The 71,644-nt window shown below is 46.0% G+C and overlaps 1 protein-coding gene across 2 annotated transcripts; it reads left to right on the top strand.

The window, feature by feature from the left end:
* Window positions 1–39,833: 39,833 nt before the first annotated feature.
* On the top strand, window positions 39,834–70,271 carry AUTS2 (activator of transcription and developmental regulator AUTS2). 2 transcript variants are annotated; one of them, XM_063146472.1, is made up of 12 exons: window positions 39,834–39,997; window positions 41,955–42,196; window positions 44,453–44,497; window positions 49,448–49,543; window positions 52,051–52,122; window positions 52,944–52,973; window positions 53,664–53,735; window positions 54,253–54,394; window positions 56,772–56,849; window positions 62,636–62,719; window positions 66,979–67,201; window positions 68,629–70,271. In XM_063146472.1, the coding sequence occupies exons 1-12, from the start codon at window positions 39,904–39,906 to the stop codon at window positions 69,869–69,871; spliced, it is 2,421 nt and encodes an 806-aa protein (XP_063002542.1). In that variant the 5' UTR covers window positions 39,834–39,903; the 3' UTR covers window positions 69,872–70,271. The 2 variants fall into 2 exon arrangements, with proteins under 2 accessions (XP_063002542.1, XP_063002543.1); XM_063146473.1 differs by lacking the exons at window positions 56,772–56,849; window positions 62,636–62,719.
* Window positions 70,272–71,644: the final 1,373 nt, after the last annotated feature.

Below are 71,644 nucleotides of genomic sequence, written 5' to 3'. Positions count from 1 at the left end.
AAAACAGCAAAAAATGGGCTATTTGTTTATGAAGAAGTCTGTAAGGGAATTGCTGGTTGGAAGCCATGGGTCTGCTACCATCAGACTTTTCTTTTTGAAAACGCGAGAGTTTCATCTTCTTCTTTTTCTACCCTCCTTCAAAAAGGCCAGTTTGCAGATTTAAAATAGATCAATGCATTTTGTTTTAGACTCAAATTAGAATAATCAAGGCACTGTGACGCAGGATTTTCTTCAAATACCTTTCTTTGGCCCTAGGGCTGGTGCCAGACTATTTTGCACCCTAGGCAAGGTGAGCTACTTTCACCACCACCACCACCCCAAAAAAAGCCAACTTTGATTTTTAAGAACATATCTTTCCTGGACAAAATAAGCACAAAACTTGAAACTGCTAAATTTATTTTAAAGTGCAAGAAATGCATCATGCCAATTATAGCAAACAAATTGGAAAGGAACGGCTATGGGTCTAAAATGCATTGTTTAATAGGAATATCACCTCCAAATCATCCCCCCCCAACTCACACACACGCACGCGCACACGCACACACACACACACTCAGCATCACTCACTCCAAACAAACACATGCATGAACACATGCATTCACTCAAAGACCCCATGCACCCCAGTCATCCATACATTCTCTCTCTCTCTGTCTTCCGGGATCTTTCTGGAAGTCCGAACGTGGAGCCGCCCCACCCCCACCCCAGTGTACCTGGCGTCGCGTCGCTTCGGCTGGGTGGGCACAGGGCGCCATCTCGCCCGCCCAGGCCCAGCTGAATCCTTGGGCCGGGCCGGCTCACAGCCAATGCGCGTGCCCGGCGCCCCTCTTAGCTTGGCACTCTAGGCAGCCGCCTGAGTGGCCTCTATGGTAGCTCCGGCCCTGTTTGGCCCTTCCTAAACTTAAGGATTATCCAAGGCAAATGCCTGGTCCCGGGATCCCGTGTGGGTCGTTTGGATGCACAGGGACGATCCCAGAGGGGAAAGACGGGTGTAGAAACAGTCTTTCTTTCTTTCTTTGGTGGAAGATGCCTTCTTCCCCACACTAGGTTCATTTGATCAAGAATGCAAAATGGCAGCTCCACTTACCAACACAGTTGCTGCTGGTGTCACTTGCAGGGGCTGCCAGAAACAAGCAGATCTTGGGGGGGGGGCTGACACTGCTAATAGCAAGCCCTACACCCAACGGTTTCATGTACATGTGACAGATTAGCACAGAGGAAGTCATAGGGTGACCATATGAAAAGGAGGTCAGGGCTCCCGTGTCTTTAACAGCTGCATAGAAAACGGAATTTCAGCAGGTGTCATTTGTATATATGGAGAACCTGGGGAAATTCCCTCTTCCTCACAACAGTGAAAGCTGCAGGAGCTATACTAGAGTGACCAGATTAAAAAGAGGGCAGGGCACCTGCAGCTTTAACTGGTGTGATGAAAAGGAAGTTTCACCAGGTTCCCCTTATATACAAATGACATCTGCTGAAATTTCCTTTTCAATACAACTGTTAGATATAGGAGCCCTGTCCTCGTTTTCATAGGGTCACTCTATATAAGGCCTTTGAGCCAACCCCTGCTCAATGCAGGAATCCACCCTAAAGCATCCCTGACAGATGTCTGTCCAGGTGTGGGAAATAATTAATCCTCTGCAAGTTACTTCTCTCATTTCTTTGGAGTTCCTACTTTATGTTAGCAGTTTAAAAGCCAATACTTCTTTGTAAGATAGTTTGCCTTTCTACTTCAAGGCTAAAGGTTGCATTTCAGCTGGCTGTGAAGAGGTTTCGCTAAAATCTTACCAAAGAGACGAACAATTTAGTTCAATGGAGCTTTCTGGGGGGGTGGGATTATGCAGAGTCATGCCCTGTAAACAGAACTGTGAGGTTTTATTAACTGTTTGTTTTAGATGTCAGTTTTTTGACGACTGAGTCTTTAACCAGTGTGAATTTACTTATTATATCCTGCCTTTTCCCAGAAATTATGCACAAAGTGGCTAACAAACAATAAAATATAGAATAAAATTAGGGTGACCATATGAAAAGGAGGACTGGGCGCCTGTATCTTTAACACTTGGATAGAAAAGGGAAATTCAGCAGTTATATTTGTATTCCCTCTTCATCACAACAGTTCAAGCTGCAAGAGCTTATTTTGTAGAGTGACCAGATGAAAAAGAGGGCAGGGCTCCTGCAGCTTGAACTGTTGTGATGAAGAGGAAATTTTACCAGGTGCTGCATGCCTACAAATGACACCTGCTGAAATTTCCTTTTCTATGCAACTGTTAAAGATGCAAGAGCCCAGTCCTCCTTTTCCATATGATCTTCCTAATAAAATACACATTTATCAAAGTATAAGATCTAATTAATTAAAATATATTATTTTAAAAACAACAACACAGCGCTAGTTAAAGCCTATTTCAGTCAGCGAAAAGGCTGATTGAATAAGAACATTTGCCTGCTTGCTGGTAGTAGGACGTCAAAGATGGAGCTAGGCTGGTCTTCTTTGGGAGCGAGTTCCAGAGCCTGGGAGTGGCCACCAAGAAGGCCTTCTCTCACATTCCCACCAAATCTCCTTGTGGTGATGGCTGGAGAAAGAGGTCTTCTCCTGAAGATCTGAAAACTTGGAATGGATCATATGGGAGAACGTGGGATTTCCAATAGGGTGGAGCAAAGTCACATTGGGCTTTATAGATCATAACCAGCACTTTGAATTGTGCCCGGAATTGGATTAGCAGTATTATCTTCATAGAATCATAGACTCATAGAATAGTAGAGTTGGAAGGGGCCCATAAGGCCATCGAGTCCACCCCCCTGCTCAATGCAGGAATCCACCTTAAAGCATCCCTGACAGAGGGCTGTCCAGCTGCCTCTTGACTGACTCTCAAATGGCATGCAAAGGACTCCGATCTGCTGTTGTGGCGAAGTACTCCGATGCGTCCTGCTTTGACTGCGCTTCCCCCCCCCCCCCCGAAAAATCGCGACGCGTTTTGGACGGCGGAAAGTGCGATTCTTCAGTCATTCTCCGAGCGGCCGCTGAGGGCGCGGAAGGATGATGGGGAGCAGAGTCACCCGGCCACCTCCCTCGGCAGCCTCGAAGCGAGTGTCACTGAGCCCACGGCAGGCCCATCCTTCCCCGGGGCACGCCGGAGCAGGAAGACGAGGAGCAGGGCCACCCGGCCACCCAGCTGCCCCCAAGTGAGCACCGGCCCAGCCTTCCTGGGGCATGCACCACAGCAGGGCAGAGGTGGATGTATAATAACATCGGTGTGATGGAGCTAACCACGACAGCTGTCATACGCTAGGGGAGAATTCGAAGGGGGGGGGAAATTCGAGGGAAACGGGGTATAGGTGTGATGCCCCTCAAAGCGAAGGAAGAAAAGACGGGATCGCTGCGCTTTGCTTTCGGATCGCTAGCGCTCAGAGCCCTCCGTCTAAGCAGCAGCAGCCCGGGATGTTGAAGCGTGGACCTCCCAGGCGCCAAGTCAGTCCGGCCCGGAGTTCCAGATGCGGGGGAGGGCTGCGGCTGGCCGCCCTGCCCGGGAGGGTCTAGCTGACCTCTAGGGTGCCGGAGGAGGTCTGGGCGCGCCGGGGCCGGCGAGGGAGCCTTCCTCGAGCTCCTCTCTCCCCCCGCTCCACAGTCACAATGGCAACGGCTCGCCACGCAGCTCTGAGGCTGGGCTGGGGCGGTGCGCGGCGGCGGCGGCGGCGGCAGCGGGGGCGGGCCGAGAGGCGGGGCGGCCGAGGCGGCGTTGCTGGCGCGCTGCTGGGCAGGCAGACGGGGAGACTGCGGAGCTGGGCGGACGCGAGCCGGCGCCGGTGCGGGACGGCCGCTGCTGCTGCTCCTCCTTCGCTTTTTGGGCCGCGCCGGCCTGGGATTATGGCATCGCCTCGCCGCTGCCGCCGCCGCGCCTCGGCGCCCATGGAGTTCACTTGAAGCGGGGAGAGGCGCTTGCGAGGCGGCGGACCGCTGCAGGGGCTGCTCCCCCCGGCCCGTGGTGGCCCCCGCTGCCCCTCCGGCCTCGCGGGAGGCGAGCCAGGCCCCCCGGCAGCAGCCTCCGCCGTGCGCGCCCGGAGCCTCTCCAAGCGCGCCGTGCGCAACGGCTCTCCGCGCCCTGGGCGCACATGGCGCCCTTTGTCCTGCCGCCTGGGAGCTCCCGGAGCGGCCCCTGACGCCGAGCCCGCCCTGCCTCCGCCTTGCTGCGTCGCCTTCTGCCGCCCCGACCGGCGGTTCCTCTCCCCGACCCGCCGCCGCCGCCGCCGCCGCTCCCGGGATGGCCGGCAGCCTGCCTGGAAAGGACTTTCCCTCGGACGGAATAGTTGGTTTTTTTCTTGGGGATTGAACGAGCGTGCGCCTTCCCGGACGGATCGCAGCGCGACGGAGACTTTCTCTCCCACCGACCCACCCCCGATCATGAATTGGGGCTCTGCCGATTGGGTTTAAGCCTTGGCGCGAGCAGGTAATGGGGCGGCGGCGGGGGGTGGGGGGAGAGATCTTGGCGTGGCATCCGGGGCGCAATGTGGAGAACTCTTCCTGTAAATCTGGTGTGTTTTTGTTTGTGTGTGAGAGAGAGAGAACGCTTCTGTGCTTTTCTCCGCCGGATCTCGTGCACTGTGTGTGTCCTGGTGGGAAGGGAGGGTTAGTTGGTCTCTTAGTGCACGAAGCCCCCCTAAGCCCCTATTGCACGAAACCCCCTATTGCAAGAAGCCACCTATTGCAGAGCCCCTATTTCACAAGCCCCTAAGCCCCTGTTGCAGAAAGCCCCTATTGTAGGAAGCCCCCTATTTCACAACCCCCCAAGCCCCTATTGGACAAAGCCCCCATTACAGAAAGCCCCCCTAAGCCCCCTATTGTACAAGCCCCCCATTTCAGGAAGCCCCCCATTTCAGAAAGCCCCCTATTGGACAAAGCCCCCATTGCAGAAAGCCCCCCTAAGCCCCCTATTGCACAAAGCCCCCTATTGCACAAGCCCTCCTATTTCAGAAGCCCCCCATTGCACAACCCCCTTAAGCCCCTATTGTAGGAACCCCCCATTGCACAAAGCCCCCTATTACACTAAGAGCCACACACACACACACACACACACACACACACACCCAGATCGTACACAAGCTGTGCTGAATTTCTCCCAGGGGGTTGCACTTCTCCATCTCCGGCGTGTTACGTTCTCAATTCGTTCTGGATGGGTTTGCGCTCAAAGCATGAAATGACAGGAGTTGGTAGCGTTGCCGATTGGGGAACTCGGGCATTTTTGTGACCTGTTATTAAGTAGAAGTGCCATAGAAGGAGGCATGGCTCGTGTCGGAAGCTTTCCAAGTCACCCCTCCTCCTTGCTCGTAGAAAAGAAAACGCAAGGAAAATTCAACAGGGAAGCAGAGATTCTACTTTGGTAGTGTGTTTGCAGCATCAGGAAGGGTGCTGTCGGAGGGATGAGTGACGTAACAGCTCTCGGGTCCCGATTTCGGTGATGAAATAATTACGGGAGATCGAGGCACAAGGGTTGAGATATTCTGTTGTTGGATTTTGAACCTGGATTGATGTGATCTGAAAAACTTAGGGGCATGCCGTCCTAAGGAAGAGCTCTTAGTGAGGCGTTCCTCTGGGCGGACTGGTTTTAGCCTAAATTAGATTACAGCCATGTTACTCTTACGCCCTGCTTCAAACTAAGCTGACGTTGTGCCCCAATTGCCCACCCCTTCTTTCTTTCACCAGGGCTTGGTTGTGGAAGGGGTAAATGTGGCACCTCTGTTACTCCCCCTGTGTTACTCCCCGTTCTCAGAATTTGTCTTCCCACTGAAAAACGGCATCTCGACTTTGTTGTGGAGAGAGATCGCAGCCAGCTTTTCAGACGGGCTTTTCTTTACCTATCTGCTTATGTATCTGTATTGCTTTTTTATATATATCCGGCTGTTCTTCAACAGAACTTCAGCTGGTGTCCATTGAATTCTCAGACGGTCTCCAGAGCCAGATCTGCTTAGCTTCAGCGCGGTGTGCCTTCAGATTGTGTCCGCCTGACTATCCAAAGCAAATCGCCCCCAGTTGCAGCCATTTGACTGTTGTGGTGTAGTAAGGTATATGGTCAAATGCTCAGCACGCTGGCACAGTAAACAAGGGATTGTTGCTACTTGCTGCATTTTTAAAAAAAATCTCCGCAGCTCAGGATGGCATCTCTGGGGGGTTTTCCACTCCCACCCCCACTGCAGCCCTGTGTAGGTGGAGAAAGACTGGTTGGCCCAACACCTCCTAGCAAGCTTCATGGTTGAGTGCAGATTTGAACCTAGGTCTGCCCCATATCCAATATTCTAAGTGCTGCACCACACTTAGGCCATGTCGCTGCTGTCTTTCGCTGTGGGTTCCGCCTCTCTGCTCCAAAGACCTAAAGGCATCCTCACCCGCCGTATCCAAGTTGGTCTCTGGTCCGGCAGATTCTTAACGGGTCAGGGAAAGCACGCCAAGGACAACGGCGCCTCTATCCTCTTGCTCTCACATTTCTGGTGGGGCCTTGGAAATAAACAAACTGTCCTCTCTACCCAGTTTCAGTCTGCTCCGTTGGAAGAATCCGTCAGTGTCTGCGAAGAAGGGGGCAACGCACAGCTTTCTCTCTCTCTCTCTCTCTCTCTTTCTCTCTCTGGAAAGTGCCGCCTTCAGGATAGGATGGTGGAAACCGTTCCCTGGGTTGGGAGGCTGAATGAGAAAGCATCTCGGTTTGCTTTCCCTCTACCCCCGCCCAGTCTTACTGCACCCAGCTAATAGGCTGCAGTGTGCCGGGTCTCTTTTTCTGCTGGTGCATACTTCCTTGATGCAAAGCAGTCTCTCAGCCCCTAATTATGGCTTGGAGGATATCTCTCCCCCACCCCCCTTTCCACTTAGGCGGGAGGCAGTTTATGGGATGGATCCAAAAGCCTTTCATGTCGAAGCTGATGTTTTTGCAAGTGCTTGGCCTCGGCGTATGCCAAGAAACAAAACCCGACCCTTTCTGTCTGGACAGGAAATATTTTGAGTAATACCTCCCCCTGTATGGCAATAAATTCCTTGATGGAAGAGGAAGGGGGGACGGCGATGCCTTCGCCTGGAGGTTTGCTGACTTCTACCATTTGAGTCTAAGGAGATTGAGAGGTGCTTGGTAGCTGAAAGCCTTAAAGAGAGGGGAGGGAGAGGAAGAGGGGAAGGAGAGATAGCGTCTTTCTTTTCTCCACTCCTTGTTAGCACCTTTTTTTCCAGTCTCAAGAGCTAAAGGGGCTCATCTCTTGTCAAAAGAGGTATTAGATTGAAGGCGTGTTTTTTTTATCCGTCAAGAGGCTTGCATGTCAAAATGTATCTGAAGTTGGCGTTTGTGCAGAGAAATACCCTCGGGAACCCGGCGGGAAACATATACCAGCTTTTAGGGAGGGGTTGAGAGAAGTGGGAATGAAAGGACACCCCTCTCTCCAAAAGTATAACTCCATTCATTCACTGGTTAGTGCTAAATCAGAGGCCTTAGCTAGACCTAAGGTTTATCCCCGGGGTCGTCCCTGCCTGCTCCCGGGATATCCTGTGTGTCATTTACATGAACAGGGATGACCCCGGGACGATCCCAGGATAAACCTTAGGTCTAGCTAAGGCCAGAGTGTCTGAGGTGAACGGGGGGGGGGGGGTTGTCTGCTCTCCTCCCAGCTCAAATGGCATTTGATTCCTACGCCTGCTTCTACCCTGGAGATTACAAATGTTACCATCGCTGCTAGTAAACTGCTTTTCTGGAAGTCTTCCCATTTCCTCTTTATTTGTATTTGCTTTTCATTTGGGTTTCTTTTAAAGCAAAACACATTTGCGGATTTCATAGGCCCTTTCTACACCTAAGGATTATATCCCAGGCAAATGGAGGGGGCATCCCTGCCTGCTCCTGGGATCCCCCTGTGTGTCATTTGCATGCACAGGGATGATCCCGGGACAATCCCTGGGGGGGAAAAGGCAGGTGTAGAAACGGCCATAGAATCAAATCCTTACATTCTTATCTTTACTTTCCCCGCTTGCTCTTAACAGAAGAAAAGAGGAAATACTTTAATTAAAAAGACTCCCTATTTGACCGAAGGAGGAAGTGATCTGGTTATTTGGAAAGGAATTATCAAACACTTCTTGTTTTGTTCCAATGAACAATTGAAGTAGAAAGGTCAAGGCATGCTTCCCGCTTACCTTTAGGTGCTCCGTGCCTTTTTTCCAAAAAAAAAATTTATTGAACAGAGAAGCTAGCTGCTAACAGCCACAATGATGCCTAATGTTCGATGTAGTGTGTATTCCAGTGTTTGGTTGTGGTTCACAAATATATACGAGAAAGGCATTTTAGCCACATATGTTCGAAATATTAAAATAACACAAACATTACAATGTTTGTATATAACACTAACAGCCACAGTGTAATAACACTAACAGCCACAGTGATGCTTAATGTTCGATGTAGTGTGGATTCCAGTGTTTGGTTGTGGTTCACAAATATATATGAGAAAGGCATTTTAGCCACATACGTTGGAAATATTCAAATAACACAAACGTTACAATAACTTCAGGCCATAAACTCTCTTAAAAACCAGCAGGGATTTGGGTATTGTCCAAAAAGAAAAGGGGTGGGTGGGAGAGAGAGAATGAATACACACACATGCTCACACACATATGCGCATGATTTAGGAGGGAACTGAATTTAAATATACAGATGAAGTCCAATGCGGAAAGCTGTTCTTTTTCATCATGGATCGGGTTGAATGGCAAGGTTACGAAAGCCATGAGAAAGCTCTCAAATTGGATGAAATGATATGACTGACCTACCCTCTGAAATGCGAACCCGTTCAGCCTTTCCGCTTTAGTTACGTGGATTAATAATTCGGTTTCTGTTTTACTGCTTTTCTGCATGATGAATCTCCTGGCTGATAATGCATCCAATATTTACAGGGCTTGCAATCAGAAAATGGTATTCCATGTCAACATTTCCTAAATACAAAGAATTTGTTGAAATCCATTTAGGATTTTTGAGAATAAAGCTGTTTGGAGCCCTAGTTAAGAGTTAAAAGTAAATAAAACTCTTTTAGTATTTTGAGCCTTCTCCTAAATGAGCAAGGATGCACTTCTGTGCACATTGATTTGCACATAAGCCCCATTGAACACATTGAAACTTACTTCTAAGTAAATATCAGATCAGCTGCACAACGCATTTGCACAAACAAATGGTTTATATCCTTGATATTAACAAATGTGCCTGCATGGATTTTTAACATTGGTTCATCCGTTATACCTTACTATGTAGCTTAACCAAGGTTTTTATACAATTGTTTGAAGACCTGGACGTGAATTACTGACTTTTATTGAGTTCTCATTTGTCCTCCGTACACACAAAGCTTCTTAAAAAAAACTTTTTGCTAAGAGCTAGCTTCGATATTATGCTAGGGCTGTTCCTTTTCTGCCCCGAGAAAAGGATTAGAAATTAATAAATAATTATTAATTATTAATGATTATTAATAATAATTGGGCGGATTAGAAATTAATAAATAAATAACCCACCCACCCCCATGAAAGCAATTTCATAAGATCGGATAGATGACGCATCTTCCAAACGTACTGGGTTTAGATCCAAGCAGTCATGCATTGAGTAGACCCACTGAAATCAATGGGACAAGAAAGTCACTATTAACTTAAAGATGTTAATTTCATGCTACTAAACCATGCTGCTTAACCATAAAATGGTTAATGGAATAATGCATTCCATTAACCATTTTGTGGTTAAGGAGTATGGTTTAGCGTGTTGTCTGAACGGGGCCATTGAGTCTGTTCTAATGCATGGCTAAGTCTGGACACTGCAGAAGTTAAATGTGAGCCCTTCGTTGTACTGTCTCACATGGTGCATTGTTCACACTAATAAACAACTTACATAGGTGAAATGAGGCTCAGATGAAAGGAATGGTGAATTATAGTTTAATACCCCTGCATGCATATGGCCATAGGAGACGGAGGCTGTAGTCCTACGTGGACTTCTTATTGAGTTATTTTCAAGTAAACACACAGGATTGCACTGTGTAAGGTGACCCTATGAAAAGGAGGACAGGGCTCCTGTATCTTTAACAGTTGCATAGAAAAGGGAATTTCAGCAGCTATGGAAAACCTGGTGAAATTCCCTCTTCATCACAACAGTTAAAGTGCAGGAGCCCTGCCCTCTTTTGTATCTGGCCATTCTAGGATAGCTCCTGCAGCTTTAACTGTTGTGATGAAGAGGGAATTTCAGCAGGTTCCCCATATATACAAAGGACACCTGCTGAAATTCCCTTTTCTATGCAACTGTTAAAGATACAGGAGCCCTGTCCTCCTTTTCATAGGGTCACCCTAGCACTGTGAGGACCTCGTCTCTCATTTCTAAAGAGAAGAAAAGTAATGCAGTTTTCATCACCGGAAGGAAAAACGCTACATGCAAACTTTTAGTAGCAAAAAGCTGTCCATGATTACATTGGCAATAGGGGAGCTGATAACTCACCATAGCTTTCAGCTTGTGATATTTCTAAGGTGTGTTACTGTAATGGAAGACCCCAAAATATTGTGCCGTTGGTGCTTGCTTCAATATGACATATTCCCTTATGGGTTAACGGACTGAGGCCATTTCTACACCTGCCTTTTTTCCAGGGATCGTCTCGGGATCATCCCTGTGCATGCAAATGACACACAGGGGATCCCGGGAGCAGGCAGGGATGACCGCCTCCATTTGCCTGGGATATAATCCTTAGGTGTAGAAAGGGCCTGGTAGGACACGTCCTCTTGACAAAATGTTCAGAACCATCCTCTGCTACCAGACTGGAATGGTGGTTATGCTAACATTAGACAATTATGCTAACAATTTTGGGTATCAAGATGCATCGTTTTGCTCAATCAAGACTTGGGCCACAGCTAGACTTAAGGTTTATCCTGGGATCATCCAGGGTTTGCCCCTGCCTGAGCACTGGATCCCCTATGTGTCACCTAGATGAACAGGTTTGACCTCTGGATGATCCAGGGATAATCCTTAGGTCTAGCTATGGCCTGGGCTGCCTCTCCATTTCGTAGTGTTGCTTTTTAATCTCTGCAAATTAATCCTAAAGAGGGCCGGTTGGTGTTAAGGTGACTCCCCATTTGCCTGTAAAGTTTAGAACAGAATTCAAGTTTCTGTATAGACTGAGAAACAGAACTGTTCATTCTTTATTTCAGATTTGTCAAAATCATTAAGGAACACATATTTTGCTGTTTGATCCTTTATGTACAGCACCATGTGCATTGATGGTGCTATGTAAATAATAATAAATAATAGCAATATTTAGAGCTTTAAAAAAACAATTAATTGAGTAAAAGGGGGGTTTATTCTGTTTGTTTTGGCTGACATTAACCTAATATTGCGATAGTGACAAGAATCTGTTGGTTTTTTTGATGCCCCTCCCTTGGTAGCAATGGATGTTCACACAGATGTAAATTGTGGAGGCTCTGAGAGAAGAAAAAAGGGGGGGGATTTTATCAGATTGGGATATCATCCCCTCTCTGCTGTGACCTGGTCAATGTGTCTAAGCTTCACCCAACTTCACCTGCTCATTGTGTAAATCGATCTCTCTGTGTTCTGTCTTGAGCTCTACTTGAATGAAGAGTTGGGACACAAATGATTAGTCCCGTACCTCTGGGTTCACAAGTTGGGCTGCAGTTGTTTAGAATTTGACGTGTCTATATTTATTTGTTAGTGGGTGCTAATAATTTGAATACAGAGCAATTAAGAAAAAGCCACATAAAATGTCCACCCTCCCCCAAAACACCAAGAATGTGCTCTGCAGATTATTCAGAAACAGCTGAATAGCACCATCTTCTGGGCATTTAGGATCAGAGATTCACATTTCTGATCTTTTGTCATCAAATAACTTAAAATATCAACATTTTATGGCCTGTCCTCCCTGGAGCGTAAAACAAATTCTCTTTCCTTGTATTGTTTTATACTTGTCTTAATAGTCTAATATGGGTTCCTTTTGTATTATTGTTTTTAGGGATCTGATGCCAGTTCCGAAAAGTTGTTCAACACAGTTGCAAATAAAGGTAAGAGTACTCTCTGTTTCAATTCCATCTTCCCCCCAACCCGTCCCAACATGTGATTCGTATGCACATACGCAACTGGAAATTTGAAACAAAGGTTTTCACGCTTGGAAGTTGCGTGATTTCGTGTGGTTCTCTCAGCTGCGTTTGGTATTTTCCGCCGCTCTGTTGAGAAAGGGTAAGTTAAAAATCACATTGAAAAGTTATATCCATGATCCGGATTGTCAAGACTGGATCAATTTGAATAATCGGATTCACAAATGGGGAAAAAAAATGCTTCCATTTTTGAGTTCCATTTTGTGCTGGCTTTTGAATTTTTTAATGGGACTGTTTCGCACCAGCTTGTGATATGGACATAGAATGACGAATAGCCAATTTGTATGGTAGGCAATCGCTCTTGTCTTGTACATATGTGGTTTTTATATCGGAGTAGGGGATTTCCTGCTCATCTACCTCTGCACAATCAGATTATTTGTTTCAACGTTTGCTCAATTTTTGCTGTTCATGGTATCCAAGTTGGTAAGATCCTCATCTGGGTCGTTTATGAGATTAAATTCAAATTTACTTCCTTTGATTTTTTTCTACCTCCTTCTGTCTCGTCGAGTCCCTTACCGAAGAATAAGAATGAAGTTCATATTTTGTTGGACAAACTCGTCGTTGAGAAAAAGGCTTTTGTCTGAAGTGTGGTATCTGGGGAAAGCGTTCTTGGAACATCAGCTTTGCAGGAGAAGGACCCGGGTCCAGTTGCCACCATCTCCAGGTGGCACGTGAGGAAGGAAGACCGCCAGCCTGCTTCCTGAAGCCCAGGAGAGCCATTGCAAGTCAAAGCAGATAAGATTTGATGAGGGATAACAGCAGGGCCAATGTTTTTATGTCCTGAGACTGGATGGCCAATGGCTTGATTTCTACATTAAAAGGCTCATGTTTTAGGTGTCCTGCCGCCAGATTCTCAGTGGCCATTATGTTGAACACCCTTGGGTTACTTTGACCTTTTAAGCATGCACGGGACTTGTGTACCTATAAATATAACTGTGCACACGTGCTCATTGCACGCACTCCTATTCTCATGGTTTGTACATCACCCTATTTTTCAATAAAATGTTTTTTTTTCATAAAATACTGATTAAAAACAGAGCATACACTGTTAAAAACATCCTAAAAGCACCCTAATATTCTACTGGATAGGCCTGCCGGAAGAGATCAGTCTTGATAGGTTTCTTGAATGCTAAGCTGTCAAGACTGAACTCTTCTGGCAGGCCTATCCAGTAGAATTTTAGGATGCTTTTAGGATGTTTTTAACAGTGAAAGCTATGTTTTTAATCAGGATTTTATGATTGCTGTTGTTCCCCACCTCGATCCAATCGGAGAGGAAAGGAAAGGAACCTCTCGTGCAAGCACTGAGTTGTTACTGACTCTTGGAGGGACGCCAGCTTTCCCTGACGTTTTCTTGGCAGGCCTTATAGCGGGGTGGTTTGCCGTTGCCTTCCCCAGCCGTGATTACCTTTTCCCCAGCTAACTGGGTACTCATTTTACCAACCTCGGGAGGATGGAAGGCTGAGTCGACCTGAGCCGGCTGCCTGAAACCAGCTTCCGCTGGGATCAAACTCAGGCCGTGGGGAGAGGTTCAGCTGCATTATTTTTCTGACTAAATGTGTTGGGAACTGGGGAACAATTCAGTCCCTTGTTTATTAGGAGGGGGAAAGCCTTTATTTTAAAAGGCAACACTGGCCTGGCGTAGAGGGAGGGAGGGGGGAGGATTTCGCGAGATCCTGATTGGGAGATCCTCCCCTTAATCCACTATCATGTCTAACCCTACTGCCCCTGTTTTGGGAGAAGGTGTTTCAGGTAATCAATCAGAATCCGATTCAGAACGAGAAGACGTAGTGCCAGACACCAGCCAGCCTGTACCAGTGGGGGAGGAAGCTCTCACGGGCGATTCCCCAGCTGGGAGTCAGCCCTCTCCAGAGCTTATCTCCTCAAGGCCAAATCCTACACACTCAGTGGAAAGTGAGCTTTCTTCCAGAGGAGAGCACCCCAACAAGCTAGCTGATGCTAGGGTCCACCAGAAGCTCAAACGCACGGAGCGGAAGGAAGGCTTGAGAAAGTCACTCCCAACTAGGATTGCACCAGAACCTGCCTCCGCACCAGGCTCTCTGAAGTTACGAGCATTTGGGAAAGGGCTTCCTGTTCTCCTTGGTCGGACAATTGTTTCACTTAGTTTGCATAGTTTTGCCTAGGGGGAAGTTTCCAGGAGATTAGACTCTCTTCAGGTGGAAGAGATGTTTGCTGCTTAATAAAAGCTTGGTGGATTACCTAACAGGCCTCGTCATTTGTCTCCCATCGAAAGCAAGAGTTTCCTGAGAAACACGACATCCACATGTGGGTGTGACATCCCGGGAGGAAGGAGGGTGTTGCACCTGCCAGTTTTTAAAATTTATATTTTAAAGGAGCTGAGCGCATGTGCGCTCCAACGAACGTGAGTTGTTGTTGTTTTTTAAAAAAAGGCCCAACCCCTCTCCCTCCCCACCCCTGATTCCTCCTGGCCTGGTTCCTTCCCTCTACTTGCTACTCACAGGGAGGAGGGAAGAAGAAGGGTGGCCACACCTCCCTCAGTCTCAGGATTATATCGAGACCCCAGGAAGAATCGGATTTTCCCAGGGATTGTTTATCCCTGGGAAAACCCATTCTCGTCCTTCCTTCCTCCCTGGAGTCCCTGTGCGTCATTTGGACGCACAGGAACTTGGCGGTGACCAGCCCACATTTTCAGGCTGGTGTAGAAACGGCCACTGTATTATTTAGGTGTGGGGTGTTTTCTGGTGTTATAGATGGTGCATGTCTCAGTCTTACAGGCTTATTAAAAATAAGTGTGGACAGTGCTTCTATGATTGGGGTTTTGTTCCCCCGTGTATCCCTAGCCTTAGGAATAGATGCAAGGCGTACGTGCAGCCCACTCATTAGGTCTGTGATCCTCTTGGTAATTACGCCGCTCCTTCTGAATGTACTTTGATGTATATTGGATTATATCTATTTTTAATTGCATAATGAACACTGGTCCTGTTTTATATATTAGCATCTCTTTGAAGTTCTGAACTGAGGGATTTCTCCCCTTCTGTCTTTTAAAAAAGAAGTGGGGGAAGGAGGTTAGGAGATTGAAAAGCTAAATAGATTTATTTGTCTTGGCACCCACGAATGAGTTTAGAGGTCAAAAACAGGCAGGCGTGGAGGGGGGGCAGAGATAAATGTGTTCAAGTCTTTCAGATTCCCCAAGCTACGTGTGACTGCATCCTTGTTTTGGTAATGTCTACTTTGAAAGTGCTGGACTTGATAGAACCCTCATCTTTAAAGTGAGTCAATTTAGCATAAAAGCTGACTCGACCAGGAAATCTAATGACTAGGACAAAGGAGGTGTTTTCTTACAGATGTGGAAAGGTAAAAATCATGTATGCCCATATGGAGACAGCATATATAGTATTAAAACATTGGTTTCTGCATTCCTGTTTTGTTCTTTTTATTTGTGGGAACAGTTAAATTACTCCACTTCGGGGAAAGAGTTAAATTACTTTGCTTAGAGGAAAGAGTTAAATTACTCCGCTTCGGAGAAAGAGTTATATTACTCCACTTTGGGGAAAGAGTTAAATTACTCTGCTTCGGGGAAGGAGTCAAATTACTCCACTTCGGGGAAAGAGTTAAATTACTCCGCTTCGGGGAAAGAGTTAAATTACTCCACTTCGGAGAAAGAGTTATATTACTCCACTTTGGGGAAAGAGTTAAATTACTCCGCTTCGGGGAAGGAGTTAAATTACTCTGCTTCGGGGAAGGAGTTAAATTACCCTGCTTTGGGGGAAGAGTTAAATTACTCCACTTCGAGGAAAGAGTTAAATTACCCTGCTTTGGGGGAAGAGTTAAATTACTTTGCTTAGAGGAAAGAGTTAAATTACTCCGCTTCGGGGAAAGAGTTAAATTACTCCGCTTCGGGGAAAGAGTTAAATTACTCCGCTTCGGAGAAAGAGTTATATTACTCCGCTTCGGGGAAAGAGTTATATTACTTCGCTTCGGGAAAAGAGTTAAATTACTTCGCTTCGGGAAAAGAGTTAAATTACTTCACTTCGGGGGAAAGAGTTAAATTACCCCCCTTAGGGGAAAGTTAAATTACTCCGCTTCGGGGAAAGAGTTAAATTACTCCACTATTGTATCTCTCGGGGAAATTTTCTGTGCCTTTTCTCCTTGTGCTTTGAGAGAATTTGGTGGCAGTAGAATCTGCAAAACGCTTTGGCGGCTCTTAAGATAAAAGTCCACAACAGTGTTTTGAGTCTTGATTTGCTATCATTTTTAATTTGGTCATTTTATATGTGTAGTTGTATGTTTGTATTTTATTCATTAATGGCAGTGGCTGATGCAAATACGTTTCTTCAGATGAGGAATATACTACAGTGATGGCTGAAAAGCGAGTTTTCTCTGCTCTTCCTCTCTTCCTTCCTCCCCCTCTTCTCTTTACTAAAACACAATTTCCAGCATTCTTATTTTGTTTACTTATTCGGTTTGATCGGTGGCATCTATTTGGCTGTGAATGAGTCTCACTTAACAGGGACGGCTTTCTTCTCCTTCGTCTTTGGGTTCTCTTCTGTGGCAATTGGTTTAGTTCCCATGAAAGGTCTAAGGATTCTTTTGTGCTGCCTAAAGTCAACACGATCCTTTCATTGCCTTTGCTTTGGAAGCAGCAAATCAGCCTTTTAGCCGATGGTAGATCATGTCTTCACCCCCTTATTTCCATCCAAATGGCAGCTTTTTCTTCTTGCCCTCCCTCATTCTCCGAGCTGCATGCTAATTCCCTTTTGGGAACATGAACGACCAAGAAAGAATCCGTGTAAATCCAGACACTTCAAAAACAGTCTGACTTGTTTTGTACTCCGGAAGATCAAGGGTGGTGATTTTATTTTACTTTTTTTAAAAGCAAACTATAAGGCAGCCTTACCAGATGGTTCAACACCTGGCTCAGGTCCAGGTTATCTGAAAGACCATATTCTCCCTTATGAGCCTGCCTTTGCTTTGAGATCTTCTGGAGAAGGCCTTCTTTCAGTCCCACCATCTTCACAGGCGCGCTTGGTGGGAACATGGGAGAGGGCCTTCTCGGTGGCTGCTCCGGTGCTCTGGAACTCTCTTCCTGGGGAAGCTAGACTGGCTCCCTCCTGGATGGGCTTTCAGAAGCAGGCAAAAACTTGTTTGTTCCGGCAGGCCTTTGGAGAATAATCTGGTCCTCCATCTATGGTGGTTGTGGGGGTTTTTTTTGGTATATTTCCTTTCCTAGGTTTAAAATGTATATATTTTAAATTTACCATACCATACATCTTTATTGCGATCCATAGATCCATGAAAAAACAAGAATCAAACATGAAACATCAGACCGTTAGAGCTATTGTCAATTTTCGTCTAATACACAGAGAGCTCTAATCCTGACTGTCACTGTAAGAAATTTAACAACAGCCAAAGTTACTTTTGAGGACTTATCTTCCAACAGAAACTTAACATAAAATTTGTCTGAACTTCTGGACAGTTTACTCAACGATGATTTTTTTAATATAAATGGTCGCGGGACGAGCGCCAGCTATCCTGAGGGAAACTTCGGAGGGAACCAGCTACTAGATGGTTCGATTAGTCTTTCGCCCCTATACCCAGGTCGGACTACTGATTTGCACGTCAGGACCGCTACGGACCTCCACCAGAGTTTCCTCTGGCTTCGCCCTGCCCAGGCATAGTTCACCTTGAGGCCCAGTATTGGGCAAAAGGCAGAATACAAATAAATATCATCATCTTCATCATCATCTCCTTCATCTGAAGCAATGTGGTGGATTTGGGGGAGTTCCATCTAGTTGAAGAAGGCTGTCATAAGGGCTTTTTTATTATTATTGAAAAGGCTTAGCATTCCCGTCAGGAGACAAACCCAGAATGAGATGCCCTCTTTCTTCTAAGACAGTGGCCTGGTTCAGACGACACCCTAAACCACGCTGCTTAACCACAAAATGGTTAAGGGAAGGTGTGGAGATACCCACCTTTCTGTCCCTTAGGTATATCTGAGGGTTTTGTATGTCTAGCGAGTGCGGAATGTTTGACTGATTGGGTGTGGCTAGTGATGCAGTGAGAGAGGAAGAGGGAGGAGTCTAAATAGGTTGGCTGAGGAGATTGAGTGGGGAGTTTTGTTTGTGTGGTGGGAAGTTTGGTTTTAGTCTAGGAGTTTTCGTCTAGATTGTGCTTCGTGAGAGTGTTCGGTGTGAGGAGTGAGACTTTTGAGGGACTTGGGATAGTTATTTTGAATATAAAACTATTTATTTATTTATTTATTTATTTATTACATTTCTATACCGCCCAATAGCCGAAGCTCTCTGGGCGGTTCACCAAAATTAAAACCATCATAAAACAACCAACAGGTTAAAAACACAAATACAAAATACAGTATAAAAAGCACAACCAGGATAAAACCACGCAGCAAAATTGATAGAAGGTTAAAATACAGAGTTAAAACAGTATAATTTAAATTTAAGTTAAAATTAAGTGTTAAAATACTGAGTGAATAAAAAGGTCTTCAGCTGGCGACGAAAGGAGTACAGTGTAGGCGCCAGGCGGACCTCTCTGGGGAGCTCATTCCACAACCGGGGCGCCACAGCAGAGAAGACCCTCCTCCTAGTAGCCACCTGCCTCACTTCCTTTGGCAGGGGCTCACGGAGAAAGACCCCTGAAGATGACCTTAAGGTCCGGGTAGGTACATATGGGAGGAGGCGTTCCTTCAAATAACCTGGCCCCAAACCGTTTAGGGCTTTGAATGTCAATACCAGCACTTTGAATCGGGCCCGGACCTGGACTGGCAGTCAATGAAGTTGTAAAAGGAGTGGCGTAATGTGATCTCGCCAGCCAGTCCCTGCTAGTAAACGGGCTGCCCTGTTTTGTACCAGCTGAAGTTTCTGGACCGTTTTCAAAGGCAGCCCCACGTATAACGCATTGCAGTAATCCAAACAAGAGGTTATCAGAGCATGGATAACTGTGGCTAGGCTATCTCCGTCCAGATAAGGGTGCTGTTGGTATATCAGCCTAAGCTGATAAAAGGTGCTCTTTGCCACTGAGTTCACCTGTGCCTCAAGTGACAGTCCTGGATCCAAGAGCACCCACAAACTACGGACCCGATCCTTTAGGGAGAGTGCAACCCCGTCCAGGACAGGGCAAACATCACCTCGCCGGCTTGAACTATGCAGGTTTGATTTAAATTGAAAGGATTGGGTCCACATTGCGAGAACTTCCCTCCTCCGTCACGGGACAGGAGGTGGGTCTCGCTAAGGCCTTAGTATGTATAATGTCACAAGCGTCTGTAGTCTGTAGCTCTTGCCTTGAAATTTGACGCTTGTCAAACCTGTGACATCCTTCCACGTTTCATTCCAAATAGCGCCGTGTGTCGTGTTCGGTGACCTAATTTGAGTCCGAGTGCAGCCTCTCCATAGCTGAAATAAACATTCCTTAACATTTCAGACGGTTCAGTGCAAAACTCGGGCGTTTTAAATAAATAAATAAATGGAGCGCGGTCTCTGAAGCCGACAGCCCCATTCTTAGCTGGATGAAGCGTTCAGTCTGCGTTCTGTGGTTAATTTTTCTCTTTGATCAAGACCGTGTTTTGGTTACGTGCGGGTGTTTTTTTTTTAATGTTCGGATTTGTTTACAGGAGGGCTCATGCAAACTTTATAAATCCTTCTGCTGTAGTACGTCAGCCATCTGTTAGCAAGCTCCAGGATCTTCCTACAAGATAGGGAGGTTTTGGTTACTAAAAAAAAAACACAAAACATCTCGTAGGGGTTAGAAGCAATTGAATATCTTTTTAGTGTGTGTGGGGGGGGTGCACTACAACAGGAGATGATGCTTGTGTATGTGCTATGCCTGCAGGCTTTCCTGGGGGCATCTGCTCGTCTGCTGTGAGACGCTGGGCTCATTTGGCCTTTAGTCCGATCTAGCAGGGCTGGTCTTGCACGGTGTTGCCTTTATACATTAAGCATTAAATATTAGATGAATAGCTTACTATGGCAGAGATGGGGAGAATCATAGAATCATAGAATAGGAGAGTTGGAAGGGGCCTATAAGGCCAACCCCCGGCTCAATGCAGGAATCCACCTTAAAGCATCCCTGACAGAGGGTTGTCCAGCTGCCTCTTGAAGGCCTCTAGTGTGGGAGAGCCCACCACCTCCCTAGGTCACTGGTTCCATTGTCGTACTGCTCTAACAGTCAGGACGTTTTTCCTGATGTCCAGCCGGAATCTGGCTTCCTTTAACTTGAGCCCGTTATTCCGTGTCCTGCACTCTGGGAGGATCGAGAAGAGATCCTGGCCCTCCTCTGTGTGACAACCTTTCAAGTCCTTGAAGAGTGCTAACATGTCTCCCCTCAATCTTCTCTTCTCCAGGCTAAACATGCCCAGTTCTTTCAGTCTCTTTTCATAGGGCTATGTTTCCAGACCTCTGATCATCCTGGTTGCCCTCCTCTGAACACGCTCCAGCTTGTCTGCATCCTTCTTGAAGTGTGGTACCCAAAACTGGACCCAATACTCTAGATGAGGCCTAACCAGGGCCAAATAGAGAGGAACCAGAACTAGAAACGTGCGCAGTACCTTTGAATGTGGAGATTCCCTATATTTTGCCACTAATAGAGTTATAGTGCAATGCAGTGCATATCTACTCAGAAATAAACTCCATTGAATTCAATGGGATGTATTCCCGGGTTAATAGGTTTCAGAGTTAAAGTGCTCCGAACCCTAAAAGCCTGGTATCCTACATGCATTTCAAAGTCACCCTACGGGGGACTTTATTATGGCTTCTTCTAATCCCCGATAATCCATTTTGTAATCACCAAGTCCTTGCTTCATTTGACTTTCTCTGCAAAAAACTCACGTGGGTCTTTCAAACTGCCGTTGCCTCCGATCAGTTTCACGATGTTTCGTTTTGGCTACGGTTTCACAGCCAGACCTCCGTTATGGATTTCCTCTCTCTTGGCTTTAACGACCTCCTCTGAATTCCATCATTTTTGGGAACCAGCCAATCGACACCCCCACCCCCCAAAAAAAGCACTTGGAAATTGCCAGACGGATTCAAACGGGTGTCGTCGTCCCCCCAGTTGTTAGCCTCTTCTTTGCACCGTCAAAGAGTTCTCGATTGTTGCCCTTTTGAGAACTGTGAGGCCAAGAGGATGGAGAAAGTCGAGAGCTTTGTGGTCCAGCTTTTTGATGCCAAATTCTCCTGGAGCAGCAGCCTGGTTCCAGACACCTTGGCAACAGCACCATCGGGGGGGGGGGGGGGATGACTGAAAGCCAGGAAACCCGTAACTAAACATATTGCTAGGCAGGACTTGTAAGGATTACTAGTGGTTACAAATGTCCCCGGTGGAGAGCTTTGGCTATTGGGTGGTATAAAAATGTAATAAATAAATAAAACACGTTATTTTAGGCCACTTGAGCGGTTTGGCCTTGAAACGACTCCTCTGTCTTGAGGCAGTGGTGGTTAATGAAGCTTTCGCGAAGGTCAGAGCAATCTGGATTGTGTCAAACGCGACAGCGGTGGCCAAAATTGTGGGCGCTTTTTGAAATGTGCATGCTTTGCAACTTTGCGTGCTCCTAGAAAATGTTCTGTTTCACGAGATTCAAATGTTTAGAAATCAATGGCAAGAGAATTGAATGCTGAATTCAATACAGAGAACGGAATGCCGATATCTGCAGTACAAAAAAAAAGTTAGGCTTACTTTAGTCTAAAAACACACGCGGGTGTGATTGAAGCGGATTGGAGTTGCAAACCCGACTGGCCAATCGCAGTCCTTGTTCTGGGGACCAATCCCATGGCAGTAGCGGCGATACGTCCTGTTTCAAGTTGGGGAAAAGTCAGTTTCGCGGTTTGTTCTGGAACTGAAGCGCCATTGGAGATTATGTGAATATTTGAAGTGTTTCTCAAATTAAAAGTGTACATTTGTATGTCATAAATACAGCAATGGCACCGAAGAAAAGAGTGGATTGGACCCCCAGGAAAAGAAGCAGGGCGGTTGTATTCCGTGAATCAGGTCTTTCCATTGATAGATAAACATTTGAATTCCGTGAAACGGAACATTTTCTATAAGCAGGCAAAGTTGCAAAACATGAACATTTCAAGAAGTGTCCACAATTTTGGCCACCACTGTATATCTAAGGCAGGGGAGGCAACTTCCAACTATTTGGACTACAACTCCCATCTTCCCCAGCAACCGTGGCAAACAGTCCTGGATGACAGGAATGGTAGTCCTAAACATCTGGTTCCTACCCCTGATTTAAGCCGTCTGAGCAGGGAAGGCCACTGAGGCCTTAGCTAGACCTAAGATTTATCCCGGGGTCGTCCCTGCCTGCTCCCGGGATCCCCTGTGTGTCATTTAGATGAACAGGGATGACCCCGGGACGATCCCGAGATAAACCTCAGGTTTAGCTGAGGCCTGAGAAGTGTGAACGTCTGCTAGCAATTGGTTCCACCTTCAACGGACGTTTTCTATAAGCATGCGAAGTTGCAAAACATGAAAGTTTCAAAAAGTGTCCACAATTTTGGCCACCACTGTAGGTGGCTGGGTCATCAGCACCTTCAGCGGAACTGCAGAACTCGTGGTTTCTGTACAGAAGGTCCCAAGTTCTTCTCCAGTTAAAGGGAGCTGGTCCTACGAAAAACCTCGGCTGGAGGTCCTGGAGAGAGCCCCTGCCATTCAGAGCAGACCATACAGGGCGAGTCTGGCTCCGTCGAAGACAGCTTCATAAGGGTCTTGGTGGTATTGCACATGTTTTGTATGCCGTACATCACCAGTTCAATCCCTGGGAAAAGCATTTCGCCTACCTTGGGCGGTTTCTGCCATTTGGCGTAGGCGGTAGTGGGGTCTCCAACCCTTTTAGGCCCATCGTCACTTTTGGCACTTTGAGAAACTGTCCTGGGCACCACCACAAAATGGCGAGGCAGGTTAAAAGGTTAACATGCCTCTTCTAAGCTTCAGTTCCTCCCTGTGATCAGAGCCTTGACTCTTCTATTCATACTAGGGCTATGGCTAGACCAGTGGTTCCCAAAGTGGGTGGTACTGCCCCCTTGGGGGCGGTGGGATTGCATAAGGGGGCGTTAAGAGGCAAGGGGGCAGCAGGGGGGCGTTCAAGGTGGTCTTTTCTGAGAAGCGCCTCTCCAGAAGGTCTTAAAACCCAGGGACATTTTTATGGGAGAAGGTAATTTAGTCCCAAGCCATATAGGGGAAGAATCCACACATGTATTAATACCGTTTAAGAAGAGTCCTTTTAATGGTGAATTGTAATGTTTCAAAAGCACCAAAACGCTAATGAAGAAACATACCCTGCTTGGTGTGCCCCGCCACGCTGGCTGCAAAACAGAGGCATTTGCTCTCTTTTTCCTCCCTCAGCAAGCCTGTGGCGGGTGCTTCGGATTTTGAATCAATATTCAATTCATTGTTACTGTTTTGAATTTTATTGTTATTATCTTCCTTAGTGGGTCAATGAAAACCGCAGACCTACCGGGTCTAGCACGACGGAGTGGGGAAGATCTTGCGATATGGTTATTGCGAGATCTCCCCCTCTGTCTGAATGCAGTGTGCGACGTCCCAGGAGGAGGAGGACGTTGCGCCCGCCATTTTGTTTTTTTAAAGGAGAAGGAGCGCACGAGCGCTTGAATGGAAAACATGAGGGTTATTTTTATTTTTAAAAAATCCTCTGCTCCCCCATCCCACCCCCGGGGGGGACAGAGCTCCTGAGGAGCTCTGACCCCCAGGTCCTGGCTCCTCGCGGTTACTCGCGAGGAGCTGGGACAACCCACAGCGCCCACCGACATGTTCCGCAGTCTCGGGATCCCGAGACTGGGGAAAAAGGGTAGGGCGATATCCCAGGCCAAGCATGGGACCATCCTTCCCTGCTCCCGGGATCCCCTGTGCGTCATGTGGACACACAGGGACGATCCCAAGGTGATCCCAGAGATATCGCCCCGTCAAGCCATGCCCTAGGTCTAATTAAGTACAACCAGTATCTAGTGCTAAGATGATCTTGATACAGAGAGGTTAATACATGTCTTGGAGGCTTTGAACCAAAAAGGACATGTATAGATGTTTTAAACAGTGTTCCAGTTTTTCTAAAAGTCACCTCAAGATGTTTGTTTCCCAAGACGACTTCCTCTAACGTCACCCTTTTAATTAATTTTTAAAAAGTGCTCTTGGCTCTGACATTGGCATTGCTTAGTATCCAAAGATGGGCATTTTTTTGTGGTTTATTCGTTCAGTCGCTTCCGACTATAATCAGTTCTTAATCTAGATAAATAAATTTTTGGCAGGAATTCAGCAGCAGCCCCCCAAAAGCCACATTTTCACTTTAACGCAAGGCTTGCAGGGAGCGTGCGTCTTGTTTTAATGCATAAGCCCTGGGCCTTCTGAAAGTGTAACGTTGCATTTAAACGAGGCTTGAGCTCCCCATGTGTTTTGGTTGTGAAGTGTGTGGGTTTTTTGTTGAAATTTGTCAACAGTTTAGTGGTGCCTTGGGGAAAGGCGAGGGCTGCAAAGAAGGCCAGTGGGTACATGTGGGTTACATATTACACACGCTCCTGTTGTATGGAATTCTGGCCTTGACTAGGGTGACCGTATGGAAAGGAGGACAGGGCTCCTGTATCTTTAACATTTGTATTGAAAAGGAAATTTCAGCAGGTGACATTTGTATATATAGAGAACCTGGTGAAATTCCCTCTTCATCACAACAGTTAAAGCTGCAGGTGCCCTGCCCTCTTTTAAATCGGGTCACTCTAGTATAGCTCCTGCACTTTAACTGTTGTGATGAAGAGGGAATTTCACCAGGTTCTCCATATATACAAAGGACACCTGCTGAAATTCCCTTTTCTATGCAACTATTAAAGATACAGGAGCCCTATCCTCCTTTTCATAGGGTCACCCTACCTTATAGCCCCCTTCCAACTCTACTATGCTATGATAGGGTGACCCTATGAAAAGGAGGACAGGGCTCCTGTATCTTTAACAGTTGTATTGAAAAGGGGATTTCAGCAGGTGTCATTTGTATATATGGGGAACCTGGTGAAATCTCCTCTTCATCACACCAGTTAAAGCTGCCCTCTTTTAAATCTGGTCACTCTAGTATAGCTCCTGCAGCTTTAACTGTTGTGATGAAGAGGAAATTTCACGAGGTTCTCCATATGTACAAACGACACCTGCTGAAATTCCCTTTTCAGTACAACTATTAAAGATACAGGAGCCCTGTCCTCCTTTTCATATTGTCACCCTAGCCTTGACAGAGAAGTAATGAGTAATCTATTCCTGAATAATTATGTTGCCAAGGTTGTTGGCGTGGAGAGGGGAAGAGGTAGCAGGGGGGATAAAAATCAATGATTTTTAAAAAAATCCCAAAAAATGGATTTTTAAAAATTTAAATCTGATTTTTTTTATTTAAATCGGATTTTTTTTTAATAAAATGCTTTTTGAGGAAATAGTTTTCTATTTAAGATACATTATAGTCCAAAAGTTATTCGTCATGAAATAAGGATGAATTTTTAATTATGTAGCATGAGGCTGTATATTCATGCAATGTTTAAATTTTGGGTGTAAATGAATTCCATTCATCCATTCACAACATCGTGCTCTCCCAGAGGTGTCTGTAAGATTATTGGACAATTTTTCTATCTAGAAGATATTATTATCACAGAGGCTTGGTTTTACAGTTCTCGAAACTGTGAATTTAAATCTGCAGTGATCACAATTCCATTGTTCCTTTGCAAATCTATGTACACAGAATCAACCCCTTAAAGTGCTAAGTTTAAAAAAAAATTCAATGAATAGAGTGCATTTGTCACATGATTAAATCGAGTCTTTCTGAGTAGTGATTTAAATCATGATTTAAATCAAATTGATTTAAATCAAATCCACCCTGAGAGGTAGTAGTATAAATTTTTGTCAAGCTAATACAAACACACGCAGACGATATATTTAAGAAATTACTTGCATTTCATGAGAACAGGAGATGGATTTTCTGATCTGGTTTCTTAAGAATTTGAGCCCGTTGGTTTTTTGCCAATTTGGACTAATCTACTGCCAGCTAGCAAAATGGTAATATTTACTAATGCATAGTTTTTATCTGTTCTGACTGCAGTGTTTATTTAAGAGATTAAGCTTTATTTGAGTTTCTCAGAAAAGACTTATCAGCCCCAGATTGTCTCTCTGTCTGCACAGTCAGGCTGCACGCTGAAAGCCCAGCTCAAAAATTAAGATTGATCTATCGGGGTGTGAAAAAGGGATTTGAATAATCCCCTAAACTGCTCAATTGATCAGGCTGGAACAGCTTGGATCTTAGGAGGAGAAAACAGGAAATGCAACCAGTTTGTGAAGCAAGCAAAAGGGTTTATTTAGGGGAAACCGCAGTGAATAAAACAGTAAGCCTGTGTGCACCAGTTGCTGGGGAACATGGGCGGGAGGGTGCTGTTGCACCATGTCCTGCTTGTTCATCCCTGGCCGATGGCTGGTTGGCCACTGAGTGAACAGAGTGCTGGACTAGATGGACCCTTGGTCTGATCCAGCATCAGGGCACTTCTGATGTTCTTAATACAAGAAAAGCAATCTCAAGTATTTCACAGAGAATCTCACATCCGCTCTGGGCAGAAAACTTACATACAAGACACTCATTGGCCCTTTCTACACCAAAGAGTTATCCCAGGAAAATGGAGGAATCGTCCCTGCCTGTTCCCGGGATCCCCTGTGTGGCATTTGCATGCACAGGGGTGATCCCTGGATGATTCTGGGGGGAAAGGCAGGTGTAGAAACAGCCACAGAGTTACACAGGAACCCTCTGAGGAAAGAAACACTTCAGAATTGTGCAAGCCCAGCCAGTCAGGAAGACGGAAACAGCCTTCTGGATCGCCCTCGCTTTCGGTGGGCAGAGGGAGAGTCACGCCAGATTGGCCCCTTCATAAGAACGTAAGAAGTGCCCTGCTGGATCAGACCAAGGGTCCATCTAGTCCAGCACTCTGTTCACACAGTGGCCAACCAGCTATCGGCCAAGGATGAACAAGCAGGACATGGTGCAACAGCACCCTCCCACCCATGTTCCCCAGGCTTACTGCCCCAGATACTGGAGGTAGAACACAACCATCAGGGCTAGTAGCCATGGATAGCCTTTGCCTCCAGGAATTTATCCAACCCCCTTTTGAAGCCATCCAGATGGGCAGCCATGACTGGTGTCATGTCTAACCCTAATGCCCCTGTGTCGGGAGAAGGTATTTCAGGTAATCAGTCAGATTCAGAACTAGAAGACGCAGCGCCAGACACCACCATGCCAGTGGGGGAGGAAGCTCTCACGGGAGAGGCCTCAGCTGGGAGTCGCCCCCCTCCAGAGCTTATCTCTTCAAGGCCAAATCCTACAAGCTCATTGGAAAAGGGGGGAGCTTCTGGGGGCGAGCATTCCGAAGCGCTAATGGAAGCTAGAGTCCGCCGGAAGCTAAAACGCTCAGCGCAGACAGAGGCCATGAGAAAGTCGGAGAGATTACTCCAGAAACTTCAGCTGGTACAAAACAGAGCAGCCCGTTTACTAACAGGGACTGGCCGGCGAGATCACATTACGCCAGTCGGCGGCAGGGGGGCGCTCAAGGTGGTCTTTTCTGAGAAGCACCTCTCCAGAAGGTCTTAAAACCCAGGGACATTTTTATGGGAGAAGGTAGTTTGGTCCCAAGCCATATAGGGGAAGAATCCACACATGTATTAATACCGTTTAAGAAGAGTCCTTTTAACGGTGAATTGAAATGTTTCAAAAGCACCAAAACCGTAATGAAGAGACATACCCTGCTTGGTGTGCCCCGCCACGCCGGCTGCAAAACAGAGGCATTCACTCTCTTTTCCCTCCCTCCCTCGTCAAGCCTGCAGCGGGTGCTTTGGATTTTGAATAAATATTAAATTAATTGTTACTGTTTTGCATTTTATTGTTATTATCTTCCTTAGTGGGTTGTTGAAAGCCGTTATTCTGAATAATAATTATTATAGTGTAGGGTAGGGGGGCATAAGTTTGTGGAACCAAGGGGGCGGTGACCTGAAAAAGTTTGGGAACCACTTTTGTAAATGTTGAAGAGTATTACTGTACCTTGGGCATTTCTGTACTAGAATGCAAACTGTACACCAGTACCTGAAGCACGTGATGTGGTTTCTGCATTACAGCAAAAAGGTTTTTTTTTTTTTTTAAAGATTGCCCTTGTGCAAACAGCGCAACAATGCAGCTTTATCTTATCGACGCAATGTATGGGGGCTTGTCTGCCAGTGTGGCTTTTACTGCCAAAATAAAATAAATTGAATCATCTCACACATGATAACATGCACTTTTCTAACTCAAACTAATTGCTTGGCTAATTGATGTTTGTTGAACTTTCTCCATTTCACTGAGTGATTAGGTACAAAAGCTAACAGTTGACATCTGTAGGCGCTTAACTGGCATCTGTAATTACTGTTAATGTTAAATAATTGTTGGTTAATTGTAGTGGTAACTGACTGAATGGAATCCAGATTGAGAAGAAGCAAAAAAAGAAAAGAGAGAGAGCCCACGCAAAACCCACAAAACAAATCCCCCCAAATCCAGTTAAATGAACGTCCCTCTTGGCTTTCCGGAGAGACATTGATCCTCCAGAAATAAAGAAGAAATACTTTGATCTACTGACAAAGAAATACTTTGACCTACTGTCCACACTGGAAAACCGGACAACGGGCCCTTCGTTTTAATAGAAAATACCGTTAACAATCAGCGTCTTTGTCGTGTCATGAACTCCACTGCACTCTCCGACAAGGTCACTCTCAAAGTGCTTTCAAATGTTTGCGAATCGTAGCACCGCTCCAACCCCTGCAATTCCTGTAGCCAGGACTTATGCATGGTTTCCATCTGCCCTCCAAATGAGATCATCACTGGGCATCTGCCGAGCACCCGCTGGTAAGCAAAGTTGCCTCAATGTGGTTCTTTTACTGCAGGCTTCCCAAACTGGTGCTCTTCAGATATTCATAGAATCATAGAATAGTAAAGTTGGAAGGGGCCTCTAAGACCATCAAGTCCAACCCCCTGCTCAATGCAGGAACCCACCTTAAAGCATCCCTGACAGAGGGTTGTCCAGCTGCCTCTTGAAGGCCTCTAGTGTGGGACAGCCCACCACCTCCCTAGGTCACTGGTTCCATTGTCGTACCGCTCTAACAGTCAGGAAGTTTTTCCTGATGTCCAGACGGAATCTGGCTTCCTGTCACTTGAACCTATGATTCGGTGTCCTGCACTCTGGGAGGATCAAAAAGAGATCCTGGCCCTCCTCTGTGTGACAACCTTTCAAGTATTTGAAGAGTGCTGTCATGTCTCCCCTCAATCTTCTGTTCTCCAGGCTAAACATGCCCAGTTCTTTCAGTCTCTCCTCATAGGACTTTGTTTTCAGACCCCTAAACATCCTGCTTGCCTTTCTCTGAACACGCTCCAGCTTGTCTTCATCCATCTTGAAGTGTGGTGCCCAGAGCTGGACGCAATACTCAAACTGAGGCCTAACCAGGGCCGAATAGAGGGGAACCATTACCTCGCGCGGTTTGGAAGCTATACTTCTATGAATGCATCCCAAAATAGCATTTGCTTTCTTTGCAGCCACATCACACTGTTGGCTCATATTCAGCTTGCGATCTAGAACAATTCCAAGATCCTTCTCGTTTGTAGTCTTGCTGAGCCAAGTATCCCCTATCTTCTAATTGTGCATTTGGTTTCTATTTGGGCAACCAGAGATTCAAGCTGCTGCCTGGCTCTTCCTTCCATGGGGGGATCCAATGAACAAATGGAACTCTAGCATATCCAGAGATGGTGGTGGGGTTTTCTGCATGTGGCCTTTCCTCTCTCTCTCTCTGCGTTTCTGCGTCGGGAGGGTTAGCTTTCTGCATGTATCAGTGTAGGACCATACATAGTCCATAGCTACAGTCGATGGGGCTTTATCCTGGAGGAATCCCCAGGATGGTCCCTGTGCGTCCACATGACACACAGGGGATCCTGGGATCAGGGAGGAATGATCCCTCCCTTGCCCCGGGATTTCGCCCTCCACTTTGGCCCCGGTTCTTCCGTGGTCCCGGGCGCCGTGAGTTGACCTAGCTCCGCACGATTACTCACGAGGAGCTGGGAGCGCTGCGCCCATCGGGGGTAGTGCGGGGGGAACAGGGAAAGTAATTTAAATTTTAAAAATGACTTACCGTTTGCGCACGAGCGTTCATGCGCTGCTGCCCCTTTAAGTTAAAAAAAATGGCGGGTGCACCACCTCCCCTCCTGAGGTCGTCGCGCGTCACATGTAAACAGAAGAGGGACCTCGCGATAAACACATCGCGAGAACTTCCCTCCTCCGTCGTGGGATAACAGGTAGATCTAGCTAAGGCCTGGTTCCAGGACCTTGAATAGCTCCTTCAGAGTTCTGTCTGAAACCCGGAGTGAGTTCACAGTTCCACTGGAAATAGGGGTTTTAGAACAAGGAGAAGCTAACCCCTTATTCCCAGTGCCGTCACTCCAATCAAAATCCGAGCCTCTTTTAGATAAAAGCAACCATTCCAGGACCTTCGGTGTTCATTTATAATGAACAAGTAGCAGCGGTTAGAACAGACCATGGAACAACGGACTGGTTTAAGATTGGGAAAGGAGTACAGCAGGGTTGTATACTCTCACCTTACCTATTCAACTTGTATGCCGAACACATCATGCGACGTGCTGGGCTTGACGAATCCAAGGCTGGAGTTAAAATCGCAGGAAGAAACATTAACAATCTCAGATATGCAGATGACACCACTTTGATGGCTGAAAGCGAGGAGGAGCTGAGGAGCCTTATGACGAAGGTGAAAGAAGAAAGTGCAAAAGCCGGGTTGCAGTTAAACCTCAAAAAAACCAAGATTATGGCAACCAGCTTGACTGATAACTGGCAAATAGAGGGAGAAAACGTGGAGGCAGTGACAGACTTTGTATTTCTGGGCGCAAAGATTACTGCAGACGCTGACTGCAGCCAGGAAATCAGAAGACGTTTACTTCTTGGGAGGAGAGCAATGACAAATCTCAATAAAATAGTTAAGAGCAGAGACACCACACTGACAACAAAGGTCCGCATAGTTAAAGCAATGGTATTCCCCGTAGTAACCTATGGCTGCGAGAGCTGGACCATAAGGAAAACTGAGCGAAGGAAGATAGATGCTTTTGAACGGTGGTGTTGGAGGAAAATGCTGAGAGTGCCTTGGACTGCAAGAAGATCAAACCAGTCCGTACTCCAGGAAATCAAGCCAGACGGCTCACTTGAGGGAATGGTATTAAAGGCAAAACTGAAGTACTTTGGCCACATAATGAGAAGACAGGATACCCTGGAGAAGAGGCTGATGCTAGAGAAAGTGGAAGGCAAAAGGAAGAGGGGCCAACCAAGGGCAAGATGGATGGAGGATATTCTGGAGGTGACGGACTTGACCTTGGGGGAACTAGGGGTGGCGACAGCCGACAGAAAGCTCTGGTGTGGGCTGGTCCATGAAGTCACGAAGAGTCGGAAGCGACTGAACAAATAAACAACAACAAAATGAGTGAAAAATATGCTTCATTCCCTTAGCGCTTGCGAAGAGCTCTGTGTAAATTCAGAACCTTGCTATTGCTTGTTCGAAACCTAGTAAAGATACGCTGCTACTCCTCTCCTTCTTCATCGTTCGCTTATACAGTACGTACTCGGCATCAGAAGTGCCGCGATTTCCTTTGCCTCCCTTTTTCGTTTCATTTCATTTATTTAAATTTTAAATTTTAATTCACCGCCATAGAGGTGGCTTCTCCTGCCAGCTTCCTTCACGCACCTTATTCAAGCCCACTAATTTGCCATCAAGATTGTCCTATCCACCTGTTCATCTTAACACCCTGGCTTGATAGGTAGTCACCTGGGGACCTCATTATATATTGCTGTTACACTGCGGGTCAAAAATAATGTGTGTGTGTGTGTTTTAAAGTACCCGAACCCCATCCAGCATCTAGATCTTGAAATGAGAAACAAATAATTGGACGCATCTCAGCTTCAGCTCCAAGCTTCTGACACGAGACAGTGGTGTTGCTGATGCCAACAGCTGCCCTTGCTCCTGGTACCTATCAGGGTGAATCGTTTGAAGAGCATATAGCCCTGACATGCGAGAATGACAGCCCTGAAAAAGCAGGTCCTCATTACAGTATGTGCCGATGCAGCCTCCCTAGTAGGCATATGATGAGCTACTGACATCTAGGTGAGAGGCTGATACCCTAGAACAAATCTTGAGCTGGGAAACGGAAGGAAAGTCGGGCAGTTTTTCATAGAATCATAGAATAGCAGAGTTGGAAGGGGCCTACAAGGCCATCGAGTCCAACCCCTGCTCAATGCAGGAATCCACCCTAAAGCATCCCTGACAGAGGGTTTCCAGCTGCCTCTTGAATGACTCTAGTGTGGGAGAGCCCACAACCCCCCTAGGTAACTGGTTCCATTGTCATACTGCTCTAACAGTCAGGAAGTTTTTCCTGATGTCCAGCTGGAATCTGGCTTCCTTTAACTTGAGCCCGTTATTCCGTGTCCTGCACTCTAGGAGGATCGAGAAGAGATCCTGGCCCTCCTCTGTGTGACAACCTTTTAAATCTTTGAAGAGTGCTCTCATGTCTCCCCTCAATCTTCTCTTCTCCAGGCTAAACATGCCCAGTTCTTTCAGTCTCACTTATAAAAATATAAGTGCGTCTTCGTTTTCTGCTTTGGAATCAGAGTATGACAAATGTTTTCTAAAATTGGATTGAAAGTCTGCCGTGCTGCATCAAAAAGGTTCGTTGGGGGAACGTGAACTGTGGAATCTTATTAAGAGGATGTAAAACAATTATTTATTTCTGTAGTCCCTGCACCCCTTTAGGAATTATTACTTTTTATGTTTTTTCAACGGCACAAGGTATTCTTGGCGATGGGATTCCTTGTGGGAGCTTTAATGTCAGATTGTTATCTGGTTTGACAGTGATTCTTGTCGAATCGTATGTTATGTTTTGGCGCCCCCCCCCCCCCGCTCCAATGCAGGAGTGACAGAATCGAAATCCTACACAAGCAAAGGAGCTCTGGAGAACTAGTTCTTAGTTGACTAAATAAGAAATCAGGATGAGAGTGTTGAAAAGTGGAGCCTGCAATGAAATGTGGCCGCCATGTGCAGTACAGTGCCCTCTTGCGGTATAGTTCGTTCTATCCACCCTCTGCAGCGGTGGCCAAAATGGTGGACACTTTTTGAAATTTCCGTGTTTTGTCACTTTGCACGCTTATAGAAAACGTTCTGTTTCGCGAAATTCATCCCTCCGTCCTGCTAGACCGGTCAGTCTAGCTGAGGCCTCATTGTCCAGACTGTTTTGTTCTGCTTCTGTGGTCTTTGACTTATCAAAAGTATAAGGGAATTTCCATGATCATTCTTAAAATAAAAGATCTGGATCAGATGCCCAACTCTACAAAACTGCGCAGTTTAATACCACTTAAACTTTCATCTCAGGCTTTATGCCTTGGGCTGCTTGGGGAGAGTCAATGGTATAAATTGGAAGGCATTGATTATTTTGTTTGAGGTGCTGTCAGTGCATCAATTGCACGGATCTAGCCTCTCGACAGTCAGTAAACTTTTATCTTCAATTGGAATGAAAAGGAAGAATGTATTGTGAACTTACGCTGCAACACTTAACTACCTTCCAAGGTCAAATGAGAGGGCCATTGATCATTTTAGGTGGTGAGCGTTTTGGGGGGTTAAAGGTCAGAACTGTGGAAGAATGACACCAGATAGTTGAAGGGTGACAGCTCTGTAATAGGACACATTCCTTATAAACAGTGGCTCACTGGTTCAATCCTCGTCATCCTCTGTCCAAACAGCTTTGGCCAACCTGGGTCCCTCCAGAAGTATTGGATGAGAACTGTCAAATAGAAGTGTGAAGGTACAGGGAGGGGAACAGAAAAAATTGGTGGGGTTTCCACCTGTTTTTTCTATCTGAGGACTGTTTTTGTTTGTTTCCGAAAAATTGAACAGCTTTGGATTATGAAATATGTTCTTTTAGTACTTAAGATAAAGTATTTATATGTTGTTACCCAGCCTTTACTCTCCCCAAAATGATTTCTAATTTTTTTTTTAATAAGACCATTTAAAGGATGCAGACAAGCTGGAGCGGGTTCAGAGGAGGGCAGCGAGGATGATCAGGGGTCTGGAAACAAAGCCCGATGAGGAGAGACTGAAAGAACTGGGCATGTTTAGCCTGGAGAAGAGAAGATTGAGGGGAGACATGAGAGCACTCTTCAAAGACTTGAAAAGTTGTCACACAGAGGAGGGCCAGGATCTCTTCTTAATCCTCCCAGAGTGCAGGACACGGAATAATGGACTCAAGTTAAAGGAAGTCAGATTCCAGCTGGACATCAGGAAAAACTTCCTGACTGTTAGAGCAGTGCGACAATGGAATTAGTTACCTAGGGAGGTGGTGGGCTCTCCCACGCTAGAGGCCTTCAAGAGGCAGCTGGACAACCCTCTGTCAGGGATGCTTTAGGGTGGATCCCTGCATTGAGCAGGGGGTTGGACTCGATGGCCTTATAGGCCCCTTCCAACTCTACTAGTCTATGATTCTATGATTTTATAGAAATACTAGAAATGTAAAATGTCTGGAAATAATAAATCTGTGGGAGAAATGCTTTTAAATCCTCTCTGTAACGTTCCCAGCATAGTTCATTCTTTCATTCTTTATTAAAATGATTGCTCTAAAGTAGATTTTATAGATAGACATTCCACCGTTTAACATTTATTCATACTCTCTGCTCTTCTTCGTGGGCTCTGTGCATCACACCATGGACTGTGCGGCTGCATGGAGCAGCATTGAGAAACTTCTAAAGCTGAGGCGTTTGGGGTGCAAACCCCTCCCGCAGGGTGCCCTACGCATGCTCAGAGGGCTTCCCGCCCATTCCCCTCAGTTCTCTTCAGCCGTCATCATGACAGCATCGTTGAGGGACTTCTCTTCTTTTCTGAGTTTAAATGTTTTATTATTTTCCAAAACACAAACAAAACAAATGAACATTACAAAAAACAAAATCAAACATCAACATAAAAACATATACAATTAAGATGGACTCCGATTCCCTCCGCAGGAAAAAAAATATGTGACAATATTTCTTCTTACTCTATAATTAAACAAGGAACTTCTCTTCTTGATTATTTAGGCGTTTGTTTCTTCCATATATATGTATTTGTGTGTGTGTATATATATATATATATGTGTGTGTGTGTGTGTGTGTATACATATATAGTTAGTAGTTATAGTTACTAACTAACAATTTCGCTCGAGCACTCCTTTTCCTTAAAAAAAAAAAATCCAAAATGGCGGCTGCGATGTCGCACACCGCGTGTAGACGAGGGCGACGCTCTCACAATCATAAAATCACAAGATCGTCGCCCTCCACCTGCCTCGTCTAGCCATGACCTGTGTGTCCTCCTAGTTCAAGACTGTTTACTCTGACTGGTACTGGCTGTCTTGCATCCCAGGCGGAGAAATACCTTTCCCATCATCTGCTCCTTGACCTTTTAACTGGAAATGCCTGGGAATGAACTGGCAAACTTCTGCATGAATTATGGTCCCTCTCCTAGAGCAAATCATAAATAGCTATGTGTAGAGGCAACTGGGGTGTAGATGCTTTTGGGTGTTGAGGTCCCACTTTCGAATGCCTTTCCCAGAGAAAAATGATTCTATTTTCTTGGGCCTTCTCTTGAAGGATGTTGGTCTTCAAGTATTTAGCGTTAGCTTTCGGATGATTTCTGGCAGGGTGGATTTGATTTAAATCAATCACGATTTAAATCACTACTCAGAAAGACTCGATTTAATCATGTGACTTCCCCTCCCCAAAGTGCACTCTTCCTCGCTATAAGCTTAATACATATTTTACACAACTCAGTTACCAAAGACTCATTCTTGCTGGTATAATCTAAATATTTACAACCAGATGAAGGTTTCATTTTTAGAATAACAATTCTACATACACATCCAGAACTCTTCCATCAAACAACCTGCAGACGGAGAGCTCTTGTTGAGTTAGATGACATATTTGAAGGAAGTGTTGAAGACTCTTTCTGCAAAGAAAAAATTCTACTAATAGTTGCTATGCCACCTGGAAGACCTTCTTGCAGGGTGGATTTGATTTAAATCACGATTTAAATCACTACTCAGAAAGACTCGATTTAATCATGTGACTCCCCGCTATATTTTACACAACTAACGAGTTACCAAAGACTCGATTTAATCATGTGACTCCCCGCTATATTTTACACAACTAACGAGTTACCAAAGACTCAATTTAATCATGTGACTCCCCGCTATATTTTACACAACTCACGAGTTACCAAAGACTCATTCTTGCTGGTATAATCTTAATATTTACAACCAGATGACGGTTTCATTTTTAGAATCGCAACTTTTCAGATTGGTTTTACAGTTATATCAAAAAAATACTGATTTGGTGATACTATTAGAAACACATCATAGATAGATAGCGATGAAATTATTGTGAGGTGAACTATCTCCAGTTTAATAGGTTAATCATTCATATTTGGACAACTTTTCTGCTGTACTTTATTGGAAGGAGAAAAATAATCGTTACCTGAATGAATGAATGAATGAATGGAATTCATTTCCCCAAAAATGTAAACATTGCATGAATATACAGCCTCATGCTACGTAATGAAAAACTAATCCTTATTTCATGATGAATAACCGTTGGACTATAATGTATCTTAAATAGAAAATTATTTTTAGATAGATTTTTCCTCAAAAAAGCATTTTATTAAAAAAAAATCCGATTTATTTGATTATTATTATTTTTTAAAAAATTGATTTTTATCCACCCTGATTTCTGGGCTATGCTGTATTCGGTTTGTTTATCGGGTTGTACGGATTGCGGTTTTCATAAGTTTTACAGCGGTCATGCAATCTGGAGAAAGGAAGCTAAAATGTTTGTATGGGTGTGGCCACGTTGTAACCCTCTTCCGCTTGTGTCTGCTCCTTTATTTTCAGATACAGATTTGGGGGTTGTTACGTTAACAGAAAATGAGGACGAAGATACCAAGACAGTGGGGGTTCCCAAAATATCGGGACTAGAACGGAGTCAAGAGAAGAGCCAGGACAGCGGTAAAGACCCTTCGCTTGATGCTGTTGAGCCTGAAAACCTTTGTCCTCAGAATCCTCACCCTTCGATTCCGCTTCATTTGGAACGGCCATCTGAGGCACCTTCTCCAAACGCTGCTGCAACCCAACCAACCGATCCGCCTCATTCATCGAGATCTAAAGCCCCACAGAAACCCCCGGCTTTGGAAGAGGCACAGCACACCACAGGCCCTTCACCCCAAATACAACGGCCCCCAAGGCCGCCCTCTCCTGGACAGCCTGCACCTCAAAACCTGCCCGCCACCCAGCTGCGTCCCCCATCACGTAGTCTTGCACAACAGTTATCTTCGTATAACAGCAGCAGTTTGAGCCTCAACAGCTTGAGGTGAGGCCCTTGTTATGCTTTTTCCAGGTAGAAATGTTGACATTTCATGGAAGGGGCTGGATTTATTATATGGGGAACTTGGGCTAGAGGTAGTGATGTGCATACAGCAGTGGCCAAAATAGTGTGCTCCGGACCCTAGACTAAGGCCATAGCTAGACCTAAGGTTTATCCCTGGATCATCCAGGGGTCAAACCTGTTCATCTAGGTGACACACAGGGGATCCAGTGTTCAGGCAGGTGCGAACCCTGGATGATCCCAGGATAAACCTTAGGTCTAGCTGTGGTCTAAGGTTGCACGAATCTTGCAAGCACAGCATCCCTGACAGATGACCTTCCAGCCCACCACCTCCCGTGATAAGAACATAGAAGGGACCACAGGTTCGTGGGACACCACCTGCATTGCAAGCAGGTCCCAGATTCAGTCCACGACAACTGCCGAAAAGTCTGACTTGAAATAAGTCAGGAAATGGAATAACGGGCTCAAGTTAAAGGAAGCCAGATTCCAGCTGGGCATCAGGAAAAACTTCCTAACTATTAGAGCAGTACGACAATGGAATCAGTTACCTAGGGAGGTTGTGGCCTCTCGCACACTAGAGGCCTTCAAGAGGCAGCTGGACAAGCATCTGTCGGGGATGCTTTAGGGTGGATTCCTGCATTGAGCAGGGGGTTGGACTCAATGACCTTGTAGGCCCCTTCCAACTCTGCTATTTTTTGATTCTATAAAGCAGGCCTCTGTCTACTCCACGGGATGGACACAAATGATGGAGCCACACCATACAGTGGTGGCCAAAATTGTGGACACTTTTTCAAATGTTCATATTTTGCAACTTGGCATGCTTATAGAAGATGTTCTGCTTCACGAAATTCAAATGTTTATATATCAATGGAAAGACCTGATTCACGGAATACAACCAGCCTGCTTCTTTTCCTGGGTGCCCAATCCACTCTTTTCTTTGGTGCCATGACTCTATTTACAATGTACATACACTTTTAATTTGAGGAATACTTCCAATATTTACACCGTCTCCCATTGCGCTTCAGTTACAGAACAAACTTTTCCCCAATTTGAAACAGGATGTATCGCAGCTACGGCCATGGGATTAGTCCCCAGAACAAGGGCTGCGATTGGCCAGTAGGGTTTGCAATTCCAATCCGCTTCTTCTCTCAATCACACCGGCGTTTGTTTTTAGACTAAAGTAAGCTGAACTTTTATTTTTGTACCGCCGGTATTTGCATCCTGGTTTTTGTATTGAATGCAGCATTGCATTCTCTTTCAATCGATACAGAAACGTTTGAATTTCACGGAACGGAACGTTTTCTATAAGCCGGCAAAGTTGCAAACTGTGAAAAGTTCAAAAAAAGTGTCCTCAATTTTGGCCACCGCTGTATCACCCTTCCGCAAGACTCAGAGGCTACTGAACGTTTCTCGCTTGGATCATGCGTGTCGCTTTGGGAGGGCTTGTCCCACTTGGTAGTAAACGTCTCGGGTGAGATTGCTTCCCCCTTGGTTCTCCCTCTCACCCCGTCTGAGGGGCTGCGTTCCCTAATGTTATTTATTAATGTTACATATATCCCTATATGTCTCGGGTCCAGGTTATTTGAAAGACCGTATTCTCCTTTATGAACCTGCCCGTGCTTTGAGATCTTCTGGAGAAGGCCTTCTTTCAGTCCCACCATCTTCACAGGCGCGCTTGGTGGGAACATGGGAGAGGGACTTCTCGGTGGCTGCTCTGGAACTCTCTTCCTGGGGAAGCTAGGCTGGCTCCCTCCTTGATGGGCTTTCAGAAGCAGGCTAAAACTTGTTTGTTCCAGCAGGCCTTCGGAGAATAATCTGGCCCTCCATCTATGGCCATAGCTAGACCTAAGGTTTATCCCTGGATCGTGCAGGGGTCAAACCTGTTCGTCTAGGTGACACACAGGGGATCCAGTGCTCAGGCAGGGGCGAACCCTGGATGATCCCAGGATAAACCTTAGGTCTAGCTGTGGCTTATGTTAATGTCTTATAATTTTGTTGTGTATTTTAAACGTTTATGGTTTTGTTCTCCCCCACACACATGTATGTTTTAAACTTTGTAAGGCCGCCTTGAGGCCCAGCATTGGGCAAAAGGCGGGATACAAATAATAATAATGATAATAATAATGTTTTCTCTCTGCCTCTTTCATTTGCAGCAGCAGCAGAAGCAGCACCCCAGCCAAGGCCCCTCCGCATATCGCTCACCACCCGTCAGCGTCTCCCTTCCCTCACTCGTTACCAAACCACAGCCCACTCCATACCTTTGCATCCAGCCTCCAACCTCCTGCCCACGCCCATCACCCCAATATGTTTGCCCCTCCCGCGGCGTTACCCCCACCTCCTCCTCTGACATCAGGGACGTTGCAGGTTCCAGGCCATCCTGCCGGAGGTGCTTACTCAGGTGAGGATTCTGGCCGGGATTAGCCAATGGTTTGTCATCCAATATGAGCCTCGTGTGGCGCAGAGCGGTAAAGCAGCAGTTTCTGCAGCTGAAACTCTCCCCACGGCCTGAGTTCGATCCCAGCGGAAGCTGGTTTCAGGCAGCCGGCTCGGGTCGACTCAGCCTTCCATCCTCCCGAGGTCGGTAAAATGAGTACCCAGCTAGCTGCGGGAAAGGTAATCACGGCCGGGGAAGGCAACAGCAAACCACCCCGCTATAAGGCCTGCCAAGAAAACGTCAGCGAAAGCTGGCGTCCCTCCAAGAGTCAGTAATGACTCAGTGCTTGCACGAGAGGTTCCTTTCCTTTCCTTCCTTGTCATCCAAGGGCAGGCGGATTTGGGCTGGGAGGGAGATTCTCTTTCAGGGCAACCACAATGCCGCGTTCGAAAGAAATGCTGCTGCCGCGTCTTCGCATGACGTTCAGCCACATTTCCAGATCCGTCCCTTACGTGGCGAAGTAGGAGTTTGGGCCGCTCCGCTGGCCCACCCGAACATGTGTTTATTTATTGATTTATTAAATTTATATACCACCCCATAGCCGACGCTCTCTGGGCAGTTTACAAAAGTTAAGAACGGTAGACATTAAAAAAAAGTATACAAAATTTAAAACCATGTAAAAACAACAGTATAAAACAACAGTATCCATTTTAAACAACAACAATTCTGGGGTCCGTTAGAAAACAAACTTAGCGTTGTTAAATGCTGTTAAATGCCTGGGAGAAGAGAAAAGTCTTGACTTGGCACCGAAAAGATAACAATGTTGGCGCCAGGCGAGCCTCGTTGGGGAGATCATTCCAGAATTGGGGGGCCACCACTGAAAAGGCCCTCTCCCTTGTTGCCATCCTCTGAGCTTCCCTTGGAGTAGGCACTCAAAGGAGGACTTTAGATGTTGGGAGAGGCGTTCCGTCAGGAGTTGTGGTCCCAAGCCGTGTAAGGCTTTATAGGTTAAAACCAGCCATCATTGTTTAGGCCAGAAAAGCTAGCTATTGCATTTCTTCCTCTAGCCCTAATCAGAACACACAGGACTGGGAGATCCGGGTTCTAGTCCCCACTCAGCCATGGAAACCCACTGGGTGACTTTGGGCCAGTCACAGACTCTCAGCCCAACCCACCTCACAAGGGCCGTTGCTAGACCAGGGTTTAGCCCGGTGCAAGGCCCGGGCTCGTCCCTGTGCGTCCAGATGACACACACAGGATCCCGGGCTCAGGCAGGGGTCAAACCTCCCTGGCCCCAGGGTAACCAGCACCACTTGTGGCCCGGTATTACCTGAGGTCTCGGGCTGAGCCCGAGACCACGGGCGTGTAAACCGGTCCGCCGCTTTTCCTGGCTACTGCAATTACGAGTAGCCAGGAAAAGCAGCGGACAGTGCACAGAGCTCCGCAGGAGACCTGCAGCCATCAGGGTAGGGGGGGGAGATTGGGGGGGGGGGAATCAGAGCCATGGGGGATGGGAAACCAGAGATCGCGGGGGGAGCTGGAAATTGCAGGGGGGAACCGGAGATTGCTGGGTGGGGGGAACCGGAGATCGCGGGGGGCGGGGAACCCTGCTTTTAATTAGAAAAATCTACCTTCGAGGTACCCTTTAAGGCTCAAACAAAATGGAGGACGCGACGGGGCTTCCCTTTACCCCGTCGCGTCTGACGTGTGGAAAGGAGTGACAGCCCGCGCTGCTTCTAGCACGGGCTGGCCCCTTCTCACCACCGGATTTTAAGGTAGGTAGATCTAGGAAAGCCCAGAGTAGTTGTTGTGAGGATAAAGTGGAGAGAAGGAAGAGGATTATGTACGCCGCCTTGGGTTCCTTGGAGGAAAAAAGGCAGGATGTAAATACATACATACATGGTATGTCAGAAACAATGGAAGAACTGAGTGGAGTATAAATGAGAAGGTCAAACGCTTATGTTGTTGTCTTGGTTTTCAGAGCAAGATCTTCTCCGCCAGGAGCTGAACACTCGGTTTCTAGCTTCCCAGAGTGCTGACCGCGGCGCCTCGCTGGGCCCACCACCCTACTTGAGGACGGAGTTCCACCAGCACCAGCACCAGCATCAGCACACCCACCAGCACACCCACCAGCATACCTTCACGCCTTTCCCCCACGCTATCCCACCCACAGCCATCATGCCAACACCAGCACCACCCATGGTGCGTACCCCAGGCAGAAATGTGAGGATAAGTAGAGGACCACTCTCTTTTGTTGCGATGATGGTGATGGTGGTGATGGTGATGATGGTGATGATGAAAAGTAATAATGGTGAACGTGTTTGTGCAGGAAGAAATTCTATGGGGAGGTGTGCTCCTGAAAGGTAAATGGGACAGTTCTCTTGGACTGAGACCATGGAGAACTGATGTAAGTCCAAGTAGAAGTTCATAGAATCATAGAATAGCAGAGTTGGAAGGGGCCTACAAGGCCATCGAGTCCAACCCCCTGCTCAATGCAGGAATCCACCCTAAAGCATCCCTGACAGATGGTTGTCCAGCTGCCTCTTGAAGGCCTCTAGTGTGGGAGAGCCCACCACCTCCCTAGGTAGCTGATTCCATTGTCGTACTGCTCTAACGATCAGGAAGTTTTTCCTGATCATAGAATCATAGAATAGCAGAGTTGGAAGGGGCCTACAAGGCCGAATCCAACCCCCTGCTCAATGCAGGAATCCACCCTAAAGCATCCCTGACAGATGGTTTTCCAGCTGCCTCTTGAAGGCCTCTAGTGTGGGAGAGCCCACCACCTCCCTAGGTAGCTGATTCCATTGTCGTACTGCTCTAACGATCAGGAAGTTTTTCCTGATCATAGAATCATAGAATAGCAGAGTTGGAAGGGGCCTACAAGGCCGAATCCAACCCCCTGCTCAATGCAGGAATCCACCCTAAAGCATCCCTGACAGATGGCTGTCCAGCTGCCTCTTGAAGGCCTCTAGTGTGGGAGAGCCCACCACCTCCCTAGGTAACTGATTCCATTGTCGTACTGCTCTAACGATCAGGAAGTTTTTCCTGATCATAGAATCATAGAATAGCAGAGTTGGAAGGGGCCTACAAGGCCATCGAGTCCAACCCCCTGCTCAATGCAGGAATCCACCCTAAAGCATCCCTGACAGAGGGTTGTCCAGCTGCCTCTTGAAGGCCTCTAGTGTGGGAGAGCCCACAACCTCCCTAGGTCACTGGTTCCATTGTCGTACTGCTGTAATAGTCAGGAAGTTTTTCCTGATGTTCAGAAGGAATCTGGCTTCCTTTAACTTGAGCCTGTTATTCCGTGTCCTGCACTCTGGGAGGATCGAGAAGAGATCCTGGATATACTCGGATAGATATACTCGGAGTGGAATGCACCTTCATGTTTGCTTATGTTCCCATAGGCTTACGATGAGGGTCCATAGCTCAATAGTAAATCACATGCATTAAATCACAGACTAAGGGCATGGCTAGATGGGGCGATATCCCAGTGATCATCCCGGGATTGTCCCTGTGCATCCACATGACACACAGCGGATTCCGGGAGCAGAGAAGTACGATCCCTCCCTTGGCCCGGGATGTCACCGTACCATTAAATTCCAATTTTTCCGTGGTCTCAGGATGATCCCGAGACCGCAGAACATGTGGCCCGCTATCCCGTTTTCGTCCTGACTCCTCGCGAGTAACCGCAAGGATCCGGGGCACGGAGCTTCTCAGGAGCTCTGTGCCCATTGGGGGGTGGGGTGGGGGGGAGCGTGAGGTTGTGGTTTTTTTAAACAGTCACAGTTTGCGCAGGAGCGCTCTTGCGCTCCTCTCCGATTCAAAAACAAAATGGCGGCTGCGACATCCTTTTCTCCCTGGGACGTCGCGCGCGGCGTGTAGGCGAGGACAATCTCACGATCATAAAATCTCGAGATCACACCCTTCCACCACTCCCTTGTCAAGCCATGCCCTAAATCTCCCACGTCTCCAGCTAGAAGGACAGTCCTATTCTCCTCCCTACCTCCAATATTGTGTTTTGCTAACATCCCCAAGATAATTGCTCCATGTGCCTTTTCCTAAATATTTAAACCCGCTCCCAGGGCCCGTTTGTCTCGCGCAAGTTATCTTACACTTAGCCCTAAAAGTAACGAGGCACTGTCTTGAAAAGGGAGAGAAATAAGGCCAAGTTCTAGAACCGGAGTAAACCAGGCGAAATTGTAGTTTTCTTCTTTTCACCAAAAGAATGAAAAGGTTGGATCTCAGAGCACCTTGGGGGCAAAATAGATTCTAGAAATAGGAGAAGTATGATGATATTCTTACTGCTGTTGCCCATGCTCTCTCATCAAACTCTTGTTTAGAAATTGGTGACCACCGCTATGCCCGTGGGTAGCCGAACCTTTAGATAGGTAGCCTTCCAAAGGCGTCTGTTGAATCAAAGGAATGTGTGCCCTTCTCTCAAATATAATATATTGAATGTATGTTTTGATCCTTTTACAGTTTGACAAATACCCTACAAAAGTTGACCCTTTCTACCGTCACAGTGTGAGTTCTTATTACTGCATAAAAAATCTTTCCCTTTCTTTTCGTCAGTGGTCTAATCTCACCATTCAATCAGTAGCAGAACGTCATCATCATTATTATTAATATTTATTTATATAGCGCCATCAATGTTCATGGTGCTGTACAGAATAGTTTTATGTGTCATTTCCTCCTGTCCATCGCTATACAAATGTCCGTCATCGATATTGTCAGTTGCCTTAGCTTTTGGCTTATCACCTTGTGAAAGAGGTAATACCTTTAATGAAAAGATCCTTTTTTAAAAAAATCAAAATAACCTTGAAAACATGCCTAAGTCGGGTATTGACAGTGGGTTTGGGGATTCAGCACATGCTCAGAGTCTCCCCTGTTCTCACTGGTTCCCTTATTTATTCAAGCAGGGAAAGCAGATCTGTGTGACCTTTCCTTTGCATTCTGACATGGCGATAAAGAAGTGAGGGTCACATTCTGGCGTCCCAAGTTCATTAATATCAAAAGACCTACAACAAGGCTGCAACCCCCACTGCTGTGTCCAAGGCCATGGCTAGACAAAAGGGGTGGAGGGGTATGACCTCGCGATTTTATGATTGCGAGTGTCGTGTTTCTCAGAACACTCCTCCTTTCGATCGGAGGCAAATGACGAGGCTTGCTAAGTAATCCGCAACGCTTTTATTAAGCAACAAACGTCTCTTCTACCTAAAGAGAGTCTAACCTCTTGGAAACGTCCCCTTAGGCAAAACTATGCAAACTGAGCAAGACAATTGTCCGTTCCAAAAGAATAGGAAACCATTTCTCAAACACCCGTAACTTTAGAGCGTCTGGTGCGGAGGCAGGGTCTGACACAATCTAACAGACTTTCTCACACCTTCCTTCAGCGTCATCTGTTTGCGCTTCCGTCGGACCCTAGCATGAGCTAGCTTGTCAGGACGCTCTCCTCAAGAAGAAACCTCACTTCCCACCAAGTGTGTAGGATTTGGCCTTGAGGAGATAAGCTCTGGAGAGGGCTGACTCCCAGCTGGGGAATCGCCCATGAGAGCTTCCTCCCTCACTGGTACAGGCTGGCTGGTGTCTGGCGCTGTGTCTTCTAGTTCTGAATCAGATTCTGATTGATTACCTGAAACACCTTCTCCCAAAACAGGGGCAGTAGGGTGAGACATGACAGCGAGATCCCCTCTCAGTCTTACATGCAGCGCTCAACGTCCCAAGAGGAAGAGGACGTCGCACCTGCCATTTTTTAAAAAAGGAGAAGGAGCACTTGTGTGCAAACTTTTTTTTAAAAAAAAATAATTTCCCCGCTCCCCCCACCCCACCCCTGATGCCTGGGTCCTTGCGGTTACTCGCGAGGAGCTGGGAAAAACCACGATGCGGATCATCCCAAGACCGCGGAAAAAGCAGGCTAAAAGGGTAGGGCGATAACCCGGGCCAAGGGAGGGATCATCCCTCCCTGCTCCCGGGATCCCCTGTGCGTCATGTGAACTCACAGGGGTGATCCCCGGGATATCGCCCCATCTAGCTATGCCCCAAGTCTCCTGGGACAAGATGGCGGAGAATTTTCGGTGACTCCTCTCTGGAATTCTACACCAATTCCGGTGCCTGCTGTCTGATCACTCCCACTGCAAGCAGAGGCAGGTAAATAACTGTCGAATTTATATTCGTAGTTTGTTTTTCATGAGGTGCAAACCAGGAACTCTGGCTTGTCTCTCCTCTGAAAAGCCACAGTCATAAGCCAAGAACCATGGCTTATGATTCTGGCTTGTCCGGAGAGAGACAAACCAGAGTTCCTGGTTTGCACCTCGTGAAAAACAAACCACGAATGTGGTTCATTTAGCCGGTCCTTTTGCAATCAGACACATGCACCGGCATGCTGGCTTATTCACAGTAAGTTAGAATGCTTTAGAACAGTGGTTTCCAAAGTAGGCGGTAATTAATACATGTGGGATTGCATAGGGGGGTGTTAAGAGGCAAGAGGGCAGCAGGGGGGCGCTCGAGGTGGTCTATTCCGAGAAGCGCCTCTCCAGAAGGTCTTAAAACCCAGGGACATTTTGATGGGAGAAGGTAGTTTGGTCCCAAGCTATATAGGGGAAGAATCCACACATGTATTAATACTGTTTAAGAAGAGGCCTTTTAACGGTGAATTGAAATGTTTCAAAAGTACCACAACCGTAATGAAGAGACATAGCCTGCTTGGTGTGCCCCGCCACGCCGGCTGCAAAACAGAGGCATTCGCTCTCTTTTCCCTCCCTCCCTCGGCAAGCCTGCAGCGGGTGCTTTGGATTTTGAATAAATATTAAATTAATTGTTACTGTTTTGCATTTTATTGTTATTACCTTCCTTAGTGGGTTGTTAAAAGCCGCTATTCTGAATAATGATTTTTATAGTGTAGGGTAGGGGGGCACTGGGCATGAGTTTGTGGAACCAAAGGGGCGGTGACCTGAAAATGTTTGGGAACCACTGCTTTAGAATTTTAGCTTATTGTGATGTGCAAATGCGTCCAATCTCTTTGGATGTTTGGTGTGATGAACTTTTCAGTATACCACGCTAATGGCGCTGGAACTGCCCGTCCTTTCCATTCCTACATCTCTTATTAAAATGCTAAACTCCTGATTGAATTTTAATGGGGGACTTTTAGAGCTCATCAGAAATGCTTCAGTTTAAATCTTCAGTTAAATAGTAATTTTCAGTGAATCACATTTGAAAGGCAGCAAAGCAAAATTCTTTGCTTTTGTCTTTTCCTTATAAACAGCGACCGGTTAGAAAACTCGAAAAGTGTTTCCTGCCGTTTTGATTCCTCAGCTACTTTAAGGTTCTAAAGAAAGCATTAATTGCTCGTCATGAATATGGAGGAGGGATGGAGTTCAGAAAGAGGGCAACGGCTTTGCACACAGAAGTTTCAAGCTCAGTCTCTGCTTCTACAAGCAGGTCTGGGAAAGATTCCTGTCTTAAATCCTGGAGACCCACAGGTAGAACACAGGTAGCGAACCTGAAGCGTGTGGACGCTCCCCAGTTGGCCTGTAGCAGGTCCCCTCCCAGGTGCAACCTCCTCTCTCACCGCTAGACAAAGGCAGTTTTTAACGCTCGTGTGGAGACAGGAAACCACGCTCTCATCACCGCTCACCTGTCGTGTTTCTCTGAAAACTCCTGCTTTTGATGGAATGCAAATGACGAGGCCTGTTAGGTAATCCACAAAGCTTTTATTAAGCAACAAACGTCTCTTCCACCTAAAGAGAGTCTAATCTCTTGGAAACTTCCCCCTAGGCAAAACTATGCAAACTAAGCGAGACAATTGTCCGACCAAGGAGAAAAGGAAGCCCCTTATCAAACGCGCGTAACTTCAGAGAACCTGATGCGGAGGCAGGTTCTGGCGCAATCCTAGTCGGAATGACTTTCTCACACCTTCCTTCCGCTCCGTGCGTTTGAGCTTCCAGCGGACCCTAGCATCAGCTAGCTTGTCAAGACACTCTCCTCCGGAAGAAACCTCATTTCCCACTGAGTGTGTAGGATTTGGCCTTGAGGAGATAAGCTCTGGAGAGGGCTGACTCCCAGCTGGGGAATCGCCCGTGAGAGCTTCCTCCCCCGCTGGTCCAGGCTGGCTGGTGTCTGTCGCCGCCTCCTCTAGTTCCGAATCTGAGTCTGATTGATTACCTGAAACATCTCCCAAAACAGGGGCAGTAGGGTTAGACATGATATCACCAGTCAAAAATAAGAGCAGAGGTTTCTAGCAGTAGAGAAGATACTTCCTTTTCCTCCATGCAGAGAAAGGTATGAAACCATCCTTCCTGCCTCCGTCTGCGTGGAGAAACTCCCCTATGATGTCAGGGGTGGGAATAGGTGAGGGATGGTCTGAGCCCTGATATCATTTGGCCTCCGCCAGGTGAGCCAAAGATCAACCCGGCCCCTGGGGAATAAGTAGTCCTGTCCTGCCTGGTGGCACAAATTTCCCCTGTTCATATTGTTCAACTGCTACGTCTAACGCAATTGACAATCAAGCTTCGTTTAGCATCAGTTCTTTACGATTGCTTCTACTTTTTCTGTAATACAATATTGCGCAGGTATCTGACTTCTTATAATGTGCCATTGTTTTGCCCCATGCCGAATCATTTCTGTTTTCCCTATGTCTGTTTTTAACTAATCTGTTATCTTCACGCAAATCATCTGCCATTCCTGTTCCCTTGCATTTTACGGATGTCCAGTGTACCCTTTCTTCGTCATGATCGTCCCCTTCATATTTTCATAGACTTCTCAACTTCTCCTTTGCCTATTTGTGGAAAAAAATACCCAATGTAATGATTGATTGATTGATTGATTGATTGCATTTCTACACTGCCCAATAGCCGAAGCTCTCGGGGCGGTTCACAAAATTAAGACCATTCAAAGCGTAAAACAAACAGTATAAAACCATACTATAAAATACAATTTAAAAGCACAACCAAGATAAAAGCAGCAGCAATGCAAAAATACAGAGTTAAAACAGCAAAGTTAAAATTAATTTATAGACTGTTAAAATACTGAGAGAATAGAAAGACGTCTAAAAGCATACAATGTAGGTGCCAAGCGAACCTCCTTAGGGAGCTCATTCCACAGCCGGGGTGCCACAGCGGAGAAGGCCCTGTTCTTGGTAGCCACCTGCCTCAGTTCCTTTGGCAGGGGCTCACGGAGAAGGACCCCTGAGGATGACCTTAGGGTCCGGGCAGGTACATACGGGAGGAGGCGTTCCTTCAGATAGCCTGGCCCCAAGCCGTCTAGGGCTTTAAATGTTAATACCAGCACTTTGAATCGGGCCTTCAGTGGTCCATAATCATTGCGCCCAATTGGTTCATCAAGTTATTAACAGCTGCGCTCACATAAATCACATAGTTATGAACTGCCTCCATCTTTCCTTTGCTGAAATTATTAAACATCTATTAAGGGGAAAAAATTGTGAGTTTATTCACTAATGTTCTCTTCCCTTTGTCACAGTTATTCCACTCCTACCCTCCCGCGGTATCAGGGATCCCTCCTATGATTCCTCCAACCGGTCCTTTTGGTTCACTGCAAGGAGCATTTCAACCCAAGGTAAATGAGACGGTTTTTCTTGTGCTTATCCCTCTTGTGGACATGAGATCGTGGCTTTAGTTCTTGTGACAGCAGGTGCGTGGGTGCATCATAAGAACATCAGAAGAGCCCTGCTGGATCAGACCAAGCGTCCATCTAGTCCAACTCTCTGGTCACACAGTGGCCCACCAGCCATCGGCCAGGGATGGACAGGCAGGACATGGTGCAACAGCACCCTCCCGCCCATGTTCCCCAGCAACTGGTGCACCCAGGCTTCCTGCCTCGAATACTGGAGACAGCACACAACCATCAGGGCTAGTAGCCATGGATAGTCTTTGCCACCAGTAATTTATCATAAGAACATCAGAAGTGCCCTGCTGGATCAGACCAAGGGTCCATCTAGACCAGCACTCCGTCCACACAGTGGCCCACCAGCCATCGGCCAGGGATGAACAAGCAGGACATGGTGCAACAGCACCCTCCCACCCATGTTCCCCAGCAACTGGTACACACATCAGAAGCACTTTTTATTCACTTGGAGATTGCTGTGCCAGCTGAAAATGAATAAATACGGCTACTGGATGTCCCCCTCCTTCTCTAGATCAATGTGGGACACAAGATACTGCCTTTTTTAATCAATGTTTTATTTATTATAGGTTTAAATAAAACCCTACAAACAAAAACGCAAGTGTAACTACGTACTTTAAAGGCCTCCGTTTCAAATATTACAATAATCTTTATCTTTAAAAAAAAAAATGAAGGAAAACTTCAGTAACGGCAGACCAAATATACAAATATAAGTCCATCCGCAAATGTTGCCTATATACCAGTGGTTCCCAATTAGCTATGTACTGGGGACCCCTTGTTTTTCTAATGCCAAGCCATGGACCCCCTCCTTTTGAAAAAAATGTTATCTCTATGGTAGTTACCTGTGCGAAGCAATTTTTTGGAGAAGATGGGGGGTAGCCCCTAATAAGCAAAGGATTTTAGGTATTCTAAAAAACAGACCATAAAATGGGTGATATTACCACGCAAAAATGACAATGATTTAGTTAGGAATATAAAGACGAATTAAATTTTACTAACGTCTAGTTTACAATTGAACAAATTATGACCTTGTTGAGCAGCTACTAAACCTAAATGTGATGGGAGAAATCCCGGCTCTTTTTGTCCCGAACAATCCCTTGCACATCCGGTTCAATATTTCCTACTTTTAATCTCAAATCTGGATCAACGTCAAGCCAATTTCTAGGCTTGTTCTTCACATAACAAAATGTCGAAAATGTTTGTTCACAAAGATATGTGGAACAAAAGGGAACGAGATGTTTCAAAGCTTTTTCACCTGACTTCTTATAATCAGGAAAAACCGCCACCCGGAATTGGTCCAGTCTATATTCTTTGAAAAATGATTTCAACGAACCATCACAAGTCACGTCAACAAGTGCATCTCGCTCTTCCGCAGAGAGAGTTGTTAGTTGTACATCACATTCAAAAGGATTCCTTCTCCATGAGTTTTCAGGATTAGGTGCAGGGAAGTAATCTCTGAAGATAGTCGCTAAATCACGCAGGTGCTCAGTGATGTTATATTTTACTTCTGGTAGGAATTCATCATCAGTAGACTCCAGAAATGAATGCTGAATATGGGAATGGGGCCACGGACCCCCTGGGTCCGCGGACCACCAATTGGGAACCACTGCTATATACCACTCTTTCAAATATCATTAATCAACTTGTTCTTAGGTCTTCAATCCATTGCGTTATAGATGGTGAGCTTTTATCTTTCCAGTATTGTACAATCAGTCTTTTAGCAGTCAAGATAGAGCAAAAAAAAATAAAAAATACATTTACATGGCCCAGGTATTACATTCCAAGAAGCAGATAAATAATTTAAGAGAACGTGTTTATCAGAAAATATTAAAGAGCTTTCCAATACAAAGTTTATCCGTATAGTAAGTTCTTCCCAAAAGGAGGCAACTATTGGACATTTCCAAAACGTATGAATAAAAGAAGCATTAACTGTATGACACCTCCAACGATTAGCCAGTTTTGACCAACCTTCATTAAGGAGACATTGTGAAGTCCAACAGAGCTGAAACAAAAGTTATCTTGACAGCTTATCAAAAAGTTAAAGTTGGGATAAACCAATTTAGCAGGCTGCAACAGCTTTTTGAAGGCTAACACTGCTGTCCAGATACACGTCTATTCAGAAGTAGGTCACATTGTGTTCAATGGGCCTTTTTCCCCAGGTTGGCATATATAGGATTGCAGAGGCCTTAGAATGTTTTTAATTTATTTTTTAAAAAAGGTCCCTGGCGCAGGAATGACAAGAAAGTAGGCAGCATATGGGGTTTTCCGCAAAAGACGTTCCTCGGTATTTTATAATATAGCAAAGAAACTGTTGTTGTCATCGTCATTTTTAAAGACATTCTGACTTACTGCAGAATTGATTGCTTTGTCTAAATTTGCACATGCATTTATATTACTATTATTTCTGTGTGCATTTATCTGTCTGTCCCTGACACTTGTAGACTTCTAATCCTATTGATGTTGCAACGAGGCCTGGTGCTGTCCCACATACGCTTCTTCAGAAAGATCCCAGGGTGAGTTCTCAAATTGTACAGCTTCTTAAAACCTAGTGTCATTCCATCTATACATTCTAATGAGGTTAAAGCATTCAGCCGTTCTTGGCCCGAAATTGCTGTGGCCTTGAATCCCCGCGAAATGGTTATGCTCTTTGAGCTTAACTCGGTGTAGTCCCGCATTTAGAACCCAAGAGGCACGCGGTCCATCTTGCAATCATAGAATCATAGAATAAGAAGGGGCCTACAAGGCCATCGAGTCCAACCCCCTGCTCAATGCAGGAATCCACCCTAAAGCATCCCTGACAGAGGGTTATCCAGCTGCCTCTTGAAGGCCTCTAGTGTGGGAGAGCCCACCACCTCCCTAGGTCATAAGTATACAAAATTTAAAACCATCAAAAACATAAAAACAACAGTATAAAAACAACAACATCCAATTAAAAACAACAGTTCTGGGGTCCATTAAAAAACAAACTTAGCGTTGTTAAACGCTGTTAAATGCCTGGGAGAAGAGAAAAGTCTTGACCTGGCGCCTGAAAGGTAACAGTGTTGTTGCCAGGCGAGCCTCATAGGGGAGATCGTTCCACAGTCGGGGGGCCACCACCGAAAAGACCCACTCGTTGCCCTTTTTCTCGTCTTTTCTCTCTCAGGTTGAAAGGAAATGCTTATTTGGGCTCTGAAAAAAGAACTGCGTATGAAATAAACAAATGCGAACCTTTTTAATTTCCCCATTCCTAATGAAGCACTGGAGATGTGGCAATGAGATGAATACCTTTTTGAATGACAAGAGTTTTCATTCTCTCTCTCTCTCTCTCTCTCTCTCTGTCTCTCTCTCTTTGCAGTTGACAGATCCATTCAGGCCCATGTTGAGGGTAAGAAGGTGCTAAGTCTTATTTGACCTCTCTGTCTACCTTTCCCAATGAATTACTAGTAAGGAATGAATGAATGAATGAATGAATGAAATCTTTATTGCTAAAAGCAATAAGCCATCACAATGCGACATCACGAAAACAAGTAAACGATAAGCTAAAATAAGTAAGTTAAAAAATGGATCATTTAAAGTAAAATGAAAATAATGAACACAAATGGAATATAAAGATAAAAATCATATTAACGTACATTAAGAACTTGCGAGTGGGGAACTAGATCAGTACAGACACCAGAACGAAATCTCCAGTTCTCCATTATGAAACGTGTTGAGAGTTTTGGTGCCTGGTTCTCAACTTGCTTGCAGCTAAGGCGAATTTTGCCACCAGATCAGTAATAAATACATTATTGCCAGCCAGCAGGATACAGATTTGCTCAAGGGAAGATCGGTCGGAAAGATAACGAAGAATGTTATTGAGGAATTTTTGTCTAGGGGATGTATAGATAGGGCATTGCCGCAAATAATGTTGAATGTCCTTCACTTCAGTTGTCAAATTGTTGTCCCTTAACCATTAAGGGTTAAAAAGGACCAAAATTACACCGCTCACAACAATGTTCAAATCAGGCTCCAGCAGTACTGATCTTATAGCTATGCGGATCATTTCCGTCACCTCTTGCGTTTGCTTCTTTTGTAGAAACCCGGAAAATGGTGCGCGATGCATGTTCATATCGCTTGGCAGATATATCACCATCAACAGAAAGTCAAGGTGAGTCCCTTTGGGCAGGTGGGACCATCTTAGAAGGATGCAAACCAACATGTTTACGGGGCGGGGCTATAGCTGAGCGACAGAGCACATGCTTTGCGCAGACGAGGTCCCAAGTTTAACCAGTTATCAGGATCGTGTGACAGGAAGGGCTGAGATATCAGAGATCCGCCGTCAGTAGGAGTGTGGAATAGTCCGGCCTTGTCTAAGGTAGCTTCCCATGGGTTCCCGAGCCAGGGATGTTGATTTCTTGACTTCCATTTCGTATGAATAAGTTACAGCGGCCTTGTGTGTGAATGATAGCCCCCTGGCAAAAAGCCCACATTTTTTTAGAAGTGAATGCTCCTTTCACCTCTGAAGTCTCCTTGGTCTCCAAAGCATTTCACCTGCGGCCGTGTGAAACTATACCGGGACTTATTCCCACCAGCAAAGTCACTAACAATATTTCTCAGTAGGCCTTCCTAAAAAAAATATGTCTTATTCATGATTGTGTGTCATTCCCCACCCACCCCTATTTCAGAAACAGATGCAGTCAGATCCCCATAAACTGGATTTCGGCCTGAAACCTGAATTTCTGAGTAGGCCACCGGGTCCCAGTCTCTTTGGGGCTATCCACCATCCTCATGACTTAGCCCGGCCTTCAACTCTCTTCTCTGCAGCCAGTGAGTGTGCAAATTATTTATTTATTTATTTATTTATTTATTACACTTCTATCCTGCTCCCATAGCCAGGGCTCTCTGGGCGGTTTACAGAAGTTCTAAAATTGAGATAAAAACAAGTATACAAAATTTAAAACTCTAAAACACAGAACATACACCCATAAAGCATTAAAAACCGTTAAAAAACTAAACATGTGGGTGATTAAGATGTGCCGCCATATGCCTGGGCAAAGAGGAATTAACCTGGCGCCGGAAAGATAGCAGCGTTGGCGCCAGGCGAGCCTCGTCAGGGAGATCATTCCATAGTCTGGGGGCCGCCACCGAAAAGGCCCTGTCCCTCATTGCCACACTCCGAGCCTCTCTCGGAGTAGGCACCCGGAGGAGAGCCTTAGATGTTGAACGTAGTGACCGGGTATATTCACGTCGGGAGAGGCGTTCCGTCAGGTATTGTGGTCCCAAGCCGTGTAAGGCTTTATAGGTCAAAACCAGCACCTTGAATTGGGCTCGGAAACATACAGGCAGCCAGTTATCTGTTACTTGTTTGGTAATGAAACAGGTGTGGTAGGGAGGGTGATCAGTATTGCCAGAGCACTTTTGAAAGGGCTGTGCAAACGTGCATCAGGGTGTCCCGTCCTGACCATGAATGGGACTCCACAAGGCCTGAGGGATACTTGAGGGTGTCTTAGTCAGGTACGGGAGCAGGTAAGGTCACCACACCTAAAAAAGGATATTGGTGGAAGATTCAGGACAGCCAGGATCGTACTGCCCTTATACAAATCGATGGTGCGACCACACTTAGAATACTGTGTACAGTTCTGGTCACCACACCTTAAAAGGGATATTATAGAGCTGGAAAAAGTGCAGCGAAGGGCAACTCAAATGATGAAAGGGCTGGAGCATCTCCCCTCCGAGGGAAGGTGACATCAACTGGGATTGTTTAGTTTGGAGAAAAGGAGGCTGAGGGGAGACATGGTTGAGGTGGACAAAATTATGCCTGGTGTGGAGAATGTGGATACGGAGACATTTTTCTCCCTCTCTCAAAATACTAGAACCCGGGGTCATCCGTTGAAACTGATTGGTGGGAGATCCAGGACAAATTTAAAAAGTACTTCTTCGCACAGCGCAGAGTTAAACTATGGAACTCACTACCACAAGATGTATTTATTTATTTATTTATTTATTACATTTTTTTATACCGCCCAATAGCCGAAGCTCTCTGGGCAGTTCACAAAAATTGTAGGGATGGCCACCCATCTGGATGGCTTTAAAATGGGGTTGGAACAATCCCTGGAGGGGAAGGCTATCCATGGCTTCTAGTCCTGATGGCTGTGTGCTACCTCCTCTATTCAAGGCAGTAAGCCTGTGTGCACCAGTTGCTGGGGAACATGGGCAGGAGGGTGCTGTTGCACCATGTCCTGCTTGTCCATCCCTGGCCGATGGCTGGCTGGCCACTGTGTGAACAGAGTGCGGGACTAGATGGACCCTTGGTCTGATCCAGCAGGGCATTTCTTATGTTTTTAAGGTCAAGCTCGAATTTCAGGACTTTGGATAGTTCCAAGAAGACAACTTGCTCTTGGTCTAGAGCAGGGCTAGGCAATTTGTGGCCTTTATTTATTTATTTTATTACATTTATATACTGCCCTATAGCCGAAGCTCTCTGGGCAGTTTACAAAAGTTAAAAACTGTGAACATTAAAAACAAATATACAAAATTTGAAACCATCCAAAGCATAAAAACAACAATACCATTTTAAAACAACTTCTGGGGTCAGTTAAAACAAACTGAGCACCAACAGACACACTGCCCCAAGGAGCATGCCTTGAGGTGGTGGTTCTGGCAAGAACCACTGGCCCTGAGTGTGTGTGGGGGGGTGCTTCAGGGAAGGGGGCTTCCTGGAAACCTTTGAGGAGCAGAGAAGGAGGTCTGGGGGCCCAAATTCAGCCCCAGCGCAAAAGGTTCCCTATCACGGGTCTAGACCCTAGGAAGGGTTCTAGCGTTCCATGAACATGGAATCAGAGAAAAGACCGAGAGAGAGAGAAAGAGAGAGAGAAGAAAAAGCATCTGGGCTGTTGTAATTCGAAATTTAGTCTTATTTGCTTCGGAACATTTGTGTACGCGTACAAGCCTGTGTGTTAATTCCAGCGGCATCGTAAAATGCATTCAGGAAACCTTTTTTTTTACCCCCGTTAAAAAAGCAAGAACGTATAGCCTGTATTTCTGGAGGAGGAGGAGGAAGTCCTGGTTTTTTCGGTCCTCAGTCCTAGAAGCCCAGGTCTTTTTATTAGGGTGCGATTCGCAATGTGAGTGTCCTCTAAGTCCCCTACTCAGTTGGTGACAGGGTGTGTATGTGTTTTATTTGCTTCTGAATTTGTTCTGGTAGGTGCTGCCCACCCCGCCGGCCCCCCTTTCGGCCCGCCCTCGCATCACAGCAACTTTCTAAGCCCGGCTGCCCATTTAGGTAAGTAGAAGTAGACCCCGTGTGTTCCACCGCCAAGCAAAAGTGATGAAGAGCCTATGAGATGGGAGAGCATTCCATACGGTTTAAGGCTGGGTCTGAAGACAGCAGCTAAATAAGCCTGGGTCTGTTCAATGCATGGATGTCAGCCTGTCTAGGAACCCATGTTTACACTGTTTTGAGTCCCACCCTGGAAGAAAAGTGGAATATCAGTGTGATAAATAACGGATCGTGAATATTTATTTATTTATTGAATTTATATACCGCCCCATAGCCGAAGCTCTCTGGGCGGTTTACAAAAGTTAAAAACAGTGAACATTAAAAAAAAAAGTATACAAAATTTAAAACCATCCAAAGTATAAAAACAACAGTATAAAACAGTATCCATTTTAAACAACAACAGCTCTGGGGTCCATTAACAAACAAACAAACTTAGCATATGTTGTTCAATGCCTGGGAGAAGAGAAAAGTCTTGACCTGGCGCCGAAAAGATAGCAATGTCGGCGCCAGGCGAGCCTCATCGGGGAGATCATTCCAGAATTGAGGGGCCACCACTGAAAAGGCCCTCTCTTTTGTTGCCATCCTCCGAGCTTCTCTCGGAGAAGGCACTCGGAGGACGACTTTAGATGTTGAGCGTAGTGTACGGGTAGGTTCATGTCGGGAGAGTTGTTCCGTCAGGTATTGTGGTCCCAAGCCATGTAGGGCTTCATAGGTTAAAATCAGCACCTTGATTTGGGCTCAGAAACGTATAGGCAACCAATGCAAGTGGGCCAGTATCGGTCTTATATGTTCAAACCTCCTTGTTCCAGTTTTCAATCTGGCCCCTGCAGTGCAGCAGCTAAATAGGTCTGGGTCTGTTTGGTGCATGGATGGGGAACCAGCCTCGGAACCCCTGTGTACACTGTTGAGTTCCACCCTGGAAGAAAGGTGGGGTGTCATTGTAATAAATAATGGATAATGAATACAGGGTTGACCTGGGCAAATTGGTCTTGACCTCAACCGGGGGAGAAGAAGCAATGTTTTATTGAAGCTGTAAGCGTAGAGTAACGGGCCAGGCCTGAACCTATGACTTGCCTACTCCATTTTACTGACCAGATGGCAACACTCATTGCGAATACAGATTGGGGCAAGATGTACCTGGGGTGAGATCCCAGGGATCATCCCTGTGCGCCCACATGACGCACAGGGGATCCCAGGAGTAGGGAGGGACGTTCCCTCCCTTTCCCCGGGATATCACCCTACCCTTTTTTCTCTCGGTTTTTCCGTGGTGTCGGGATGATCCCGAGGCCGTGGAAAGTGTGGCCCGCCATCGCAGTTTGTCCTGGCTCCTCACGAGTAACCATGAGAAGCTGGGCACAGAGCACCTCAGGAGTTCTGTGCCCTTCAGGGGTGGGGTGGGGGGAGCAGGGGAAGTATTTTTTAAAAAAAAAAAACAGCCCACTAACCTGCACACAAGTGCTCATGTGCTCAGTCCCCTTTAAAAACAACAAAATGGCAGCCGCGATGTTGCGCGCCGCGTGTAAACCAGGGCGACCATCTCACGATCATAAAATCACAAGAGGGTCGCCCTCCACCCCCCCTCGTCTTGCTGAGGCCAAAGTAGCCACCCCAAAGTTACTCCACGTACAGACAAGCCCAAAGTCCTTTAATTCGAGAGCTCGGACTCTGTATGAACATTCCAATTGGGCCATTCTTAAACACAACTTTAAGATGACGTCCAACTTTTTGTGAATTGTTCTATCCCTATTTAAATTTTTCATCCCATCAAAAAAATCATGGTATGATTATATGTCCTTACTCGTGATCACGTGATGGACTTTGCATGCAGGAAGTCCCAGGTTTGATGCCTGGCTTCTCCACGTAGGGTGAGGAAAGAATCCTGGCGGAAACTGCTGCTGCCAGTCAGTGTCAACAATACTGAGCTAGATGGACCTATGGTCTGACTTAATACAAGACAGCATCCGATGTTCCTATCATGCATTCCTAAACAGCCTTACTCAGGAGTAAACCCTGAGAAAGTTTGTTTAGGAATAATACCATCCTAAGCATGCTACCCTCTGAGTTAGCATGCTCAGGACTGTATTATTAAAAAATGCACTGTGTATAGCAAGTTTTTAAATAGTAAATGTATAGGGTTATTTCACTGTGATTAAATCGCATAGAGATTTCTCCTCCTGTGAACTTTTCCACACCCAAAAGAGCAGGCTTGATTATCAATTCCCGTTGATTTTTGCTCAATTCAGTTACCTAAATTCAGAAGGTCATACCTTGTGGAAATAATTAAGTGCATAGGATCACTTGATCATTTTGAAGTTGGAACCATGCCGCTACAGCAACCTTTACAGATTGCTCTCCAGCTCCTGTTTAAAACGTTCAATGACAGAGAGACACCACCCAACGAGACCTGAGGCAGTTTCTTCTGCTGTAGAATAAGTCTTTACCATGAGAAAGTTTATCCTTAAGTTGGGCTGAAATTTGCTTTTCTGCAATTCCCCCTTGTGGCGCAACCGAAAATAGATCAGCTTCATCTTCTGAGCGACAGCCCTTCAGATATAACTTCATGGTGGAGAGGAAATAACCAGGAGTGCTATTTTATTTCATTATTCTTGTTGTTGTTGTTGTTTATTCGTTCAGTCGCTTCCGACTCTTCGTGACTTCATGGACCAGCCCACGCCAGAGCTTTCTGTCGGCCGGCCGTCGCCACCCCTAGCTCCCCCAAGGTCAAGTCCGTTACCTCCAGAATATCATCCCTCCATCTTGCCCTTGGTCGGCCCCTCTTCCTTTTGCCTTCCACTTTCCTTAGCATCAGCCTCTTCTCCAGGGTATCCTGTCTTCTCATTATGTGGCCAAAGTACTTCAGTTTTGCCTTTAATACCATTCCCTCAAGTGAGCAGTCTGGCTTTATTTCCTGGAGTATGGACTGGTTTGATCTTCTTGCAGTCGACGGCACTCTCAGAATTTTCCTCCAACATCACAGTTCAAAAGCATCTCTCTTCCTTCGCTCAGCTTTCCTTATGGTCCAGCTCTCGCAGCCATAGGTTACTACGGGGAATACCATTGCTTTAACTACGCGGACCTTTGTTGTCAGTGTGGGGTCTCTGCTCTTAACTATTTTATCGAGATTTGTCATTGCTCTCCTCCCAAGAAGTCAACGTCTTCTGATTTCCTGGCTGCAGTCAGCGTCTGCAGTAATCTTTGCGCCCAGAAATACAAAGTCTGTCACTGCCTCCACGTTTTCTCCCTCTATTTGCCAGTTATCAATCAAGCTGGTTGCCATAATCTGCCCTTCAATAAACAATTAACAGGATGATTTGCAATCGATTTTAAAAATGAGAATATAATGCTAATAATAATAATAATAATAAACATCAGCAAAAATAACAAAAGTAAAAGCTATAGGAAAAATCTATAAAACGTCCTTCCAGATGATAAAAGCCTAGAAAAATAGAAAGGCGTTCCTTTGGTACTAAAAAGGCATTATTAGCAGCACAACCGTAAAGCGTGTTTATTCAGAAGTGAGTCCCATTGAGCTCAATGGTCTTTAATCCCTAGTAAGTAGAATTACAATTTTAAACAGCTGCCCCCTGGGGGGCAAGCTCTGCAAATGAGGTGTGTCCTGTCTCACCTCAGGTGGCAGGGGGTCCCCAGGGGTAGCTCAGATGGTATAGGGGCCTTTGGTTCACATCCATATTGATTAGAATCATAGAATAGTAGAGTTGGAAGGGGCCTACAAGGCCATCGAGTCCAACCCCCTGCTCAATGCAGGCCTTCTTTTGGGAACGCGGGTCTCAAACCATTGAAACAGTGATCCCCTTCCTGATTTGCTCCAGATGTTTTGGGGCTTCGATTTCAGTATGGCCAATGACCAGGAACGTTGGAAGTTGCAGTCCAAAACATCTGGAGAGCACCAGATTAGGGGAGGTGCCATTAAGGCTTTAAGGGTAAACACCGAGATTTTGAATTGTACTAAAAAATGGACTGAAAGCCAGTGTGAAATACTGCAAGCGCACAGGGGAACGATTTCGGAATTACTAGGAGTGCTAATGGAATCAACCTCTGCTAAATCCTTTGCCCTATTTTGAGGTTCTGCTTCTGAAGCAAACCTGTTTCACATCACAATCTAGTTTTCCCCCCAGTTTGTATTGCTAGACTGTGCACTTAATTTATCGGGTGTTTTTTTTTCCCCTCCTGGTGCCTTTGACTATTTCTTTTAAACCAGTCTGCAGAGCTATAATTGTGACCTTGGTCGAAGAAAAAAATTAACAAAACCTTGGGTTTTGTCAATGCAAGTGCCTTTGTCTGGTTTAAAGTGACTAACCCCTGGAAGGGGGAATTTCTACCCGTGAGAGCTCTGGCATGGTCATCATTTAAGTGGGTTATTTCCCCCTCTTTATTTACTGGTCTCCTAGATTTTAATTGTGAGTTTTCTTCTTCTTCCTGCTGTTGTATGAATGTGCAATATCAAAAAGAAGAAAGAGTTTTTAATATAGATATATATTCTTTAGGAAAATCTATCCTAAAGAACAGTTTCCTAAAGAAAATCTGTTTTCTTTAGGAAAATCTGCTTCCTTTGTTATAGTGTCATGAACATTGCCCATTATGGACATTCCAGAATCTGGAATTCCTACTAGAAGACAAGCGGAGTGGAATCGAAGAGATAGTAGAAATTAGGGCTATGCAGCCGCCCCTTGATCCACCTTGGAGGCTGATCCGGAGCCCCTAAAGCAGCCCCGCTCCACCTCGGGGCTGCCTCGGGGTGCCTGACCCACCTTGGCACCTAAGCCAAGGCGCAAGATTCAGGCCCACTGAGGCAACTCAGAGTTTTCTGGGTGCCCGAAGCTTTGGAGCCAATTGGCTTCAGCTTCGGTCCAACTCAGCCTTCGCCCAAACCGCCTTGGATCCGCTTCGGAAGGGTCCGAATCACCCCGATTCGCTTCAGATTTGGGGTTCGGATCTGAGGCGGTGCACAGCCCTAGTAGAAAGGACAGGAATGGAGTACAACTGGAGAGAATCCTCAAATCCCTTATTTGGTGCCTGTGAGGGTAGAAGACTGGTCTGGAACGATAGCATCAGTTCATGGAACGATCTCCATCTGAAGAGTTCATCCGCCCAAGTTGTCTGAGGATCCCAGGATCCAGGACTCTGCCTATCTTTGCACACACTCATGGGTAGCAATAATAGTCTATTGTAGGTAACTCCCTTATTTATTATTATTATTTATTTAAAGCATTTTTATAGCGCCGCCTCACCATTTCTGGCATCGAGGCGCTTTACAATAACATATAAAACAATTCCGTTAAAACCCTCGACCCACATTAAGACAATTCCATTAAACCCCTCACCCTCAAACCATTAAAAGCCCTCAACCCCAATTTAAACCACCCCCTCCCCAGACTCTTGTGAAAATAAAAACGCCTTACGAAGGCGTTTGAAGCAATTGAGAGTGGGAGCCTGTCTAATCTCCAGTGGCACAGTGTTCCGTAACCGAGGACCAGCCACTGAAAAAGCCCTGGCCCCGGCACATTCCAATTTGTAGCGGTGAACCATCAGGGCGCCCTGCTCCTGAGAGTGAGTCTGCCAATGGTGAGACACAGGAGAAAAGCGAGCGCTCAGGTATCCAGGACCCAAGCAATGCAGGGCTTTATACATGGTCAACAAAACCTTGTAGCGCACCCTAGCAGCCACCAGCAGCCAATGGAGCTCTTGAAGCACCAAAGTGACAGAAGACCTCTTCGGGAGCCCCTTGACCAAGACTCCCTTCCCATTAGCATTTTTCCGTTTGGTTTCAGAGACCTTTAATCGGCCCACGACGTTCACCAGTCTTGCAGCTGTGAGCGGCAATGCCTTCGGGGGACTCGGGAACCCTGCCGTTAGTGAGTAAACGCTCCACCAGCTCTGGTGGGCTTTGGTTCAGACTATCATCAAGGCTGCTCAGCCAGGGCGCACATCTGCACAAAAAGCGAGAGATTGGGGCCCCTCTGGCCTCTCGAAATCCTTTCCCATGGCCTAGTTCTAACGGAGGTGTGCCTTCGAAAACCAGCACGGGGTTCTTCCCCCCCCCCTCCCCAAAATATGCTAGCGTTCCGCGTGCGTGGAGTTTTTGGTTGATTTTTGTACGCAGGAGCCGTGCTGTCTGAAAGTGGTGAGGCTGAGTGTAGCATGACCCACCCACCCCAAATGAAGCCATAGATGAGGCTGATTTGGTTTAGAAGACTTCACATAATCCGGAGGGTGTGGGGGAGACCCTCTTGTCATGAGTTCCCGCCCATCAGCCTTGCCCAGGAGCGGGAAAAGTAATTTAAATTCCAAAAAAAACCCTTGCCTTATGCGCACAAGCGTTCGTGCGCTGCTAGCGTTTTAATAATAAAAAAATGGCGGGCGCAACGCCGGTCCTTCTGAGGTTGTCGTGCATCGCTTGTAAACAGAGGAGGGATCTCGCGTTAAAGACGAGACCTTCCCCTCTCCATCATGGGCTAATAGGCAGGTCTAGCTAAGGCCACGGACACACTCAGATGTTGGGGCCCGGACTGTCCCCAACACACACAGGCACACCACATACTTGTACACATTCAGTGCACCCCTTTTGAACCTGTTTAAGGGACTAAAGATTTGTTTTATCTATTTATTTATTTATTTGTTGCATTTTTATACCTCCCCACAGCCAAAGCTCCCTGGGCGGTTCACAGAAATGAAAACCATTCGAAGTAGAAAACAAACCGTCTAAAGACGTGATATAAAATACAATATGAAAGCCCGTCTATAGGAAGCCACTGTCTGGATTCGCAGTAAGGAATTCTTAGACTTGACTCATCCTCCTCAAATCCATTGGAAGAGGCTACATGTGTCAATTTGCCCATGTAAAAAAAGTTGGATTAACTTGGAACATGGCCTGGATACTCTAGTTTGACATCTCTGGAGAGAATCTAAAGTTTAGAATAACAGAGTTAGGCCTTAGCTAGACCTAAGGTTTATCCCGGGGTCATCCCTGTTCATGTAAATGACACACAGGGGATCCCAGGTGCAGGCAGGGACGAGCCCGGGATAAACCTTAGGTCTAGCTAAGGCCATAGATAGATAGCTACTGTATATAGATAGATCTTTAAGTTTTGGTTTTTTTAAAGTAGAAGCCCTGATCTTTGACTCTAAAACGACCAAAATTCCAAACTCAGCTGATTTCTCTCCACGTTTAGGTGATCTAACATAAATAGCACTCCTGTTTTTATGAACGTCTTGTTAACCTTGGAACATTTTGGTGCTTTCCCAAGCGATAAAAATAAAGAAGAGGTTATGCTAAAGGACTTGTATACAAGGGGATTTGCATGTAATCATACAAGTCAAATTCACAACTTTTGGAAAGGTGACTTTAACCACTAGAGGGCAAAAGGCCATGTTTGTGAAAACGATAAGATAGATCTTCACGTCCAGTTGAAAACTGGAAGGTCACGTCCAGTATTTCATTTGGTCATGGAAGGGACCTGCTCTTCTGAGGTGGAAAAGAAAAGCTGTCCAAGGCCTTAGCTAGACCTAAGATTTATCCCGGGATCGTCCCTGCCTGCTTCCGGGATCCCCTGTGTGTCATTTAGATGCACAGGGATGACCCCGGGATGATCCCAGGATAAACCTTAGGTCTAGCTAAGGCCCAAGACAGAGTTGACCACATTGCTTTTGGATCTGTTGTAGGCTGCGGAAAGAGTTTTCTGAGAGGGAACATCATAAATCAAGGAATGTGTGTTAGTCTGACTCATCTTTAGACCAAATAGTTCAAAAGAAACTGTGCATTTGGCTGTATATGAAGAAAAAATCCCATCAACTGAGCCATCTGAACCTTCATTTCCTTGTTAAGATCATCTCAAGAACCCCTAGACAATATGTCCCCAGCCTCACTGATCTATTCTGGGCTGCTCATAGAATAGCGGAGTTGGAAGGGGCCTACAAGGCCATTGAGTCCAACCCCCTGCTCAATGCAGGAATCCACCCTAAAGCATCCCTGACAGATGGTTGTCCAGGTGCCTCTTGAAGGCCTCTAGTGTGGGAGAGCCTCATCTTAGGGGCTCCCGGCAAATGTCTTGCCCCACTGCCATTTATACACGGTTATAGTGTTGATCTGAACAGTCCACAAATGTTCATTGTGGGAGACTTTTGTTCTAGTAATTCACGAGTCAAAAGCATCCCTGGGGGCGTGGAGGGCACCAGCAGGAATAGTGATTGATTTGGGTTGTTTTACCTGGGGCAAAGTGTTGCAGGGGACGACGCTGGTGTTTTGAAGTATTTTGTACCCCACCTTTCAATCCCAAGACCTCCAAAATGTCTTAAAATCAAAACAAAACCCAGTAAAAGCAATAATGAAACGAATTCGGTCATTTTTTTTTTTTTAAAAAAAAGGTCCATAGGTACAGAATTCCTCTTTTTGGGAATAATGAATGGGTATTACGTCTCACCTGGAGGAATCTCTACTAGGATCTAGGAGAGATCCACTAGGATCTCACCTGGTTCCTTTCTCCCAATCTTCCACGCTCTTATTAAAACAAGTCTGCTCCGGAGAGCCTTTGGGATTTGCTGTTTTTATTATGTCCCTGCTGAGTTGATTCTGCTGTGATCTTTTTCTGATGCTACAGAAACTGCCATGATTATGTTTATTTTTTCATTGTACTTGATAATTTTTCATGTATTTTTGGTAATTTTGATTTTTGCGCACTGTATTAGCTCCTCATTGAGAACTGGAAGATGGTATGGTGGTAGTATTTAACACCAGTAAGACTACACCAAATGGATAAAAAGTATTCTGTATATTGTCGGAGAGGTTATCAGGAAAAAGGCACTTATTTCCATATGTGGTGGACGTGAAGTTATTCAGAGGTTTTGGCAAATGGTTTTCAAAGCGATAAATGATATAATGGGATGGAAGGTTAAGTTAGGGCCAAGGTCAGCACTGTTATCAATACATGAAGGGGTTAAATGTACACAAAATAGTAAAGAATTAATAAACAATGTATTAACTGCAGCTAGATTAATAATTGCCAGGAATTGGAAGGAACAAAGGGATTATCAAATAGAAGAATGGTACAAAGAAGTCTGGGATATAGCTATTAATGACAAACTTACGTGTAGTATTAAAGTTAAGAGAGGATTATTGAAACGAAATGACTTTGATGAGGTTTGGAGTCCATTGGGGGTGCACGAGATAGTTCTATATTACTTTATCTAGTTTTTTAATTTTATTATTGTGGTATATTAAGTTGATGTAACGTGATTATTGTATGTGTAATAAAATTCAAAAACTGTTTTTAAAAAAGAGAGAACTGGAAGAAACAGAGTACAAATGTCTTAAAAATAGTTTGCCCCTGGAACCGTATGCCTGACGTGGAGAATGTCAAATATTTCTAGGTTTGGGTTGTTCTTATGCATTTTTTGAATTTTGTGGGCCACTTCGAATGCTGTTTTTCTTGACCAAAAAAACTGGCGATAAATAATTTACATTGCATTTATGTACCGCCCCATAGCCGAAGCTCTCTGGGCGGTTTACAAAAGTTTAAAACAGTAAACATTAAAAACAAATATGCAACGTTCAAAAACATAAAAACATAAAAACAGCAGTATGCTTATAAAAACAGCTATTCTGGGGTCCATTAAAAACAAACTAACTCCGCATATGCTGTTAAATGCCTGGGAGAAGAGAAAAGTCTTGACCTGGCGCCGAAAAGATAACAATGTCGGCGCCAGGCGAGCCTCGTCGGGGAGATCATTCCGTAATTGGGGGGCCACCACTGAAAAGGCCCTCTCCCTTGTTGCCACCCTCCGACTTTCCCTCGGAGTAGGCACTCGGAAGAGGACCTAAAATGATTCTTTTTCGTCACTTACAATTCTTCATCCAACCGCTCTTTTTTTTTTCGTTTTTGGTTTTTCGGGCAGAAATATTGCACTCCCCCTCAGTTAAATCAATTGCCTTCCCACTGTTAAGGCCAAGTGCTAACGCTTATCTATTAATCTCCTTTCCTTTTCCAGCTACCCATAATGTGTATTCATTTTAAACTCTGAGTGCTGTGTTTAAAAAAAAAAAAAGTTGTGTTTGCTTGGTAAGTACCATCAACTGAGAATATCGCTTTTTTCCCCCTTCCCCACTTCACCATTTCAGCACCTAATGCTATGTTCAGCCACAAGGATTGCCCCAGTATCCAGAATTTTAGCAACCCTCATGAGCCCTGGAACCGTCTTCACCGAACTCCTCCTTCGTTTCCGACTCCTCCGCCCTGGCTGAAGCCAGGGGAGCTGGAACGCAGTACGTCTGCTGCAGCTCATGAGCGAGACAGAGACGTAGATAAAGGAGACGCTTCTCTTAGTAAAGAGGACAAAGAAAGGTATGGAAGAGCGCTTTCTGACCATCGCTGAGTGCAAAGGTGGGGCGGGAGCCATGCAGAGTGGCAAACACTTAATGAGCCCAACGCTTTTGATTCAGAAGGGTGGCCTGGAAAACGAGATGAGCACTTTGTCAGCCTTCTCGGAATTTAGCTTCCCACCCCCGCCGCGCCTGCATTTCTCCCATCTGGAAGATGTTCGACTTCTAGACAATTTCCTGCACTCAACTTGCCCCGAAAAGTCTGACTTTTAATATGAGACTGAGGCCTTAGCTAGACCAGGCTATATCCCAGGACGAACCCCGGGAGCGTCCCTGTGCGTCCACATGACACACAGGGGATCCCGGGATCAGGGAGGCATCGTCCCTCCCTTGCCCCGGGATAAAGCTCTTCCCTTTGGGCCCGGTTTTTCCGCATTCCTGGGCTGAGCACGAGACCGCGGAACGTGTGGCCCGTTTCCGCGGTTTGACCCGGCTCCGCGCGATTACTCATGCAGAGCAGGAAGCCGTACACGGGGCGCAATGCTCCTCAGGAGCACTGCGCCCATCGGGGTGAGGGGAGCAGGGAAACCAAATTAAATTTAAGAAAACACTAGCCTTCAGCGCACGAGCGTTCGTGCGCTGCCGTCGCTTTAAAAATTAAAAAAATATGGCGGGCGCAACACCTCTCTTCCTGAGGTCGTCGCGCCTTATGTGTAAACGGGGGAGAGATCTCGCATTAATCCCAACGCAAGGTCTCCCCTCCTCTGCCCTGCACTTTCAGGTAGGTCTAGCTAAGGCCTGAGGCTGCAATCCCATGCCTACTTATCTGGTACTCAGCCCAATTGAACTCAGTGAGATTTATTTCTAAGGCCCTTTCTGCATCTAAGGGTTATCCCAGGAAAATGGAGGGGTCGTCCCTGCCTGCTCCTGGGATCCCCTGGGTGTCATTTGCATGCACAGGGATGAACCCGGGACGATCCCGGGATAAATGGCTGGTGTAGACACGCCCTCAGTAAACACGTGCAGGGTTGAGCTCTGAGTATCATTTGCGCATCATGTCCCATTTGCATGTCTTAATTTGCATGCTTGTCTTCAAACAGATCCATTTAGTTTGGAGAAGGGAGGCTTGGTTTTTTTTCCGTTTTTGTTCTACGGGGGGGGGGCTTTTCTAGAACCAACATTGTTAGGTTTGGGGGTCATAGACTGATGGTGAAGGCTTTGAACTTTCTAGAACATGGGTAGGGAACTGGTGGCCCTACAGATGTTGTTAGACTGCATCATCACTGACCATTGGCCATGCTGGCTGGGGCAGATGGGACTTGGAGTCCAACAACATATGGAGGGCCCCTGATATATAATTTGGGTGCTGCAAGACCCAAAACCAAGTTTCGATCTCTCCTTCCCACAGTTACCCGCAATGCTTAACATTTGTACTTTTGCTACATCTAGGGAGAGTATTGAGAAAAGACACTCCAACCATCCTTCGCCCGCCCCTGTCCATTCCGTGAGCTCCCTTGGACATAACCGCAGCTCAGCTGAGCCTATCAAGAGCCACCTGAACTCAGACGTTCGGGAGAAAGAGAAACCCAAAGAGCGAGAGAGGGATCACTCTGAATCCCAAAAAGATGTTGGCGTCGATGAGCACAAGGCAAAGGACAACTATATTTCTGAAAAAGAAAGTCTAAACCACGAGAGCAGGCCTTTGGAAGAGTCTAAACAAATGTCTCGGGTACCTTCACCCTATGCCAGGCCACCTCTTGTGGAGAACACCAGGCCTAGTAGTACCTCTAGCCGGGAAGCCGAGAAGAAGAGTGAGCCTGCATATGAGAACCTGAAGAAATCCAGCGAAGTCAAAGTGAAGGAGGAACGGAAGGAAGACCATGACATCCCGCCCGAAGCACCACAGACCCATCGACCACCTGAGCAGCCTCCACCCATGCCCTCATCCAACGTTCACCCAGGCCCTTTGGTGTCAATGCCCATGACTGTGGGGGTCGCTGGCCTCCATGCCATGAACAGTATCGGCAGTCTAGAGAGGACTCACATGATGACACCTTTTATGGGGATCAGTCCGATTCCAGGGGGAGAACGTTTCCCATACCCTTCTTTCCACTGGGATCCAATAAGGGATCCGTTAAGAGATCCCTACAGAGACTTGGACATCCACCGGAGAGACCCTTTGGGTAGAGAGTTCCTCTTGAGGAACGACCCATTGCACCGTCTTTCTACACCGAGGTTATATGATGCGGAGAGGTCTTTCAGGGACAGAGAGCCACATGACTACAATCACAATCACCATTATCATCATCACCCCCTTTCCGTCGACCCCCGCCGAGAGCATGACAGGGGGGGGCACCTAGATGAGAGGGAGAGGTTACATATGCTCAGGGAGGAGTACGACCACGTACGACTTCACTCTGTTCACCCAGCAGCCTTGGATGGCCACTTGCCTCACCCACGGTTAATCGCCCCGGGGCTACCCAGCATGCACTATCCCAGAGTCAGCCCCCCAACAGGACTTCAGAATGGGATTCTCAATAAAACTCCCCCCACAGCAGCACTGAGTGCTCCTCCTCCTCTCATTTCCACTCTGGGACCTCGGCCTAGCTCTCCTCGAAGGACTACCCCTCTGTCAACAGAAATTAGGGACAGGCCACCTTCCCATACGCTCAAGGACATAGAAGCACGATAAGACCCACCGAACGAGGTCAAGCAAGGACATTGTTAAGTGGACTTAAAATATATCCAGTCTTCTTACTCAATAAATGTAGACTTTGGTTATGACCCAATTGTACAAATTGTATAGACCCAAGTGTGCAAAGATATTCTTTTGTGCTTTTTTAAAAATTGCCTAATTGCATATTACCGATTGTTTTCGACCCTTTTGGAGAAAAGTTGGTGCGTTTTCCTTTATGTATCCTATTCCTTTCTGCCATTTTGAATTCCTTCCAGAGCAAGACGACATAAGGCAGTATTTGGGCTACAAACAAGCAAAGTTCTTTTTCTTTCTCTCTCTCTTTTTCTCCGCTAGTAAATGTTGGTGGCAATCTCTACGAATTGGATGGACAGAAGAAAACCATAGATTTCCGGGGCAGGGGTGTTCTCTCTGTGTAAGAGTTCTGTTTTTAAATAAAAGCAGGATATCGTGGGGTAATGGGTCATATATGCAAACTGGGTAAGATGAAAGCTTTACTTTGTAAATATGTAAATAGAAAAAGCTAAGTAACGTAATACATAAATACTTCTTAAACCATGCCCTTGGCTGACTTTTAATCATGTGGAATGCCCCACTGAGGTGGCTGTGGCACATCTGTTGTGATAAGACAGCTAAACCCCTTCAGCTATGCAATGAATTTTATGGCTTTTCACAAAAGCCTCTCTAACTCAAAGGTGTCTTGTTAACCACACACTTAAAGTCATACGTTCCCTAACATACTCATTCTACCCTGTTAACTTTTTGATAAAGAAATGAGCCATCAAAATATAGGACTTCTCCTTCAACAACAAAATAACCTTTTGGTATCTTCTGTTGTGTACCATTTCTTGCTAGCGCTTTTAAGTTGCAGAAGTTTGATTGTGACCATCCTCTTAATAGCCTCTCCTGGACTGCATTGATTCACATGTTACAAATCAGGAGCTAAGTCATAGAATCATAGAATAGCAGAGTTGGAAGGGGCCTACAAGGACATAGAGTCCAACCCCCTGCTCAATGCAGGAATCCACCCTAAAGCACCCTGAAAAATGGCTGTCCAGCTGCCTCTTGAAGGCCTCTAGTGTGGGAGAGCCCACAACCTCCCTAGGTAACTGATTCCATTGTCGTACTGCTCTAACAGTCAGGACGTTTTTCCTGATGTCCAGCCGGAATCTGGCTTCCTTTATCTTGAGCCCGTTATTCCGTGTCCTGCACTCTGAGAGGATCGAAAAGAGATCCTGGCCCTCCTCTGTGTGACAACCTTTTAAGTATTTGAGTCCAAGACAATGGCTTGCCCAACCACTTAATGACTCCTTAGCCAGGCAAGACTTGAACTCCTGTCCCCAAGAGCCAATACCAACTCTCAGTCTACTGTATTTCATTGGCTGCCCCTTTCTTAGTGTCCCATGTCTTTCCTATAAAGTCACAGGTGCTATGAGGTCTACCCTGTACAATGGAAATATAACATGGCTCAACTGTGTCTGTTGTGTGTAGCCACCATAAATTGCATCTTGAGATCTCTGATCTAACTACCGGGTTGCCAAAATCCCAGAGCTAATATTTGGACTTGTACACGTTGGACTTATAGTGGATGTTAAGCACTCACCACCTGTGGCCAGGTGTTCATCACCTCCTACAGCGGTGGCCCAAATTATGGACACTTTTTGAAATGTTCATGTTTTGCAACTTGGCCTACTTATAGAAAATGTTCTGTTTCACAAAATTCAAATGTGTATATACCAATGGAAAGACCTGATTCACGTAATACAACCA

This window comes from Elgaria multicarinata, chromosome 22, assembly GCF_023053635.1.
Source record: "Elgaria multicarinata webbii isolate HBS135686 ecotype San Diego chromosome 22, rElgMul1.1.pri, whole genome shotgun sequence".
Classification (NCBI taxonomy): Eukaryota; Metazoa; Chordata; class Lepidosauria; order Squamata; family Anguidae; genus Elgaria; species Elgaria multicarinata.
Note: the sequence above shows the minus strand (reverse complement) of the source record. Positions and strands in the feature narration are given on the sequence as shown.

Bases quoted from the DNA above. Each gene is read 5' to 3' on its own strand.
- AUTS2 (XM_063146472.1), top strand. From the start codon at position 39,904: ATGTTTGCCCCTCCCGCGGCGTTACCCCCACCTCCTCCTCTGACATCA. The intron at 39,998-41,954 runs GTGAGGATTCTG...CTTGGTTTTCAG, and splicing joins TGCCGGAGGTGCTTACTCAG to AGCAAGATCTTCTCCGCCAG. The intron at 52,123-52,943 runs GTGAGTTCTCAA...CTCTCTTTGCAG, and splicing joins TTCTTCAGAAAGATCCCAGG to TTGACAGATCCATTCAGGCC.